The 72,089-nt window shown below is 37.4% G+C and overlaps 5 protein-coding genes, 2 long non-coding RNA genes and 1 other non-coding gene across 9 annotated transcripts in view; 6 read left to right on the top strand and 2 right to left on the bottom strand.

Annotated features, from left to right (window-relative positions):
* The window catches only part of LOC104118064 (protein ROOT HAIR DEFECTIVE 3-like), an 11,021-nt gene extending 10,469 nt beyond the window's left edge, over positions 1-552 (top strand). For both annotated transcript variants that reach the window (XM_070191739.1, XM_070191740.1), the window contains one exon: positions 1-552. This exon is cut by the window's left edge and continues 227 nt beyond it. The gene's annotated coding sequence lies outside the window, so the exon portion shown is untranslated.
* A 2,444-nt stretch (positions 553-2,996) lies between these two features.
* Positions 2,997-3,070, bottom strand: TRNAN-GUU (transfer RNA asparagine (anticodon GUU)). Its single transcript has one exon. It is a non-coding gene; the product is annotated as a tRNA-Asn (tRNA).
* Positions 3,071-26,064: 22,994 nt separating this feature from the next.
* Positions 26,065-26,805, top strand: LOC138903278 (uncharacterized). The gene has a single exon (XM_070191220.1). The coding sequence runs from the start codon at positions 26,065-26,067 to the stop codon at positions 26,803-26,805; it is 741 nt and encodes a 246-aa protein (XP_070047321.1).
* Positions 26,806-29,303: 2,498 nt separating this feature from the next.
* On the top strand, positions 29,304-33,982 carry LOC138903277 (uncharacterized). The gene is made up of 3 exons (XM_070191219.1): positions 29,304-29,436; positions 29,486-30,004; positions 33,735-33,982. The coding sequence occupies exons 1-3, from the start codon at positions 29,304-29,306 to the stop codon at positions 33,980-33,982; spliced, it is 900 nt and encodes a 299-aa protein (XP_070047320.1).
* Positions 33,983-36,780: 2,798 nt separating this feature from the next.
* LOC104118063 (uncharacterized) lies at positions 36,781-37,544 on the top strand. Its single transcript, XR_691195.4, has 2 exons — positions 36,781-37,002; positions 37,300-37,544. It is a non-coding gene; the product is annotated as an uncharacterized lncRNA (long non-coding RNA).
* A 735-nt stretch (positions 37,545-38,279) lies between these two features.
* LOC104118062 (coatomer subunit zeta-1-like) lies at positions 38,280-45,781 on the bottom strand. The gene is made up of 6 exons (XM_009629237.4): positions 45,447-45,781; positions 44,380-44,539; positions 43,928-44,075; positions 43,753-43,830; positions 39,475-39,559; positions 38,280-38,600 (listed from the first exon to the last, which is right to left on the bottom strand). Exons 1-6 carry the CDS (start codon positions 45,465-45,467, stop codon positions 38,541-38,543), a joined length of 552 nt encoding a protein of 183 aa, XP_009627532.1. The 5' UTR covers positions 45,468-45,781; the 3' UTR covers positions 38,280-38,540.
* A 150-nt stretch (positions 45,782-45,931) lies between these two features.
* On the top strand, positions 45,932-47,042 carry LOC138903473 (uncharacterized). Its single transcript, XR_011412581.1, has 2 exons — positions 45,932-46,428; positions 46,515-47,042. It is a non-coding gene; the product is annotated as an uncharacterized lncRNA (long non-coding RNA).
* An 11,695-nt stretch (positions 47,043-58,737) lies between these two features.
* LOC104095188 (probable phospholipid-transporting ATPase 4) lies at positions 58,738-65,678 on the top strand. The gene is made up of 11 exons (XM_009601242.4): positions 58,738-59,013; positions 59,676-61,606; positions 61,711-61,821; positions 62,178-62,454; positions 62,778-62,866; positions 62,964-63,051; positions 63,138-63,347; positions 63,444-63,569; positions 64,220-64,318; positions 64,479-64,670; positions 64,753-65,678. The coding sequence occupies exons 2-11, from the start codon at positions 59,823-59,825 to the stop codon at positions 65,389-65,391; spliced, it is 3,615 nt and encodes a 1,204-aa protein (XP_009599537.1). The 5' UTR covers positions 58,738-59,013; positions 59,676-59,822; the 3' UTR covers positions 65,392-65,678.
* Positions 65,679-72,089: the final 6,411 nt, after the last annotated feature.

Here is a 72,089-nt window from a genome sequence, read left to right as displayed (position 1 = left end):
CAATGATTTGGGGGGTCGAACTCTATATATATGTGCGGAAAAAAATATAGATAGAATATGATATACATTTTAGAACCCATTGTCTCAACTCAGAACTCACAACATCTAAATTCCGGATCCACCACTGGAAGTAAGTCATGTTTATTGAGCACTCTTCCATTCTTTGGCAGCAAGTTTATGTTTATAGGATGTTTTGTGGTGCACAATCAAACGGCTTTCACCTTCCAAGGGAAGCATGTGAACAATCAGAGAGAGTTGATTTTTGTGCAGGACATGTATACTGGGATGTGGTTTCTAAGTGGAAGAAGTTCCCAAGTAACTTAGTTGTGGGATAAACTACAGAGGGTCCTCCCTGCTTTTTTTTCCTTGTTACATGTCACCAATTTTGTCTTTCAAGAAACTAAGTTACTGACGCAAGATATATAATGTATTCAATGTGATGTGACTATCTTTTTGCTGGTTTGTAATTTATAGACTATTGTAACTTATATTTCATTATTGACTCTCTCTCTCTCAAAATAAATATAAAAATGGGTGACATTTTTGTAGAAATCTTGCTTACCTAATAACCTTTTGTGAATTCACTGTTCTCTTTTTGCCCCTCGTATTCTAGGTTGAAATTCAAAAATAGTCAGATTTATAAGTGGTAATTGAAAAATAGCCACAGTTTCAAAAGTAATCGAAATTTAGCCATTTTTCATGTAAAAATAAATCTCAACAAAAGCATTGTTCAAAATCCGGAAAATATTGCAGCATAATATACTGGAGTTCGAATTTTTTACATGTGAACTTCCAGCTGGAAGTTCATACACAGATGCTCCAATCTCCAGTATATTATACTGGAACTTTCCGTGTGCTGGAGTTCCCAGTATAATATGCTGGAATCATACACAGGTGCATCAATCTCCAGTATATTATGCTGGAACTTTCCGTGTTGCAGCAAAATAGTGGCTACTTTTCAATGACTTTACAAACACTGGCTATTTTTCAATTTCCAGTCCGAAAACTGGCTAGCCCGTTCTATTTTTACCGTATTCTAAGATCCAACCTCACTTGCATGATTTACATGTGATTATAATTGAGAAAATGACCCTCTAGCCCCTCAAAATTTTAATAGCCCATGTTTTTCCCCATTGACACGAAATGGCCCTCCGGCCCAAACATATTACATCTAATAGCCCGAAATATCTATTTTGTATATTTTTTGTATAGTGAGAGTCTATTTTGTATATTTTTTGTATAGTGATAGTGTATTTTATATAATTTTTTGTATAGTGACAGTCTATTTAGTATACTTTTTATATAGTGACAGTCTATTATATATAAATTGTACAGTAACGGTCTATTTTGTATAGTGATATCTATTTTGTATATTTTTTATATATTGACAGTCTATTCAGTATATAAATTGTATAGTGACAGTTTATTTTGTATATTTTTTGTATATCTTCTAAGATGACCGCGGCAAAAGGCTCGCTCCCATAGGTTAAATCATCTTGACAATTGACACATATAGGTTAAATACACTACAATTCTCTTTCTTTTACAAAAAAAAAAAAAAGAAAAAAATGAAATACTGTAATGCAACGCTTTAAAATGTTCAAGATCTCGCAAATTTGATAAAAAGCTTTCAACTTCTTCCTCGTTATCATCTAATCCAGTAAGATCAAGAAATAATAAATCAAATAAAAGCAATTCTTGAATGGAGGAATTTGTATCCCAATCAGAGTTGTAAAACAAGCTTTTAACTTGCTTTTTGATGGGCAAAATAAATATAATCGTCCATAGAATCAGGAAAAGGCTTAGGACAAAAGGACTAGAAAATTCACGCAAGAATACTTACTTTACGAGTCGGGGTACTTGCTATAAAGTGCATATTGTAATTTATGGCCAGCGGATGATATTAGTTTCTAGCGAATGGCTAGTAATGAAATTTAACTAAAGCTCAAAGAAAATTTAGGGTCATTTGTTATTAATTATCCAAAGAAAGATAGTACGTAACAATTTTGGGAGAGTTTAAATTGAGGTATATTAAAATGTGAGATAAATGATAATTAAATTTTTCGTCTCTTTTCTAAAACATAAAAAATTTATTTAAACATTTTCTTTTAACTTTGAAATTAATAGTTCAAACATTATTGAAAATATAAAGTGATAACAAGAGATGATTAACTAACAAGTGATAGTGCAATGAATATTCTTATCATTTATGTGCTTTTGTAATGATATTGCTCGTGAGTATTTTGTTATTTTATGTTAATTTTAGTATAAAAGAAATTATCGCACAATATAATATAGATGTGGGCATTGTTAATACGGAACTAAAAGTGTATTACAGGTTGAAAGAATCAAAGAAAAGACAAGGTTTTGTAAACATTATTTTGGACTTGATGAAAGAGCTATATATTCATATAAGTCCGAAAACGATTAGGCAATAATACTGCAGTACGAGCAAAAAGTCTAAAACTTATTTAGGATAGTTTGGCCATAGATTTTGTCAAAATATATTTGGGTTTTTCAAATACATATTTGTTCATAAATTTTATCCATATTTTGGTAAATTCCCAAAACTCAAATCCCAAAACCAGCTCAAGAGTTAGTTTTGGCCCAAAATATTACTATTATATTTTTTATTGCCCCAAATTTTTGTATTTTATAAAAAAGCATGCCATTTATTATTTTGTAACAATGTTGCTTCGTCTTCTCGGTCATCTGATAGTGTATTATGTAGTTCATTATAAAAATGATAATTTTGTACCAAATTTATTTATGTTCAGGACTATGGTTTGCGATCATATAATGAATGTTATTGATGAAGGTACTGGTGGATATTTGTGATAGTTTTTAGAACTTGTGGGTATAAGACATGTTTCAAGTTTTTTCAAAATCAAAAAAGTGAAATATGTTTTGAAGAATTTTCAATCTTCAAACCAAACTTCACGGACACACATAATTTGAGTTAAGACTTGAATAGGAGCAAAAACAAATATTTTAATCGCTAGAAGGAGGGTTTGAACCTCCGACCTTGTGGTTAACAGCCACACGCTCTAACCAACTGAGCTATTCCAGCTTTTGATTTCATTAACCACATAAAAAATTATTTATCACATGACTGTCTCTAATTAACCCTTTTATTGGGGGTAACTAGATATATTATATGATATTAAACAGAGTTTAGTACATGCTTAGATTTACTGGGATTACATAGTTCCCCTACAATCGTTGACGCAGAAGAAATTACAATAACTAGGAGGATTATGTTATGTCTCTAGTTCACTTGAATTGCTGTATTAGTGATTTCCCGGCCTCCCTTTCTTATATTCCCTCTTTATTCATGTACTCACCTTTCTTGAGCCCAAAAAAGAAAGAAGCGTCTCAATGCATTTCTTTTCTTGCTTGTTTGCGTGTTAGCTTGAAATGAGAGTGGAGCTTGAAGAAGCGAAGCTAGCCTAGAATAGCAGCCTATTATGTTTTTTGCGCTCCTTTAAGCCACACTATTAAAGTTTGGGAGAGGGGTAGAAATGGGAGTGAGGACGAATGTGTCTATTTCCGAGAACCAATTCGAATTCATGCCGGGACAATCTACCACGGAAGTCATTCATATTATGAGGAGATTTACGGAATAGTATAGGGAGAGGAAGAGAGACTTACATATGATATTTATTGAATTAGAAAAAACATATAACAAGGTCCCATGAGAGGTTTTATGAAAATATTTTTAGGCTAAAGGTATATCTATAGCATACACTGGGGCGATCAAGGACATGTATGATGAAATTAAGATCCGGGTAAAGATATTGGGAGGAGACTCGGAAAACTTTTCAGTCATGATGAGGTTACACCAGGGATCAACTCTTAGACCATTTTTATTTGCCTTGACGATGAATGTATTAACATGCCGTATTCAAAAGAAGTTGTCATAGTGCATGTTATTTGCAGATGACATAGTACTGATTGACGAGACGCAAGACGGAGTTAACGCTAGGCTGGAGGTTTAGAGACAAACTCTGGAGTCTAAGGTTTTAAGTTTGAGTAGGACTAAAATAGAGTACTTGCAATGCAAGTTCAGTGATGTAATTCAGGAGGTTGACGTGGAAGTGTGACTGGATTCATAAGGCATCCCAAAAAAGTAAATTTCAGGTACCTTGGATCAGTAATCTAAGTCAAGGATCTATCGGAAACAGTCTATCTACCTGCATAAGGTAGGGGTAAGGTTGCGTACTCTCTGAGTTCCCCAAACCTCACGTGTGGGATTACACTAAGTATATTATTGTTGTTGTAGATAAGATTGACTCTGTCACATCTTTTGACTTATTTCCTCTATTTCTTTCTAATCTTGTACCCTAGGTAGGATCAAACAATGTCATTTCTTGATGTGGTTAAATTTCCTAACAAAAAATGATAAATCAGACTTCTCAATTCCCTAATTTTTGGTTCAGAATAGAGCTTCATTAAAACGAAACTGCATTAGCATGCCCTAATAAGACCACCAAAAACCTTAGAAGTCATGGGTAATCATTGGTCTAATGATTCGGGAGGAACAATTACGCAAGGTATGATGGATGGTGTGTACAAAGCCAGGATACATATCCACGGAAGCGAATATCACTCATTATTATTTGTGTTAGTAGTCCTACGGTGGGATGGAAATTTATCTCCTTACCATCTTATATTATCCATGCTTTAGATGTCTAGTAGTGAGCGTTCACGGGGAGGGAAGGGAGGGGGTGCGTTGAGTCTAATATCGGCTGAGAAGGAAAATTGTACTCCTTATATGGTCTTAACAGTCATAGCCTCTGGAGCTAGCTTTTGCAGTTGAGTTAAGTTAAGGTCCATTTTCTTATCAGTTCGCCATTTTCCATCTACGCTTGTGTTATGCAAGACGAATCTATATAGGGTAAAATCGGTTCATATTAATTGCTCGAATGACAGAGTGACACGTGGACCGGGGGAGGGGGGAGGCAGACGGAAGATGAAGCAAGTGAAAACCAAGACCGAGGACAACGGCTTCGGTTGACACCAGGTACATCCCGAAGGGAACATTATCAACGGGAGAAAACGAATATTTATCGCCATATGACATTCAATGAAGGCTCTTTGTGATGTTGAAGTCGGAGAACTTACATTCCGGGTTGGTGATGAAAAAGTTGTTTTTCATGTGTGTAAGTCCATGAGGCAACCAAATAGCAATGAGGTGTGCTCTTTTGTGGACTTGGTGGCTGATGTTATTGTTGATGACACAAGTGCTACAATCAATGTTGGTGATATGTTGGAGTCCGTCTTGCTCAACTTTGATGATGACAAGATGGATGGCTTCATGGAATGTGTGAACTCTTTGCAAGGAATAGGGTCGTACAACTATTCACCCCGGAAATTATCTTTGGATCTTGAAAATAGGACAACTCCTCCTACAAAGCCTTCTATTGAAGAGCCTCCTACCTTGGAGTTGAAGCCATTGCCTCTACATCTTCGGTATGAATTTCTTGGCCCTTGTTCTACTTTACCGATTATTCTTTCCTCTTGTTTGGCTAACGTGGAGGTAGATTCCACATTGGCGGTGCTACAAAAGAGAAAGAAGGCTATTGGGTGGATATTGACGGATATTCCGGGGATAAGCCCCACCTTTTACATGCATAAGATCAAGTTTGAGGATGGTGCCAAACCATCTATTGAACATCAAAGAAGAGTTAATGAGGCTATGCAAGAAGTTTTCGAGAAGGAGATTATTAAGTGGTTGGATGACGGGGTTGTCTACCCCATCTCCAATAGTTCGTGGACTTCTCCGGTTCAATATGTCCCAAAGAAGGGGGCATGACGGTGTTCACCATTGACAAGAATGAGTTAATTCCTACAAGAACGGTGACCGTATGGAGGGTGTGTATGGACTTTCATAAGCTCAACAAAGCCACAAGGAAGGATCACTTTCTATTTCTTTTCTTAGATCAAATGCTTTATAGATTGGCCGACCGTGCTTTCTATTACTTTCTTGATAGGTATTCAGGCTACAACCAAATTCTTATTGCTCCGGAAGATCAAGAGAAAACAACCTTTATATGTCCCTATGGTACTTTCACCTTCAAGTGGATGTCATTCAGTTTGTGCAATGCACCGATGACTTTTCAAAGGTGTATGATGGCTATCTTCACGGACATGGTGGAGGACTACCTTAAAGTTTTCATGGATGACTTCTCGATGGTTGGAGATTCTTTTGATGAATGTCTTACAAATTTGGATAAAGTATTGGCTAGATGTGAAGAAACAAATTTGGTTCTTAATTGGGAGAAATGCCATTTCATGGTCGTGGAAGGCATTGTCCTTGGCCACAAAATCTCAAAGAATGTAATTGAAGTTGATTAGACAAAGATTGAGGTAATTTCTAAACTTCCACCTCCAACTTCGTTGAAGGGTGTGCGGAGTTTCTTAGGCCACGCGGGGTTTTATTGGCGTTTCATCAAAGATTTCTCTGAGGTGGTGAACCCGTTGTGAAAGCTTCTTGAGAAGGATGCTAAGTTCAACTTCAATGATGATTGAATGAGAGCTTTTGAATTGTTGAAATCAAGTTGACAACTACTCCCATCATCACCGCTCTAAATTGGAGTGTCCCTTTTTGAACTTATGCGTGATGCAAGTGACATAGTGGTTGAGGCTGTTTTGGGGCAACACATCAACAAAAATTTTCATCCGGTCTACTATGCTAGTAATAACATGAATAGTGCCCAAGTAAACTATACCGTTGCGAAGAAAGAGCTCCTTGCCATTGTGTTTGTAATTGAGAAGTTCCACCCGTACTTGATGGGTGCAAAAGTCATTGTCCACACGAATCATGCGACGCTTCATTATCTTATGAGCAAAAAGGACTCCAAATCTCGGTTTATGAGATGGGTGCTTTTATTTCAAGAGTTTGATATTGACATCCAAGATAGAAAAGGGAGTGAAAACCAAGTGGCATACCACTTGTCTCGTTTGGAGGATGGGAGGCTGCATGATGGCCTCGAAATCAATGACTCATTCCCCGATGAGAAACTCTTGTCTATTTCAATGAAAAATGTGCCATGGTTCGCGGATCTAGCAAATTGTCTTGGTTGTAGAATTATTCCTAATGAGTTCTCTTCAAACCAATGGAAGCGGCTCAAATGGGATTGTCAAGATTATTATTGGGATGAACCATACCTTTTCCGGATTTGTACGGATGGGGTGATTAGAAGATGTGTACCAGAAGAAGAGCAAGGTGAAATTCTTGGGGCTTGTCATTCTTCTCCATATGGTGGTCATCATGGTGGAGCAAGAACGAATGGCAAAGTGCTTAGTTGTTGGTTCTATTGGCCCACTCTTTACAAGGATGCAAGTGAGCTGGTAAAAAGATGTGGTGAATGTTAACGGGCCGGTGGAATCTCAAAGAATAATGAAATGCCTCTCACAACCATCTTGGAGATTGATATTTTTTATGTGTGGGGTATTGACTTCATGGGCCCTTTTGCGAGTTCTTATGAAAACACCTACATCTTGGGCGCAGTTGATTATGTATCCAAATGGATTGAGGCCGTTGCTTTACCCAACAACGAGGCGAGAAGTGTGGTGGCTTTCTTGAAGAAGAATATTTTCACATGGTTTGGTACTCCACGTGCTATTATAAGCGATGAGAGGTCACATTTTTGCAACAAGGCTTTTGACACATTGCTTAGCAAGTATGATTTTACTCACAAAGTCATGACTCTTTATCACCCATAAGCTAGTGGGCAAGTGGAAGTTTTTAATCGGGAGATAAAGAGTATCTTGTCCAAAACGGTGAATGCTAATCGGACGGATTGGTCCAAGAATCTTGATGATGCATTATGGGCTTATGGGACGGCTTACAAAACACCTTTCGGAATGTCTCCATGCCGGTTGGTGTTTGGAAAAGCTTGTCATCTTCCGGTGAAACTAGACCACAAAGCCATGTGGGCTCTAAAGAAGTTGAATCTTGATTGGGATGTAGTCGCTAACTTGAGAGTTGCACATTTGAATGAATTGGATGAGTTACGGTACCATGATTATGCAAGTTCTTCCTTGTACAAAGAAAAGATGAAATATCTTCATGACAAATACATTTGGAATAAAGAGTTCAAGGTGGGCGATCTTGTATTGTTGTTTAACTTAAGGTTGAGAATGTTTTCCGGGAAGCTAAAGTCTAAATGGAGTGATCCTTTTGAAATTATGGGTGTGACACCTTTTGGTGCATTAGACTTGAAGAACAAAAACAGAGAAGTATTCTGAGTCAATGGTCACCGGGTGAAGCACTATTTGGGAAAGGTTGGAGATAGCTACGTCGTGGCGGTCTTTTATTTCAATTGATGGTATTTTGCGTGGTGCTGCGACGTTAAATCATGCGCTTCTTGGGAGGCAACCCATGTTTCTTTTCCTTTTTCTTTTGTAGTTAGGTGTTATTTTTGTGCTAACTTAATTTGAAGTGTGTTACAGGGCTGAGTGTGACTTACAACAATTGTGTACATAAATCTGCTAAGTGTTGTAAGAATTGTGGGCCATAGTGGATTTGTGCGGACCGCACATTTATGGTTGTTGTAGCAAAAGTGCAATGTGGCCGCATAATCATCTTGCGGAGCACACAAATGAAAGGTTGAAAATGTCAACTCTCTGAAGTTTAGTCTGTCAAAGAAAAGGTCGAAGTGCGACCGCAAAAAGAAATCTACGGTCGCAACATGAAATCTGCAGCCGCATACAAAATTGTGCGAACCGCAGATGAGATGCTGAGTTAAGGTGACCAGGTAACAGAGTGCGGACCACACATGCAATTGTGTGGCCGCAGTCGCTCCTCTTTTCCTTAGCCAACCAACTAGTATAAATAGAGGAACATGTCCGTTTGCTACGTTTTTCACTCTCTGAGCATAGAAATACCGCCCTCTTGAAATTTCTTGATGATTTCATATGTCCACACACACAACATCCTTGATCAGTCACTCATTACACTCATTCATCTGGTATGCTTAGATTTCTTGTTAATCGTTTTCTTTTAATTTGTAGATTTATAGCTATTTTTAGGCCATTTGTCATTAGAATTCAATTGTGTATCCATGTGGGAGTAAATCTGTAATGGGTTAAATAATACATGCTCTGTGGGGACTAGGTTAACATATTTTCATGCTTTTATGATGTTTCCATGTCAAATTATGCATGAAACTGAAAAACCTAGAATGAAACAACTGAATTGTTCGTAATTTTTGAATTCTGTGGCCGCACCCGAATCACGAGGCATCACCAGATATGAAGCAAAATAAGATGACACATAGGAATAAGTAGATCCTGGATCAAATAGAACTGAAACATCTCTATGGCAAACTGGAACAATACCTGTGATCACGGCATCAGATGATTCGGCTATGGCATCAGATGATTCTGCCTCAAGTCTAGCTGGAAAAGCGTAAAATCGGGACTGGGCCCCATCACTCTGAATCGCGTCCCTAGGACGACCTCTAACTGGATGGACTCCACCTCTAACGACATGACCTCCATCACTAGTTGTCTGACCCCTGCCCCTAGCGAGCTCGCACCTGCGGTCAGAAATCTGCAGGTGCGATTGCACCAGAAGGCCAAAATTTTAGATTTTCCTTAAGTCCAAATTTTGATCCGTTAACCATCCGGAATCCAATCGAAACCCCTGGACCTCAACCAAATACACCACCAAGTCCTAAAACATCATATGAACTTAGTCGAAACCTCAAATTACATTAAACAATGCTAGAACCACGAATCATACTTCAATTCAAGCTTAAGGAAACTTAAGAATTTTTAACTTCTACATTCGATGCCGAAACCTATCAAATCAAGTCCGATTGATCTCAAATTTTGCACACAAGTCATAATTCACATAACAGACCTATTCAAATTTTCAGAATCGGATTCCGACCCCGATATCTAAAAAGTCAACTCCTCGATCAAACTTCCACACTTAAATTTTTATTTTTGCCATTTCAAGCCTAATTTAACTACAGACCTCCAAATAATTCTTCGGACACGCTCCTAAGTCCAAAATTATCATACGTACCCACCAGAACCATTAAAATACTGATCCGAGTCCGTTTACTCAAAATATTGACCGAAGTCAGCTCAAGTGAGTTTTAAAGCTTCATTTTACATTTTAATAAATTTTTCACATAGAAACTTTCCGGAAAAATTTATGGACTACGCACGCAAGTCGAGGAATGTTGAAAGGTGTTATTCGAGGTCTCAAAACACATAAATGAATGTTTAAAATTCAATATGACATATTGGATCATCACATTATTATTAATTATAACTAGTCTATCGGTACGCGCGTTGCACGTGTATTTCGTGTCAATGAGAAATGTTTTTTTAAAATATGTGAGTAATATTCAAAATATGAGATATTTAGACTTACATGTTGAGTCTTTTACTCCATGTTTCTCTATGTCTTTTATTTACTGATTTTTATTCCTTACATACTCGGTACATTATTTGTACTGACATCCCTTTTGCCCGGGGACGCTACGTTTCATGCCTGCAGGTCCCGATAGACAGGTTGAGAGTCCTCAAAGTAGGCTATCAGCTCAGCGGAAGGTATTGGTGTGCTCCATTTGCTCCGGAGTTTCTTATTTGATCATGTATTAATTGGTATGGCGGGGCTCTATCCCGACCTTTATGGTGTTTATCTACTCTTAGAGGCTTGTAGACATATGTCATGTACGTGAAAGATTGTATGGCCTTGTCGGCCTATGTTTAGTATACGAGTGATCATTTTGGTCTTATACCATATGTCATATGTATAAGTTTGTATTACATGTTGGGTCGTCCTATGAAGAGTATTCCCTCATGTTTTATTCTAGTTATCTCACGGCAGCCTTTCTATCTCATTTACCTATAATAGTATGATACAAAAAGATATGTTACATTGGTACTCGGTTGAGTAAGGTACCGGATGCCCGTCGCAGCCCATCGATTTGGGTCGTGACAGAAGTGGTATCAGAGCAGTTCTGTCCTAGGGAGTCTACAATCCGTGTCTAGTAGAGTCTTGTTTATGGGTATGTTATGCACCACACTTATAAGCAGGAGGCTATAAGGCATTTAGGATTGTTACTCTTTCTTCTTACTCTAGATCTTGTGGTAGAGCTCAGTTGTAAGAATTTAAACTACTAAATTCAATTTTATTCGTAATACAATGATACTTACATCCAGAAAGACAGTTGGTAAAAGATTGAATGTGGCTGTGGAAGAGTTGAGTCAGAGGAACTCGATTTTGCATCATGCTTCTGATGAATAGATGTGAGGTCTTTAGCAGAACATGTGTGTACCAAGACGTGTAAGCTTCTTGATAGGGAGCCCTAAGCCAAGAATATCTATCCACCCATATGGTGAAAAGAAATGAGATATTTAGAAGGTAAATAAGAGTTTCAAAAAGTAAAAGAAACAAGGTGAAGAAGGGTATGAGGCACCCAGTTAATGAAGATTATCAGTATTTACAATTCAGGCAGAGAAATATAAGCCTTTTGAGTTACCCTCAACAGTAACAGAGGTATGTACAATCGGCCATACCCATATCAGTTATGCCCTGTGGGAGCTAACAGATATGGTTTAAGAGAAGGACGGGATATCAGGATCCGGCTGGGGTTAGAGTAACCCAAAATGCTGGATGGATTATTAGTATTAGTTGACATTTTCGAAGGATAGTTAGTGCAAACGTGGTAATAGATCTCTTTGTGAGACACCCAGATGGTGCACTCTAGAATAGTACAGCTAGATATGAATACTAGAGTGTTCAAACTTTTATTTATTTTATAAAGATAGGCACTGGAAGCCTAGAAGGGATAAATATTACCTTAGTGTGGCTTTCGTCCCTAGTAGAGCGAGAATGTTAGGCAACCCGAAGAGCCAGGGGATGGAGCAAGGAGAGATAAAAGCAAAATAATGTCTTGTTGAAGTTTTAGAATAAAGTGATAAACAGAAATATTAGCAGGGAAATAAGAAAAGAGTTAATGAAGCATTATGAGTAAGATGTGATACATAGATGACAACGGTAGATCAAAATAATGACAGAATTACGGAGTCTATAGTCAAGTGAAGGAAACAAAATGAGAGGTGACAGGCCTTGAGACAATAAAAGAATATAGGCCATAAAGTCATATCCTCATTTTGAGAAATAAGTTTGTGACTCTAGCATGATTACCAGAAGGAAAGGTTACACCCTAGAGTAATACAAATCAGTATGGGCTGGTGAACAAGACAAACTAAACATAAATTAGGGATTGAGTGATTTGATAACAGTCGACATCATGAGAATTTTAGAGATTGCATTCCGGTGATAATAGAATGTACGACAGAAGAATAACCTTCAAAGGTCATTCAGGAAGACGCTTCTCTAAAGCAAGCAATGTGAGCAAAGTTAAGCTTAAGGGACTATGTGTGCCAGTTATACTAGATGACACCCTCGTGAGTAAGGAATTTTGTTATCCTTGGTACAGAAGGATTACCGCAAGGCGAGTAAGGGTCATCGATGATATAAAAAGGCGCCAAAGATGAAGGGGTAAAACATCTATAGGTAGATTGTCGTAGAATTAAATCTTAGTACTCCCCTAAAGGAGGGAAATATGGAGTGATATGGCATTAAGTCAGAATTAAGTGGTTCTAGTAACTATGAAACAGTAAAGGAAGAATGCAATAAAAATGAGAAAGGGATGAAATTGTACTTATTCAAATCCTACAGATATGCTATGATTCCAGAACATTATGTAAACACGACGTCAAGGAGAGGAAGTAAGGGTTCCTGTCCGAGATGTTATTGATAGATAAGGAGCCGGTGTGAGACATAAGTTAAGACGAAGGAAATAACCCAAGAAAGATTACGCGGAGTATTGATATGAGAATGGGCCAACAAATAGTTAGTAGTTGATTCAGGAAGAGCCTAGTTATGGCGAGACAAGAGGATACAGAAAAATCAGCAGATCGTGCAAGATAAACATAGTGAACCCCAACATAGTGAATCCAGTCTTGCAGCTAATGATATCGTGATCCTTGATAAATATTCAGATAGGAGTTGGGTAGTTAAAGGTACCGTATGAGTGTTACGGAAATAAAAGAGAGTACCACTAGGAAGACAGTCAAAATATCATTTCAGAAGCAACCCTACAAGCTCAAGGGCATGAAGGTAAGTAACTACGGATAATTATAGGCAAGGAAGGACATCAAAACAAATTCCGCCGAGTATACGATGTAATAAGCTCGCAGCTTTACAAGAGTCATAGGGTCCTCCCTAAGTACTACAATGAAAGACTAGCTGAGGAAATAAGGAAGAAGGCTTCAACTTAAACATAGTAACTTGAAGAGGAAATGGTCTTGTAACAACAGTCTCACAACAACAATGTATGCACTTCATAAGAAAGTGGCAGCTATCGTGGCTAATGAATGGGAAGAAGAAAAAAATCAAAAGGTGATATTCAAGATCGTATGGGTTGTATGAAATTCCAATATGTGTGAGCACTAAGATAAGCCAAATATTTGTGCAACAAGTGGCAAAATGACCAGGAAAAGTAATTGCTTACATTTAAAGAAAGTTGACAAGGAACGAAAGGAATTATTAGATCAATGATCCAGAGTTAGTTACATTATGAATGCACTTAAGATTTCGGAGTATTATCCATGCAGCATATATGTTGACAATCATACAAGCCGGAGAAGACTCAGGTATAAGTTAAAAGAAAGAATTGAGTCCAGGTCATAGACAAAAGATTGAATTGTTAGAAGATTGTATCATGTATATTCCATAGCGCCCATGAAAGGCTAAAGTAATAACTAATACCAGGAGTTGTAGATCGGAAGATAGCTTAAGCCTACATAAAGGCTGATCAGAAGGAAGAGGAAACTAAAGAGTTACATCAACCAAGTGAATCAGGAGTCTGATTATTAGACCTAGAAAATTATAGAAATCGTGATTGAAAATATTGCAGAATCACTCTTAGTATCAGAAGTACAAGAGTACAATAACCATATTCTATGAAGAGTACCAGCCTTATAAGAAGTCAATATGTGGATGTGAATTATACCTATGTGGAAAGAAGGTCATGAAAGAAATAGAAGATGTGATGCGAGATTTTAAGGCGAGTAAGGTAAAAGTGAAAAACGTACGAGATACTCAGGTGCAGAAGTTGTGAATAATCTATACTTCAGATGGAGGGATAGCAACGTTGGGATTCAGTATCCAGGAATGATAGTGGTGTCATTAGTGGCATATTTTCTAGCCTATGGTTTCTAGGTATCGAGAAGTCGAATTAAGAGAGTAAAGAAGAGTTAGAGACGATGTGATGTCTCGCTTGATATTCCAGAATGACATAAGGATATCTATGATGCAAGCAAGTTGAAGGAATCTTGCGAGTAGTATAAATAGATATGTGTAGGTAGCAAGCTAAAGTATGGTAGAGTGACAAGGTTTTTGGAAGATAGGAGTAAGGATAAAAAAAGGGTGAGTGAGAAGGTGACGACAATGGATAAATCCTCGGGATTAAGCCCATGAAAAAAAGAGAGCTAATGGTTTCTCTAAGTTATAGAAAAATCAGTATAGCCTGTATGAACTCAAAGGAGTCTAAGACTAATAGCATTTAAAAGAGATGGAATGCTACCCTGGTAGTAGAATAAGGGTGTAATTGTGATAGATAAAGGATGATGTTTGGGCCTTCGATTGAGTAATGATTTGAAGAAAAAAAAAAGGATTTCATGGATGGCACGGGATTAGAGTACCCCCCATAAGATGAATCACGCTGGAATGCTATGAAAAAAATGGTTATTGAAGTATAGTATAGCCCCTAGGTGGATTAGGCAAGTCACTTCAGGTATTCCCCGATGAGACGTAAGCCATAATGGCAATGTATTACGTAAGAAGTTTCAAGTTATCAGTGGTAAATTGTAGATCAACATTGAGGTGAATCAACAATGGATGGATAAAAGTTACAAAGTATGAGATGAGATTACGCCATCATTCCTAAGATGAACAGTAATGAGAAAGCATTGAAGGATTTAGATTTATATATATAGGATAAACAAAGAGAGTAACCTGGAGTTTGGTAGCAAACCTCAGCAACGATAAATCGAAGTAAGAGTTATGGTATAGTATGACCTACCTAGATGCAGTAAAGTCATATGGATAGATAACTGGGTCTATGAAATAAGATATAGCAATATTCATAAATTCGACAAAGTACCGAGCGAAGAACTTCAGTACACCTATAGATGACCAGAGCGACATCTAGTCAAGTTCTGTATATGTTCCCAAAGTGACGCCTAGAGATTGACTAAAAGCTGGAGGGAAGAGTCGCATAGGCACATATACAAGGAAAAAGTCGTACATGCTGCGTGACAGAAGGTAGCAAAAGTTACGAGATTGGAAGTATTGCGATCACATGCCGTGGTGTGAGAAAAAGGCCTAAATATGGGAATGCCCTGGCCTTTGGATTTATTCACAGAACAGTTGCCTAAATGGCAAGGAGAGTATTAAAGTATTCGCAAGAGCTATGGGTTATGATAATGATAAAGTGCATCAGTCAACATTCGAGGATGAATGTTCCAAAGGGGGAAATAATGTTACACCCCATGTTTTCGTGCATGAAAGCATGCCATAAGTAAATTGATGTAAGCTCGGAAATGAGATGTTACATCCCGCATTTTCTTACGTTAAAGTTTTGCCGTAAGTTAATCGACGTAGACTCGGGAATGAGATTATTTTTGAGGTTATAAGCATTTATGCTATTTATAATAGGCAATAAGTAAGTGTCGTGAAGGTTAAAGGTTAAACGAATCAAAGAAAATGAGTTTGGTTGAAGATTGCCAATTTGGGATAAAATACGGTCCGAGCTATAATACCCGGTATTTATGAACTAGTGCCATACAAGGTACCACATGACCATGATAGTAGGGTACATAAAGTGTGTTAAAAGTGAGTTGTATTTTAAGTAATTTAGGATAATTCTTAATTATGTAGGTAATTGGTTAATGGGAGATTAACTAGTTAATTAAGGAATTGGTGGGTGATTAATTAAGGCTTTTTGATAAGCCTTAACGTGGCAGCCAAATTGTGACTCCTAAGTCCACATTATAAGGTGGCACATTAAGAGAGATTGGTGGCTTAGTCATCTTATCAAAGTGGGTCCCACCTAAAGGTTAAAGATAACCTTTCTAATTCACAATTGAATTGCTCACATCCTAAGAAGAAAGCTTCAGCAAAGATAATTTTTCAATAGAAACGTGATTGCTTCAAGCATTTCATACGAAGACTACCTAATACTATAGCAACATGGGATTTGCGATTCTAAGGGAGTACAGTACAATCTTTCTCAAGAATATCATACAGATTTTTCCCTACCTCGATCCGCCGTTACATGTTTTTCGCAAAAGATGTATATTAGAGAGATTGTCAAGAGAATCGGTTCAGGTATGTTAAGGCTATCCCTTCTTTCTTTTTGGCATGATTCATACAATATAAATGAAACAAGCAAACACACAGCTTTAATAAATGACTCAATTCATAGAAGTATAGGGGTGCCTATGTTCTTGATTCCCCATGTGAATTATTATTATATCTTCTCTTCATGGGTCTCAGAAAAATATGTATATGATAAAGTTTATCCGAAAGGCATATTGATCTTATGACATTCCGAGAAATCTTATTAACGCACTTCTTATGCATTTCATGCATTTATACATATACATTGACCTATGACCAAATGGCGTTATATACGCATATATTATATGTATATGGGATATGGAAAAAGGATAAATTGTTATATATGCACCACCACCCGATCAGCTGGTATACATTGATGATTTTTCCCACAGTAGCCGAGATGATATGATGGGATGCCCTCAGAGGCTTGATGATGTTATGAACGCATATACCTATGCATGGTATGAAATTTATACGCATATGCATGATATTATAAATATGAAATGATTCACAGAACTATTCACACTTACATGTTGAGTCTTTTACTCCATGTTTCTCTATGTTTTTTATTTACTGATTTTTATTCCTTACATACTCGGTACATTATTTGTATTGACGTCCCTTTTGCCTGGGGACGCTGCGTTTCATGCCTGCAGGTCCCGATAGATAGGTTGAGAATCCTCCAAGTAGGCTATTAGCTCAGCGGAAGGTATTGGTGAACTCCATTTGCTCCGGAGTTTCTTATTTGATCAGTATGATTTGGTCATGTATTTATTGGTATGGCGGGGCTCTGTCCCTACCTTTATGGTGTTTATCTACTCTTAAAGGCTTGTAGACATATGTCATGTACATGAAAGATTGTATGACCTTGTCGGCCTATGTTCAGTATATGAGTGATCATTTTGGCCTTATACCGTGTGTCATATGTATAAGTTTATAGTACATGATGGGTTGTCCTATGATGAGTATTCCCTCATATTTTATTCTAGTTATCTCACGGCAGCCTTTTCATCTCATTTACCTATAATTGTATGATACGAAAAGATATGTTACGTTGGTACTCGATTGAGTAAGGTACTGGGTGCCCGTCGCGGCCCATCGGTTTGGGTCGTGACATATGAGTCGGGGTCGAATCTACTAGGAGTTATGAGGAGTGTTAGGAGTATATATTGGAAACAAGCAAATGGGTTATCTAAGATTGCACTTCCATAACAAGGTTTTTTTTTCTATTTCTACTGTTACTCTAATAAATGCAAGCTAAAGAAAATAGATTATAGATAAATATTTTTGAGGTTTTTCCAATTAGATTAAAGGCCTAGGGTTGTGACCATAACCTAGGTGTTTGCCTAATGGTATAAAGATGTTTATACTTGTTTTGTTTATTGGGGTGTATTATAACTCTCAACTCCACGTTACCCACTTAATACCTCTCGGTCAGAGAGTGATTTTGCCCAATTTGGATTTCTCAAGTCCAAATGGGTATCAACCAAAATAGTTGATAAGAGCTCAAGCTGGGTTCTTACTATCTCTAGTTTGAACCCTTTAATTAAGTTAATCAATCTCTCATTTAACCCAATTCTTTATTAGCTAAGTTATCCTAGACTAGGTCCCTCTTTCTCAAGTAGAGACTGAGTCAATAGGCATAAATCAATCTTTGCAACCATTAATTCTAAAATTGATGCATGAACTAAGCTAAATAATCAACACTCAGTCATAAACAAGCATAAAATTAATCACCCATAAGGTTTACACACTAGGGTTGGGTCATAACCCTAGTAAAAATCTAGCTACTGATAATGGGATTTGAAGAAAATAAAGATGAAAAGCTAATTAAACTCATAATGGAAGATTAAAATGACGAAATCTAATGTTAAAATACTCAAATAAACTAAAACTTCCTAAATAGCAAAGAGAAATGGCTACAACAACTTTTGTATGTTCAAACTTGACCTAATTTTGAGAAACTCGTCTATTTATACAGGATCAAAAATCGCATACAAAAATGCCCCTCGGGAGGTTCTGCGGTCGCACAATTCCATGTGTGGTCTGCGGATTTCTTCAGTTGGCAGGAAGGTGAGTTCTGCGGCTGCACATTTCTAGATTGCGATCGCGAGGCAATTTTCTACGGCCGTACAATTCTTGTGTGGTCCGCATTTCACAAAGGCTCCTGGACTTGATCTTTTTGCATACTCTCTGATATTTGACTCTTAAGCCCAGTTCTGCGGCCGCACATTGCTGAAAGTTATGTTAGATTTTTCTTTTTGGTTTGCGGCCGCAAATGGATTTTGCGGTCCGTAATTTCTTCTACTGCCGCAGAATTTCTTCTGCGGATCGCACATTTCTGCTTCTGCACCCTTTATTGCCTTGTGCTTTGGAACACTCCTTTTTGATTCGGATTTCATCTCGGGAGACCAAACTTCCAGGATTTCTGCAATTTGTACAATTTCATTAGTTTCGGGAACACAATTCAATATTTTCGGACTAAAACAAAAGTTAAAAGATACTAATAAGCAGTCTAAATCCCCACTTATCAACTCCCCCAAACTTAAGTCTTTGCTTGTCCTCAAGCAAATAAATTAGTTCCCATCTCTAAAAGTTACGAGTCATTTCAGCGAGTCAAATGTGAGCCATCCACACATCAGTTGGGACCAACAATTACCCACACTACTTATGTATTATCAACAAGGCGACAAGTTAAACATTCATGCGCATATAGTTCTAATGTGACATTTGAGCTTCAAGAATTGACTTTACTCATTAAGGACTCTTTCTTTATAATGTAGGTCATGGTGGACTCCAAACTCTTCCTCCTCTACTTTCCATTTGCCTAGCTCACTTAAGAAATTTAGCACTCATCCAAAGATTTATGAAAGGTTCACTCATCACTCTCAAGAGAATGTCACAATTACGGCTTCAAGTACCATAGGCTTGCCCCTCATGTAGATTGCCACTAATGTAAGCTCACTCGATTTGAAATTAAGTAGGACTTCTTTCAGGATGTAATGAAGTCTTTTGGGTTAGGGTAGGATACCGTATGGGTAAGTGGTTACACCTTTCCTTAAGCACTCCATCTTTCATTTCTCGGCTCATACTTTGCCAATTCTTAGAGCCACTTTCTTTTCATTGCGTACTAGAGAGACTTAGCATCACTCTTTCTCGATCATTTCATTCTTTTTCTCCCTTTTTTATTTCTCCATGTTTAGGATCATTACCCATTTTTGAATCCCTTCAACCCGTTCACTTATTCACTTTTTGCATCTTTCTTTTTGTTCTTTTCTTTTCTTGCCTTTTCTTCCCATAGAGATCATTTTTTCTCTCTTTTTTTGCCTTGATACCTTTTCAAATTCCTCATCTCTCCCTCAAACTTATATTTTAAGCCATTTGTTTCACAAGAGTATTAAGGAAAGCTCGGGTGCCAAGAGAGGGTCACGACCAAACGGGTAAAGGCTTATAATATGGTTATCAAATAAGAAAGGCTAGAGGCTCAAAGGGATTGACTAGGGATAATGACATTGGTTGGCAATAGAAAACTCAAACAGGCCAAAGAGATCCTACAATCACTTCTCAAACTAAGCAAAACTTAGGATTTCGTCTTGAAACACATTCAGGGCAAGTTCTAGACCCTCCGCATGAATATTTGTATTAGCAACAATTCATCGCACCCCTCACGCAATCGGATTGTAAAAGAGGACATATTCGAGGGCCCACAACAACCACATTCAATTTTAAAGATCACAATGGTCCAATTAAACCACTCGATGATTGTCAAAGTCAACACAAGAGTCACAAAGTCACTAACTAGAGTTATTTCTTTCAAAAACCTTGTTTCTAATCATAAGCACGTAGTCAAGTGTGTTGGTACCAATTGAAGCATAGTTGACTCTTCGAGCATGACTTAATTAGGTCTTTTTATTCATTACTACTACTATTATTACCTAAACACAAAAAAAACTGACTCATTCCCTTAAACATAAAAGGAAGCTACTAAATCAAACAAAGAAGCTACTAAATCAAATAAAGAACTAATAAAGAAACAAAAATAAAGAAGCTAATAAGCAAAAACTACTGAAGATAGAATGAATATACATAATGAGAGAAAGAGAGAGAATATATATACATAATAAGAAAAGAGAGAATAATATCAAGTTATTACATGCCAAATATCTTAGAATGTATCAAATATAATAAATAAACTTCACCCTCGAATAAAGAGAAGCATTGTCCCTAATGCTTAACAAAATAAGAGTAAAAGAGGGGACAGAGTGAAGAAAAACTCCATATGGCTCCTTGGACATCTCTGTGTCCCCAACAATGTCATCACCCTCAGGCTCAGCCAACTGAATCTTATCATCCTCAACTTTGGGTGTGGCTGGGTTGGCAAATATCTGACGCACTGCCTCAGCAGTGTCGGCAGCAAGGTCTGCCTCTTCAGACTGGCCATCTGGTGTCACTGGTGCGGATGATGTTGTAGGATCCGGGACAGAATGGTCTGGGTCAAGCAACATGTCAAAGGGGAGATCTCTGGCTATAGCAAGCCTGGTCACTTATCTCCGAAGCTTATCCACTGACTTCTTGCTGGCCTGGGACTTTCTCATCTTCTTTACTTCTTTTCCCAGCTCTTCGATCACTGACCTGTGATGTACTAAGGTAGCCATAATAGTGTTCTAGTTCTCTAGGAGCTTTTTCAATGTCTCTTCAACTATCGGGGGAAACTGAGGTGCCTGAATAGAAGACTGCATTGCAACAGTAGTGGATAAGTAAGACAGCATTGCAGTGGCTGTCTGCATCCAGTTGTTGAGGCTCGCCAATGTCTGGGAGACTCGCAGTGCAGAAAGTGGGACAATAGGCATAAGAACTAGCTTCAACACCGAGGTTGTAGCTGTGGAAGGAGCTGCAGTAGGGCATGTGGATGATGACGGAGGCATAGCTGCGGCACTGCAGGAAGGTTCCATAGCTGGCTCATCAGACTGGCCCACGGTGGTAGGAGGCTGAACTTTCTTCTTCGGATTGTTCGCATCTATTAGTGAATACCAAGTAAAAGGCTTCTTCAGCTTCACCTTTGTGTCATAATCCCTCGGCTCTACCCTTTCATCTGTGAGATTTTCTGTAATAGTGTTGGGATATGGGTAGGACGAGTCATGTTGCCAAGCAATCACTGAGATGTTGGCCGATATCACGGAACATTCATTGATAGGGTACCCGACCATAATAGAAGCAACCAGAACTGCCCGAGGAATCGGAAGGTAAGTCTTATTCTAGCTCAGGTCCAGTCTACTGCAGACAAAGGTTTGCCACCCCTTCACCTCGAAACTGAGAGTGCTCTAGTAGATAGGAACCCCATTGGCAATACATGGTGGTGGTGGCCCTGGTGCTGCTGGAATCTCCGCTAACCAAGGTCAGGCTGCGTCTCCCAATGCATACTTCTCCAAATATTCCTTTGGCTCAACATCTTCGAAGCCCAAGTACGTGTTGAGTGTATGCTGGTCAAATCTCACTTTTAGGTTACGTACTTTAGTCACTTTTGTCCCCTTTTTCATGTGAGCCATATTAGTATAGAATTCACAGACCAGGTACTCTTTGGCGTCTACTATACTTTGAGTGAACCACATCCACCCCTTGCGTTCCCTGAACTATCTCAACACTGTTGGGTTGTACCTCTCCAAATCTTTCAACTGAAACTGTCGCTCAAGAGTTAGCGACCTCACTGGCCACCATGTACGAAAGCTAGTGAAAGAGGCCAGGTTGACAAAGCGGTCCTCCCAAAACTGTTTCTTCTTTGATCATTCAGGACCAGCTGCTGTAGCATCTCCCCCTTTGTGATCATCGGGGATATCCTGAAATGGTGTATCCTGTGCCTCAGGGACAGGTGTAGTCGATAGCTTAGAAGCCTGACTAGAATTCTATGATTCCTATGAAGTGTTATGCGATGAGGATGGCTCGTCCCTGAGTTGGTATCTCCCTAGCGGCATTGACTGTACGGCTGGCTGCTCCTGAACAGAGGTTGATTTACCCTCTAATGCTTCCGTAGACAAGACATATGAGCTTATGTCTGAGAGATCTGCACCTCTCCCCCTACCGGTTGTAGCTTTCTTTGTAATTGTCTTTTGTTGGCCAAGGGGCAAGGCACTCTTGCCTCGACCCCGAGAAGGTTCACCTCTCCCTTTAGATGTGTCGCCTCGTCCCCTAGATCATATCATTGTCTGTATCAAGCAAATGTTATTGTTAGTTTCAATTCAATGTTCAAACATACCCAGGAGATATGTAAGTAGGATACAAACTAGAAGACACAGTGAAGGTACATAGTCAAACCAATTTCATATTTATAATGTCATGCATATGCATATAAATGTCATATCATGCATAGGTATATGCATTCATAACATCATCAAGACTCTGAGGGCATCCCATCATATCATCTTGGCCATTGTGGGAAAAATCATCAACGTATACCAGTTGATCAGGTGGTGGTACGTATATAACGCCGTAACCTTTTCTCATATCCCATATACATATAATATATGCTTATATAACGCCATCTAGTCATGGATCAATGTACATGTATAAATGCATGAAATGCATAAAAAGTGCGTTAATAAGATTTCTTGGAATGTCATAAGATCAATATGCCTTTCGGATAAACTTTATCATATACGTATTTTTCTGAGACCCATGAACAGAAAATGTAATAATAATTCATATGGGGAATCAAGAATATAGACACCCCTAGTACTTCTTTGAATAGAGTCATTTATAAAAGTTGTGCGTTTGCCGTTTCGTTTGTATCGTATGAATCATGCCAAAAAGAATGAAGGGATAGCCTTAACATACCTGAACCGATTCTCTTGGCAATCCCTCTAATACAAATCTTTTGCGAAAAATACCTAACGGCGGATCGAGGTAGGAAAAAATCCGTATGATATTCTTGAGAAAGATTGCACTGTTGCTATAGTATTAGGTAGTCTTTATATGAAATGCTTGAAGCAATCACATTGCTATTGCAAAATTATCTATGCTGAAGCTTTCTTCTTAGGATGTGAGCAATTCAATTGTGAATTAGAAAGGTTATCTTTAACCTTTAGGTGGGCCCCACTTTGATAAGATGACTAAGCCACCAATCTATCTTAATGTGCCACCTTATAATGTGGACTTAGGAGTCACAATTTGGCTTCCACGTTAAGGCTTATCAATAAGCCTTAATTAATCACCCACCAATTCCTTAATTAACTAGTTAATCTCCCATTAACTAATAATTAATTAGTTATACGCATAATTAAGAATTATCTTAAATTACTTAAAATACTACTCATTTTTAACACACTTTATGTACTCTACTATCATGGTCATGTAATACCTTGTATGGCACTACTCCATAAATACCGGGTATTATAGCTCGGATCGTATTTTATCCCGAATTGACAATCTTCAACCAAAATCATTTTCTTTGATTCGTTTAACCTTCACGGCACTTACATATCGCCTGTTATAAATAGCATAAATGCTTATAACCTCAAAAATAATCTTATTCCCGAGTCTACGTCGATTAACTTACGATGAAACTTTAACATACGAAAATGCGGGATGTAACATCTCATTTCTGAGCTTACATCAATTTATTTATGGCGTACTTTCACGCACGAAAACATGGGGTGTAAAATCATAGTTGGGTAATTATTATTGCATACGACCGTATCATATCTCCTATAGAGGTGTGTTGTGGACGTCATCACATATTCATCAATGGCTCCCATTATTGTCATTTAAGAGGGTCTTCATCCTAGGACCATGTTCCCTAAGTATAGCTATAAATAGTGGCTTCAACAACCATTGTAACACACGAAAACTTTGACAAACTTATGCTACATGTTGTTCCCAAGATAAATAATACTTTGTTTTCTGTCTAATGTTATTCTTATTGCTGCCTTCGGAAGCCTTGCTCCCGGAAACAAGCTATTTTCTATTTATCTCGATTTTAAGGCAAAGTCTTACATTTTATTTAATTTATTTATCATTTTGGGATCAAATCGATTTGCTAGTCTATAAACCACGCTATAAATTTAACTGTACCATTTTATGGGTAAACAGTTTGGTGCCCACCGTAGGGCTTAGACAACTGCGTAATTGAGTTGATTCTTGCATTTATTACTAACCTGTTAGATTCTTTGTTTCTTAGCCAAAAATCATAAAAACATAGCAGCTAACAATGCCAACATCGCACACAATGTTGAGCCACAAGAAAATTTGCCTCAACACGAGAATTCGATCAGTGACACCCGCAATGAGGACGACGTAGCAACACCGGTCAATGGCGGGAGATATCCCCGACATGTACGGGAGGCGACTCTTGATGATTCTGAGGACGAGCACGTTGCGAAAACGGTAAGGATCTTGAGAGGACAGAAAAAGGCCATCATGGGCCATCTCTCACGGCAAGACCAGGTCATGACAGAACTGAGACAAGCGTTGCCAGGTGCTTCCAATAATGCGAACGTAAGAGGCCATATTCCCCCTGGTGCTCCCGCAAATTAAACAGCGTAAAGGGTTGATAACAACACCCCGAGGGGTGAGGTCGGCTTCAACGAATTCGGGGGGATCGGCAACCAGTACGGTAACGACAACTGCAATGATCCCTTCAAAACTGAACTTATGCGGTTCATGAGGGAAATGAACGAGCGGATGGACCATGACACAGAAGAATTCCATGCTCGAATGGACCAAATTCTGGGTGCACCACCAGTGCTAAATGGCCCGTACTCAAAGAAGTACACCCAGTTGCCATTCAAACTGAGCGCGGCACCAGAGTTGATTCTAAAGCGATTCAAAATGCTAGACGTACCGAAATATGATGGGACTTCGGACCCTCAAGAGCACATCACCACCTATACAATAACGGTAAAAGGGAACGACTTGGCTCAATATGAGATCGAGTCGGTCTTGCTGAAGAAGTTCGGAGAAACCCTCACGAAGGGTCCTTGACATGGTACTCACCCTTACATGAATACTCAATAGATTCCTTTGAGATGATCATAGATTCTTTCATCAAAGCACATGCCGAGGCCAGGAAGATCCAGGCCCGGAAGGCGAACAAATTCATAATTTCGCAAAGAGAGTCCTAGTTGCAGCATGAGTTCGTGATTAGATTTCAGAAATAAAGAATGATGTTACTGGACGTGCTAGATGAATGGGCAGCTTAGACATTTACTAAAGGGTTGAAGCCGATGAGCTCCGACGCCTCCCAGAAACTACAAGAAAGCCTGCTTGAATTCCAAGCAACTACATGGACGGATGTCCATAACCGTTATAAATCAAAGATAAGGATAGAAGATAATCACTCGGATTCCCGGCATCAACTAAGGGTCGGGATCGAGAAAAGAACATGGATAAATCAAAATATGATTTTGATGCAGATCGGCGATCTTCTAAGGGCCGATTTTTGCCCTACGAAAGGGCCAAAGGCCGAGGCAACATAGGGTTCCTGTCAGTGGATAGGTTTGCTCACGATAGAAGAACTTACCGTGGTTTGAATAACAGGTCATTGCAAGACAAAGAGGTATCGGTCTCCCAGGATTCCACCTACCAGGTAGTCAGAGTATAATTTCAACATCAGCGTAGTGGATCTGGTATCGGCAATGAGAAACATCAAGGAAGCTTGGTTCTCGAAGCCAATAAGGTTCGTTTCTAGCCAGATGGATCCTAATTTATTGTGCGAATACCATGGGACTAATGGCCACCGAACTGGGGACTGCCGATATTTGCGCGAGGAGGTAGCAACGCTGTTAAAGAACGACCATCTCAGGGAATTCTTAAGTGACCGGGCTAATAAAAATTACGGCCGCAGTCGAGACAACACAGAGCCTTTAAATATAGGGGAAGACCCTCCTCGACTAACCATCAACATGATATTTGGGGGGTACAATATCAATGGTGTAACCTTCTCAGCAGCAAAAAAGACAAAGGTATTGGTGACTCATAGCAAGAGACTCCGAAAAGTCATCGAGAATGACATCACTTTCACAGAAGAAGACGTCATTGGACTTCTACTACCACACAATGATGCCCTGGTAATTTCTCTTAACGTTATAGATTTCAAGATTAAATGTGTTTTGGTTGACCCAAGAAGTTCAGCCAACATAATTCAATGGAGAGTGCTGGAACAAGCCAAGCTAACCGGAATTATCATTCTGACAACAAAACTCCTCGTCGGGTTCAACTTAGCTAGTGTGACAACCCGAGGGAAGATATTACTGCCCACAAATGCCGAAAGGGTCATGAAGACTACCTTATTTAAAGTAGTAGACGCCGACATGGGCTACAACAAAATTCTTGGCAGACCATGGCTACATGAGATGAAGGTCGTATTCCAGCAGTAAGAGGAGATCAACCGGCGGCAAGGGAGAAGAACGCGGTCTCGATTTCTAGCAGTAAAGGGAAGGAACACGAGGCATAGTAATTATGGGAACCGATGCATGCTCCCGAACCAAACGAAGATGACAAAGGGGAGGAGCCATCAGAATCCCATCAGGTACCAAAATATTTTTAGGTACCAGAAGAAATGGGCGCGACCAAGTCCACGACGGAAGATCTCGAACAAGTGGTGTTATTCAAAAAAATTCTAGAGAGAAAATTTCACTTTGGGACAGGACTGAACCCTGAGCTCATGTCAGGATTTATTTTTCTTAAAATTAACATTGATTATTTTTCATAGTCGCACGCGGATATGACAGGTATCCCGCTGGAGGTGGTCGTGCACAAGCTAAGACTAGACCCAAGCATCACGCCGTTAAGGCAGAAGAAGCGCTTGATTGCCGAGGTCAGAAATAATTTTGTTAAAGAAGAGGTAACTCGATTGATCGACATCGGTTCAATTTGTGAGGTAAAGTATCCCGACTGGATAGCTAGCGTAGTAGTAGTTCCGAAAAAGAATAATAAATTTTGTATGTGTGTAGATTATAAAGATTTGAATAAAACGTGCCCAAAATACTCGTTCCCACTGCCAAACATCGATCAAATGATTAATGCACTAGCCAGACATGAGTTGATGAGTTTTCTTGATGCCTATTCTGGGTACAACCAAACTAAGATGAAACCCAGAGGATCAGGAAAAAACTTTGTTCATAATGAACTTTGGCACATATTGCTATACTGTGATACATTTCGAGCTTAAAAACACCGGAGCCACTTATCAGAGGCTCGTGAACAAAATGTTCAAAAAGCAAAAGTGTATAAAGATGGTATGTTGGTCAAGTCTTTGAGTGTAGGTGACCATCTAAAACTCCTTCAGGAAACCTTCAATATCCTAAGGAAGTATAACATGAAGCTCAACCCCGAAAAGTGTGCGTTCGGAGTTAGCTTCGATAAATTTTTGGATTTCTTGGTGTCACAAAGGGAGATTGAAGTCAATCCCAATAATATTAAAGCTATCGACGACATTCTAGACCAGCTGACAAGCGTGAAACAAGTCCAAAGGCAAACCGGAAAACTGGCCGCTCTAAGCAGGTTCATTTCTCAGTCTTCGGAAAAATGTCATCACTTCTTCTCACTTCTGAAGAATAACAACAACAACTTCGAATGGACTCCAGAATGACAACATGCCTTAAAAGACCTGAAATGGTATCTATCGAGCCCTCTGTTACTATCGAAATCAGAGGGAGGCGAACAATTACTAATATACTTAGTTGTCTCAGAGGTAGCAGTAAGTTTCGTTCTAGTTCGGGAGGACAAAGGTATGCAATCTCCTATCTATTATGTTAGAAATTTTTTATGGGGAACGGAAACTCGTTATCCGCACCTCAAAAAATTGGCCTTAGCTCTCGTAGTCGCCGCTCGAAAGCTTAGGCCTTATTTTCGGTGCCAGCCGATAGAAGCGGTGACAACTTTTCTACTGCAGAATATCCTTCACAAAACTGAGTTGTCAGATTAATTGGCCAAATGGGCGGTTGAAATAAGCAAATTTGATTTTGAATATAAGCCCAGGACTGCGATCAAATCACAAGTTTTGGCCGACTTCGTGGCCGATTTTAGTCTCGAGCAACTACCTTTGGCCACAAAAAGAAGCGGTGATGGTGTCGGAAATGACATCAGGAGTTTGGACATTGTTCATATACGGATCTTCCAACGTGAAAGGGTCCGGGCTCAAGGTGGTCTTAATCACACCCTTGGGAGAAATCTTGAGGCAAGCCATAAAAACTGTTCCCTTGACTAACAATAAAGCCGACTATGAGGCTTTGATTGCAGGAGTTGAACTGGTCCGAGGGCTAGACTCCGAGGTCATTGACATCAAATGTGATTCCCAACTAGTGGTAAATAAAGTATATGTAATCTTCGACACCGAAGAGGTATGTATGCAACAATATGTGGTTAAAGTTTAATCTTTGCTCGTGCGGTTCAGGGAATGGTTGATCACCCATATCCCGAGAGAATAAAATGCAGAAGCGGATGCATTGGCCAATTTAGGATCGTCCACAAAAATGAAGGGATCATATTCTGGTACCTTCGTTCAGCTCATGCATTCGATACTGGATGTGGATGGTTATTATGAAGTAGAGACAACCAACCTAGTTTGGGACTGGAGGAATGAGATCATCGACTACCTTGAGCATTGAAATCTGACTGAAGACCCGAAGGCATCCCAGGCACTCCGCACCAAAGCAACTCGTCACAACTTCTAGGGAGGACAGTTATACAGAAGGTCGTTCCAAGGCCCGTTGGCCCGATGTTTAGGAGCCTCGAAGGATAATTATGTCATGAGAGAGGTTCGTGAAGGAATTTGCAAGAATCATTCAGGTGCAGATTCGTTGGTCCTAAAATTAGTTTGGGTCGGATACTACTTGCCTTGGATGGAACAAGACGCGAAGGCATTTGTTCAGAAATGCGACAAGTGTCAACGTTATGCACCGTTGGTATACCAACCGGCAGAACTGTTACATTTGGTACTATCCCCATGGCCATTCATGAAATAAGGGATGGATATAGTTGGACCGTTGCCGCCGACTCTCGAGAAGGTAAGATTTTCTTTAATTTTAACTAATTACTTTACTAAATGTGTTGAAGCAAGTCCTTACCAGAAGATCGGTGAGCGCGAAGTGGTCGATTTCTTATGGGAAAACTTAATTTTCCGGTTCGGAATACTGAAGAAGAATGCCTGCGACAACGGGCCACAATTCATAGGCTCTAAGGTCACAAAATTTCTTGAAGACCTGAAAATTAAAAAAATCACATCTTCGACATACCATCTAAGCGCAAATTGGCAGGCAGAATCCACCAATAAGGTAATTATTCAAAACCTCAAAAAGAGGTTGGAAGCAGCCAAGGGCAAGTGGCCCGAAGAGTTATCGGGGGTGCTTTGGGCATACAGAACGACGACCAAGTCGAGCACAGGGGAGACACCTTTCTCTCTCGTATACGGCGCAAAATCTCTGATCCCGGTGAAAGTAGGAGAACCGACCTTGCGATACTTCCGGACGGATAAAGAAGCAAATAATGAAGCATTACTGGTCAAACTGGAGCTACTTGACGAACACAGGGACTTGGCACACATAAGCATGTGGCCCAAAAACAAAGGATGGAAAGGTACTATAACCGGAGGTCCAATCTCCACTAGTTTAAAGTGGGGGACTTGGTTTTAAGAAAAGTGACTCAAAACACCCGAGAGCTCAATGCAGGAAAGATGGGTCCAACATGGGAAGGCCCCTACCGAGTTTCAGCCGTCACCGAAAAGGGATTATACGAGCTAGAAAATCAAGATGGAGTCAAATTGTCAAGCACCTAGAACGTGACTCATCTCAAAAGATATTACTGCTGATGGGCACCGCTTGTACTAAAAGTATGTGCTGCACTCTTTTTCCCTTCGCCTAGTTTTTCTCCCGATTAGGTTTTTCTGGCAAGATTTTATAACAAGGCAACAACGAAAAACATACTACAAAGAAAACATCATCAGCAAAGATAAGACCTTTAAATGACAAGTCATTGAAGCAACAAACCATTACGGGGTGGTTAAATAGTCTTTGACTCGGTGGCGAATTTCTAATGGGAAGCAAAACTTGTCATCGGACCAAAAGTTATTCAACCGTTCATAAATATTTTCCCTACAAGCTACTGGGGGTGGTTATATAATCTTTGGCTCGATAGAAAAGTTCCTAAAGGGAAAATAAGCTTGCTATCGAACCAAAGATTATCCAACCATTCACTATTGTTTTTCCTTAAAGGAGCAAGACTTCCAGTATTCCAATTCACATTCTTCGCATTCGAACACTAGGGGGAATAGGATGAGAATACGACAACCTGATTGCCACGAAAATCGGTACTACAAGACCCCGGAACAAAAATGTCTCACAGGGACCGGGGATTACACAGCCAGCCCCGTAGAAACAAGTTGTACAAATTAGCCATATATAATGACAATTTCATTTCTTTCAGCAAACGAATGCTTATGTACTTTTGAAGATAGAAGGAATAAAATAAAGTCCTTTTATTTTTATCTTGTTTCTTGTCCAAACGATGAATTGATTTTATCATTTAAAAGTTAACTAAGTACTTCAAATGCTAGTGCCGGAATGAACAGGAGACGTCCTCTTCAAGAGCACTATAAACATAAGAGGGCCCTCTCTTATGAAACTCTCATAGTAAATAGTTGATTCCAAAAGAGTTTATGCCCGGAACCCAAATACTATTGGGAAAAATTACACCTGAAGCCTTGTCTAATTTGACACAAAAAGAATAAATTTTGTGCAATGCTCAAACAAAAAGTACTTTTATTTATTAAACGTTCCAAGCAGCACAAGTACAAAAACACAGAAGGAAAACAACAAAGGAAAAGAAAGCAAAAAGCTAAACTACACAGCCACCAGAATTCAGGGGAAGAGAAACATTTGCGCCCTCGGGAGAAGTAGGCAGATTTGCCGCCGGCTTAGGATCTTGGCCTTCATCGTTATTAGGGATGGGCATAAAATCCGAAAAACTAAATTTTGAACTGGACCGAATTAATTCAGTATTTTGGTTTCAGTTTTTTCGGTATTTTGGTATAATTCAGTATTAAATTTTTGGTATTTTGGTATAACGGTATGGTCCTCGGTATTAAGATATTAAAATTTCGGTATACCGGAATACCGAATTTATAAAGAATTTAATGTGCTTCCTAATTTCTATCCTAGTCCTATACTACCCTAGCCCAACCCAACATTTTAAGTTTGTGTCTCTAGCTCAATAAGACTAGGCCCAACTCCCTTACTCTCTTAGTTTCTTTCCCTAGTTTCACTATAGGAATTAGAATTAGGTTTCTCTCCACTCTCAACTCTCAAGTGTCAAGGAAAGAAGTGAACATATCGGCTGTGACTTGTGAGCCTGTGACTGCATCTGCGACTGCGGTCTGGGAGTGCGATAGAGATGGCGTCACGGCGTCACAATGTGACTGAGCAAAATAGTGAAGTCACCATGTGATTCAGGGTATTTACTCTGCTCATTCATCACGAACCTTGTTATGGTCATCAAATCAGTCCTATGAGCATCCGCTGCTTGATCCATGGCTAGCTAACTCTTCCTTTATTGATTAAAGTATTATCTGTTGATTGGTATTGGGGTTTTAAGATTATGGGAAGCATTAAAAATGTGTTACTGCACTCAGTTTTCTTTAAGGCGTATGTTTATTTTTATGTTTATTCAAAAAGTATAATTTTTTAGTGGAAAACATCCTCAGCTAAGTTGCAATGCTTTTATTTTTCAAAAAACTAGATCCTTGATGCTTAAATGTATACTTAATTCCTATTGAGAGTTTCATCTTTTGCAGCTTTCTAGATGATAAATTGGAGAGTAAATCTCACAAGTTGAGATAAAAGAAGCTTAAACGATTAAAGACATCGGTGCAGATTTCTTGTGCTATCCTTTAATTTTTTTATATCCTTATTTGCTACTTCAAATATATTCCTAGGACTTGCGATCTGCTGAATTGTCTTTGAAGAAGAACTATAAGTCTTCATTGTGTCATGAATCGTGGAGTCTTCATATGTACAGTTCATACTTGTTTATTTGAAGAAGAACTGTAAAGTCTTCATATGTCTTTGAATAAGAAATGTAAAATCTTCATACTTGTTTATTTGTATGACATATTTGGTCGAATTATCTTTAGATATGGAAAATAATGGAAGCACTACTAGCATTGTTTGATGTATAGTTGTAACTTGTTGTATGCCATCTCGCTTGTTTTTGTTTGCTTAATACTTAGGCTCTTAGCACTTAGCAGTACGTGACACATGAATATGTATTAAACCGAAACCGTACTGAAACCGTACCGAACCAAACAAAGAAATACCGAACCGTACTGAACTACTTTGGTACGGTATTTGGTATACACAATTGATAAACCGAATACCGAACCAAAATTTTTAAATACCGAACCGAAAACCGAATGCCCACACCTAATCGTTATTCTTTTCAAGTTCCTCCTCGGTTTCTGAGTAATCAGAACCGAAACTAGAAGAGTTTGTTGCATCAGGCTGAGCTGGAGGCGTTCTCGAGTAGTCAACTCCAGCGCTTGGGCCTTGGCGATCTCATCATCAATATCAATGACTCCCACTTTCGCCTATTTCAAGGTTTAACTCCTCATATGATATATAGAATGTGTTTTTTTGATGATGAGGGAATCCCCTCGGCACTGAAGTTCTGATTAAGCTGATCAACCTCCGTCAAAAGGCCATCTCGCTAGACTCATGGTGCTAAGGCTAAGATCGAGATCACGGATAGTGGTTATATGAACCTTATTATGTTCCATGATCTTCCTATACCTATCCTTCATCTGGGAACGCTTCTCATCGGAGCAGCAGCCTCTTCAACCTTGGAATTCAAGGTTGCCTCTAAGTTATTTACTCTCTCAATGGAGGCAGTCTCGCGCTCGGTAGCGGCAAGCACGGCATCTTGAACTTCAGACCACTTAGCCTTAGCTTCTTGGAATTGAACATTTAATTGAGAAGCTTCTTGACTAAGGGCCACTACCTCCTATTTGCTAAGTTGTAGTTGGGCCTCAAGATCACTCACTTCAGCGGCCTTTGTTGGTCCTTCTCGGCCAACAATTGATCCTGCTCGGAATTAAGTCCCTTTTTTATCGAGGATCAATTTCTGAAGACCCTCAGAAGCAAGGAAGCTGGAATGCAAAGCAAATACCCAAGTTAGAAACCCTGTCATAGCAAGTCAGGCAGTAAAGAGAGCAAGTACAATACCGTTGTTGCGTTGTGCATTGTATTATTTATCATATACTCCCCCAAAAGAGAGTGTATTTTCTTCTTATCTTTCTCTTAAGCTAGCTCTTCAGATAATTGGCGAGTTCCACCGACCTGGACAGTAGATGGCACTCTGTGGACACTGAGAGAGAGACACTCCTCCCCTGGGGATCTGCAAAAGGGGGCGAGTAGTTGTGCCCCAAATTCTCGTGGTCAGGGGACTAGGGAGGAGAGATCTTCCTCTCGGGCGTCTGTGGCCGATGGGGGAGATGTAGCAGTTGCTGGTGATGAAGGTACAATCGGCATGGAAGGAGATGAAGATAATGTTGTTGCAGGTTGAGAAGCAGTTGTGGCAGAGGCAATGCTATTTGTTAATTTCTCACCAACCGAAGGTGGAAGAGGCCTGGTACTCGGCCTCATAGTACCGGGAGTAGCAATTGGGGCCGAAAAGGGAGAATTAACATTCTCCACTAAGTCAAATTCCCCTAGAGCGCTCGGGCAACGTCCTCGGTTGGGGTTCTAAGCTCTTCAGATTGAGCATTCGGTTGAGCTGATGAAGATAGTTGTCTCCTTTGAAGGGAAGCCTATTCATCACTAGCTTCCCCATCATCATCAATAACCATAGTGGTTGTGGCTGGCTCGGGTGCGACTTTCTTCATTTTCTTATTTTTCCCTCGATCGAGGAAGAACGCCGTCTTTTTGGTTTCTTGTTCTCTGGTCGTGGACTCTAAGAAGAAGCACCTACTACCGGAAGCAGACCCGAGGGCACCCGTTCAGGTGAGAGCCTCATTCAACAGCCTCGCAGCCTCTGCGGGATCGACCAAAACATCCTCCTCAAGGATGGAGACAGAACCCTGAGGGAGACCTGAATCAAACAAAAAGGTATGGTTAGATAGTTTTCTTATGTACAAAGATGGAATGAAGGTTGAATCAGTTTACAGTGGTTCTTGGACCTCCACCCGTATTTGGGGTCCAATTCCTTCCACCGGTGGGTCTCTGGCATGGTGATATCCAGAATCTTTTGAACCCACCGGTCAAGGCCTTCAACCCTCGGAGGTGTCCACCGAGTTGTTAAAATTATTAATGAATAAGGGTTAACAATGACATAGTGTGCGTTTGGACTTAAGAATTGTAAAATTCCAAAAACAAAGTGAAAATGGTATTTGAAAATTAGAGTTGTGTTTGGACATAAATATAATTTTGGGTTGTTTTTGAAATTTTGTGAGTAATCTAAGTGAAAATTTTGAAAAACAGCTTTTGGAGTTTTTCAAATTTTCAAAAAATTCCAAAATTCATTTTCAAGTGAAAATTGGAAATTTTATGTCCAAACACTGATTTCGGAAAAAAGTAAAAAAATTCTTATGTCCAAACGGGCTCATAAATCAGCCTATTTTCAGAGAATAAGATAAAATGTGAACTTAAGTGAATGAGTCCAGGACTCGGGGAAGGATGGAGTTGTAACCGTGATGATATCCCTGGTAGCAACGACGACAAACCGCTACATCCATCCATGGTGATTGTCATCATCCATGTTGGTAAGCAATGCATGTCGGCAACGCTTACTGAAGTTTATTACTCCTCCGCAAAAGATTTTGGGGGAGTAGAGATTCATCGTATGAGCCAAGGTGAGGGGATCCTATATCTCCTAGAACAACCGCCACAGACAGGCCACCGTTTGCCACACCGAGGGGCCCACCTGAGCCAAACAGACTTGGTACCAGTGGCATAATTCCAAAATCAGAGGGTCAAGTCCCCTGCGCAAAGAAAACACACCCAAAGTGAAGGGGTACGTGTAAACGTAAGTGAGGCCCTTCTTAGTAAAGGTTACTCGCTCCACCAGATCGGGAGCAATGATGTTTAGGTCGTGGCAATCAGAGTCCTCCTTCACAGTAGGAATACTGGAAGGGCGAATAGAAGAAGGATATTTACCAACAGCCCAAGTTCGAGAGTTTGAAGTGGGAAACTTCTCTTCGAAGTCCTTGGCTGTGTTGAGATACTTGGGGATGATGGTGCTCACCGTGGGAGGGTCAGCATCAACATCAACCTCTCTCTTTGCTCCTCTTTGGGCCCCCACCGAAAAGAAGACCAGAGTTCTTAGAAGAGTTAGCATAAGAAACCATAATGATAAGAAGGTGATAAGAGTTTTTTAGAAGAAGATCAAAGAAAGATAAGGAAGTTAAAAGCAAAGAAGTTGAGAGAGTTTATGAAGATTGTTAGGAGTGAAAGAGGTAGAATGAGACGTAAAAGTAAAGTTATACGCGGCGGAAATCGTGGCCATGATTACCTCAAGAACCAGCGAAAATATTGCTAAATCGTGGAATAACATATGTCCGGAGTATTAAATGCGAGGAGACGTGCGCCTCATCAAGCGTCCGAAACTTTTCAGAAAGGTTCAAAAACTTTCCCGCCAAGAAAGGAATCTTTACTAACTTCCAGGTGACACAAAGATGGGCCACCAGAAAGCAAGGGACTATCCGTATAGGGTAAAATCAGTTCATATTAAATGCTCGAATGACAGAGTGACATGTGGAACTGGAGGGTAGACGGAAGATGAAGAACGTGGAAACCAAGACCGAGGACAGCGACTTCGGTTGGCACCAGGTAGATCCCGAAGGGAACATTATCAGCGGGAGCAAACAAATATTTGCCACCAGATGACATTCAATAAAGAATATTCCTCAGTATTAAATATGCAACTGTTACAGAGAATTTTGGCATTTAAGATTTGTCGTTATATATTCATCAATAGCCCCATTATTGTCATTTAAGAGGGGCTTGATCCTATAACTTTGTTCCCTAGGTATAACTATAAATAGTGGCTTCAACAACCATTGTAACTAGGGGTGAGCATAAAATCCGAAAAATTGAATTCTGAACCGAATTTAATTCGGTATTTCGATTTCAGTTAATTCGGTATTTTGGTACTACTTCGGTATAAATATTTCAGCAATTCAGTATTTCGGTACGGTTCTCGATATTGAGGTTTCGATATTCCGGTATACCAAAATATCGAAATATTAGGTTTAATAGTTTATCCCAGTTTCAAATAGTCCAGGGCAGCCCAACACAAAGATGATACCGTTGAGCCCAAATCTAATTTGTTACCCTTAGGCCCAAGTCCAACCTCATTTAGACTAACGATAGAAAATTAGGAATTAGCATACCTAGGGTTGGATAGGAATTTTCAATTTCTCACCTTTCTCTCAATTCTCAAAAGCTCTGTTGCTGACCCGCTGTGACCTGTGAGTTCGAGTTCGAGCCTTCGACTGCCGATTGTGTGACAGAGACCTCGGCGATGACGACTTCTCAGTTCTCTCATCGGCGACTGACAGTCATTGTTCAATCTTCATTCTTCAACAAGTTTACAACTTCTCGCCTTCTTCATTCTTCAACTTCTTTATTTTTTCTTGAAATTTTGATAGTGATTTTATTGCCCTTGTAAGCAGCAGTTGAGGTGTTGAAATTTTGATAGTGATTTTCTCAGTAAGCAGTAATATAAGGCTACTTTATATCTTTCTCTTTAATGGACCAGACATCTTGAATATTTTCAATTAAGTTGTTCTTCTTCATTTATTCAGGTGGGTAGAATTAAATACCAACTGGATTTGTTATCCTTAAAAGAGATGTGTAGTTACTTATAGTTATTTGGTCTTGTAGTTGCAGAGGATGGAGGAGTCATTTGGGAGTTCGACAAATGAATCCTTGAATATTTTGCACTTGCTTCGTTTGCTCCATAGTTTTCCATTTTCTCTTTTCACGGCGAGTAGTTCACATTGGCCTCTATAGTTCAAAATTTTGTATATAGGATAATACACAATTTATTTTCTAGCTATACATTTGAGGAGCAGTGACTACATTGATGTAGTTAATTAATTTTAGTTACATATTCCTCTTTTATTATAGCATCATATCCTAACACATTGTTGTTACTACATTTTAGAAGCTTGAACAACTTGATCGAAGTAAGATTTAGCTCAAGAAGAGACGTTTCACGTTAGGCATAATCTTAATTCTTGGGAGATTTGAAAGACTTTGGTATGATACAGAATCGTACCGAACCAAATAAGAAAATACCGAACTACTTTGGTACGGTATTTAGTACGCACAATTGATATATCGAATACCGAAGTACCGAACTGCAGTTATTAAATACTGAACCGAAGTACCGAACACCCATCCCTAATTGTAACATTCGAAAATTCTGACAAACTTATGCTACACATTGTTCCCAAGCTAAATAATACTTTATTTTCTGTCTAACGTTATTCTTATTGTTGTCTTCGGAAGCCTTGCTCCCGGAACCAAGCTATCTGTTATTTATCTCGATTTCAACTCTAAGTCTTGCATTTTATTTAATTTATTTATCATTTTGAGATCAAATCGATTCGCTTGTCTATAAATCACGTTATAAATTAAACTGTACCGTTCTGCTATTTATCTCGATTTCAATACTATGTCTTGCATTTTATTTAATTTATTTATCATTTTGGGATCAAATCGATTCGCTTGTCTATAAATCACGCTATAAATTCAACTGTACCGTTTTACGGACAAACAGAATCAGCCGTTGGCATAGGTAGCAATGTAGCATGGTTCTATCACAAGAACTAAGAAACGGAAAAGAAAATCCTGGACCGCACAGTAACGAGCACAAAAATTTAAAAATTGTCAAAACCTCTATCACAATTGGCTGGCCTACTGCAAGTGCCTAAATGACATTTGGAGTAAAAGGCTTAAAACTAACAGAAATAAGATATTCTATATGAACTTAAAACATGAATCGACTTAAAAGGATGGACAATATTTCCATCCCGAGGAAAAACCAACTAAAAATTTTGGGGACAAACACTTCTAAAGAATGAAGTCAATTAATCTCTTTTCACAAGCATTGAGATGCTTCATCTGAGAAGCGATCTTGTAAAATGCTCACGAGCCGTTGCCAAAGCTTGACTGATTGTCTGAAAATTATAGAACACACCAAACATGCAGGTTAATAGCTACGCAACATGAGAATAAATGCCTCCGAAGTATAATGAACGCTGTAGCTCTTTTAATATGTAATAAGTAGGTTCCCTTTTAGGTACTTACAACAGTAGAAACCAAAAGAATAAAGAGGTAATGAGGTTTTCAACTAGAATATGTGAGAAGCTTCAGAAACTGAGAGTTCACTTGCCAAAGAAACAACTCAACAGAACAATGTTTTGCATGAGATTTTCAAATAAAGTTACCCATTCAACAATTTTAGAACAAAGAACACTTTGCATGAGATTTGGGTTTGTCAAGATTTTATCCAAGCAAAGAAGATGAAATGCTTTTATTTTTAATTTCTCTAAGGGTTTTGCTACAGAAAAATTAGATTAGCCTCCCAAGAAAAAGAATCAGATATAACGGATATAACCTATGTTCCAGACAAAGGGATAGTTGATTGATTAAACGAATACAACCTAAAGAATTGTCTCACTTTTATTTGTTCTTCTGGCAATTAGAATTATACATATGGCTCATGCAATTGACATGATTCGGACGTTCTAAAATAACCCTTTAGAAAGGGTTGCCTCCTAAAAGGTTCTAACTGAGTTCAGTGAATCAGATGTCTTAAACCATCGCCCAACCAGCAAAACAATGTTTCAATCTTGAAAACCAGGGTCCATAGAGGAACCTGGTTTCTAGACCCTCAAAGGAAGGGGGTGTCATTCTATTGGTCCAAGAGGCCTAATATCATACTTTTACGATCATCCATCATATTCCTGAGGTCCTCTCATAACCTAAATCTCCAAAAGATTGAATATTGTCTAAAATATGATTCAGCAAATATAAAGAATTGTTGCTTACCTGCTCGGAAATGGGTGACCCATCATCCATATTATGACTAGCAACTTTGCCAGCAATGACACTACCATCTGTTTCAAGAATCATCCTGCCAGATTATTTAATAACACCAAAAGTTTTAGGTAAAAGTTCTCCCATGTAAAGAGTTTCTGGCCTTCTGGGTAAAAAAGAGGAATTAGCTTACGTGATTCACAGAATATGAACTTTAAGCAAACTAATTGTTAATTGTTTACTTATATTAGCTTTATCTAATAAGAGGACTATGCCTCTATCAAAAAACTTGAGGTATGCTTTCTGAATTTCCTATCAGGATGAAGAGTATTTGAACCAAAATGCTTCTACTACAGTTCTGATATGTGCTTTTAGTTTATGCAAACCACTAACATCACATTAGTCCGTTGGCTTAAAGAGGAAACAGAAACAAAAAGGGGGGGGGCGGTTGGGAGGCTAAAACTTCAGTTTTGGCACAAGGGATGCAGTTGTATTGGGCACATGCATTATATGAGAATAGCTTAACCTTTAGTAGCCAAAACCTATATACATCCTCCAACTGATTCAGTTTTCGCTTAAAGAAAACTTTCTGCTTGATCCAATTTCTATGAAGTTGTGATGACACGATATGTCATCTTTAAATTTAACATTCAATTATGTGCTCCAAGACCTCGAATAGCAACATCCAGCATTCCTCGACTTGTGTGCGCAGTCCGTATACTCATTTAAGTTGACTTCGGTCAACGTTTTGAGCAAACGGAACCGGATCAGTATTATGACGGGCCCGGTGAGTTTGTATCATGATTTGGGACTTGGGCGTATGCCCAGAATCAAATTTGGAAGTCCCTAACTCGAATTATCGCCATTTGACGGAAACTAGAAACCTAAAGGTTAAAGATTTCCAAAGTTTGACCGTAAATTTGACTTTGTCGATATCGGACTCGGATTGAGATTCCGGTAGTTGGAATAGCTCCGTTATATCATTTGGAACTTACCTGCAAAATTTGAGGTTATTCCAGATTGATTTGACATGCTTCGACGCGAGTTATAAAATTGAAAATTTCATAAACTTATAAGTTTGAATCGAGGTGTGATTTGTAGTTTCGACGTTATTTGATGTGATTTGAGACCTCGATTACGTCCTCGTTATGTTACAGGACTGGTTGGTATATTTGGACGGGGTTCCGAGTGGCTCGGGTGAGCTTCGGACGTGATTCGGATCGTTTAGAGCATGTTGAATGAAGCTGGTTCTGGGCAGTACCTGGTGTCGCACCTGTGAAATTGTGACCGCAGATGCGCGTCCGCTTCTGCGAGAAGTTGGTCGCTTCTGCGACGTTTGAACATGTCCAGTGGACTCGCTTTTGCGGAAGGAGGACCGCAGTCACGCGATCGCATCTGCAGAAGGCCTATCGCACATGCGATATTGAGGCTCCAGGTCGTCCACTTCTACGATATTGTGGTCGCTTCTGCGGAATCGTTGAAGCGATAGAAGGCTCGCAGGTGCGAAGCCTGGACTGGGCAGTGAAGGCCGCAGATGCGGTAAACAGCCGCAGATGCGAGATTCGCAGAAGCGAAAATTGAGTCCGCAGATACGAAAATGCTGGACAGAATGCATAAATTCGGGAGTTCAACATTTTTGCTCATTTTTGAATTTTAAGTCTCGGATTTGGGCGATTTCAGAGAGGTTTTTCACAAGATTGAACTGGGTAAGTATTCTTTATCCTAAATCATTTTTATTTCATGATTCCATACTTATTTACATCATGAATACGTGAATTTAATTGAAGAAAATGAGATATTTATAAAATCTTCCAAAAATATAAAATGAAGATTTGAAAGGCAATCCGATGTCGGAATTCGATAATTTTTGTATGGTTGAACTCGTACCGGAATGGGTGTTCGGATTCCGTAATTTTTCGTCGGATTCTGAAAAGTGGGATTTTTCCGAAAATGACTTAAATTAAGTCTCTTTCGAATTGTGAATAATTTCTAAAGCTCAAATTGAATTGTTGGTAAATAAATTGCTAGGTTTGGTTGGTTTAGAGACTAATTCGAAAGGAAAGGTCGTGGTCGAGTGATCACTTGAATTGCGAAACAAGGTAAGTGTCGTGACTAACCTTGACTTGAGGGAATAGAACCCTTGAACTATGTGTTCGTGAATTTCATGTGTAGCGGCGTATAGACAAGGTGACGAGTGTCTATATGTCGTCAAATTACTTGTTTCCATGTTTTTACGCATTTCACCAATTGTCTTATTTCATGAATTAATTGTTATATTAATTGATTTCCTTATTTCCATTGCCTACTATTATGCCATGATTTCATGCCTTAATTGCTACCTGCTTATTTGACTTTGGCGTCATAATTGCTACTTGACATTTAGCATTTTATATATTAAATTGTCTATCTCCTCCTTGATTCTACACTTATTTATTACTTGTCCCTACTTGTTTCCTGCATAAAACATAATTGTTGTATACCTTGTTGTCTTATAGTTTCATATTAATTATGGCATTTATTGAAGTAGTTTTACGTATAAGTATTGTTAATTGATACTATTGAGGAGCGGGTTGCACGCCGCAACAGAATTTATTTAAAGCTTATATTGTGGGATCGGGTTGCATGCCGCAACAGAATTAATTGAAAGTTTATATTGTGGGATCGGGTTGCATGCCGCAACAGAATTAATTGAAGGTTTATATTGAGGGATCGGGTTGCACGCCGCAACATAATTTAATTGAAAGATTATATTGTGGGAACGGGTTGCACGCCACAACAGAATAATAAAAGAAATAATTGATTGTGACTGTCGAATTGGCTTCGAATGTTGATATGAGTAACATGTTTTACCTCTATTTCTGTTATTATTATTATTATTATTATTATTATTATTATTATTATTATTGTGTACAGGTTAATGTAAGCGACCTGCCTTAGCCTCGCCACTACTTCGTCGAGGTTAGGCTCAGCAATTACAGAGTACATGGGGTCGGTTGTACTCATACTACACTCTGTACTTCTTGTGCAGATACCGGAGTTGGTCCCGGCAGCGTACCATAGACTTGCTCGGATTCAGCTGCTAGTGGAGACTTGAGGTATAACTGCACGACGTTCGCAGCTCTGAAGTCCCCATCCATTTTATCTTAGCTGTGTATTTTCTTTCAGACAGCTTTATTTTTATTCAGACCCTTATTTGTATAATTACACGACGTTCGCAGCTCTGAAGTCCCCATCTATTTTATCTTAGCTGTGTATTTTCTTTCGGACAGCTTTATTTTTATTCAGACCCTTATCTGTATTATTCTAGAAGCTCGTGCACTTGTGACACCAGTTCTGGGATGGTATTTAGACATCGCTATTAATTTGGCTTATTCACTTATTTTCAGATTTTATTCCAGTTATTGGTTTCTTTATTATTATTTAAATTAAATTGTTAAAAATGGCTAAAATTATTCTTACGTTGGCTTACCTAGCAAGTGAAATGTTAGGCACCATCACGGTCCCGAAGGTGGGAATTTCGGGTCGTGACAGAAGTAGCCCCCCCCCCCCCAACCCCCAAAAAAAGCAATGGAGAAAGAGTATGACAGTCAAGTCTGATAAAGTAAAAGCCCTCGCGAACTATATTCAGTTGTACTACCCCTTCCCCTTGTTTCCCTCTCTTCTCTTTTTTGTGGGGGTGAGGGGTGGGGGTGGGGGTGGGGGTTAAATAAAAGAAGAAAAGGAAATGCAAACTATTGAAAGCAGTAAGACTCTTTGGCAATACACCACAGGATATTGGAAGAACACTATCTTCCACTGGCCTAGATAAGCATTTTGATCTGTGTCATTAACCATCATCTAGTATTCAAGAGACGACTTTCTCCTGGCTCAGCATACCATCTGAGCCATGGATGAAGCGGTGTTGAACAGAGTACGGTAGCCTCAAAAGTCAAAAAGTGCCTCCATAGAACAAATTACTGCTAAAGGTAGAAAAGCATAACCACCCAAATGCTTAAGTATGAAAGCTAGTTACCTCGAGCATATTGTACTGTTGTTCAACCTAAACTTATATGCATCCCTCTATACAGCAAGAACAACTTTTGAAGCAAAGACTTACTTGCAGAGGATGTAGTACTTAAGTAGCACGAGATGACAGAAATAAATTGCTAAAGGATGACTGTAAGAGCTTCTAGCAGTACAAAATGGAAAGAGAGAAACGGAAAAGAAAAAATGAAAAAGAGATGCTAAGTAGAAAGAAAACACTGTAATGTAAATTCTGTTAGGACATCATTAGAGAACCACATCACTTACCCTCCATCCACAATCTCATCTAGGCACAAAAGAACCAAATCTAAGTTCTCAAGAGCCTCTCTCTGCTCAACATTACTCCTGCAACAATTGAATGATCGTTTAGACAGCAAGTGTGCACATCTGAAAAGATTACAGTACAAGACTCAAGATAGTTTAAGGATTTGGCCCATTGTACCTGAGAAGAACGGTAACTGCATCAAAGAAGCCCTGGAGAACAGTGGCTAGAATTAGTTCATTTTCATCATCACCTCCCGTTACAAAGAAGTGAAGGTCTTGCACAAACTTATAGACAACAACGCTATTATCAAACATTGCTATCTCAGCTGCAGATCAATACTTCAAAAAGTAAGCAAAAAGAATGAAAATTAGAGAATCCTACTAAAATGAGATCCAGAATACAAGTATATAAAGAACTGGCTTTATTCCTTATTTACAAAGTAAACTAGAACACAGAAAAAGAAGGTCCAATAAACATAAAACCCCATTTCTCATGGTTAAAGAAAATCAATTAAGCAAATACAATTTCAGCACCAGATCATTTGGTAATGGAGCAAAAGAATGACTTTGCATAAGCATACAAATATGCAGCCATAAAGATTAAAGAGAAACCATAAGGTTGAGCGGTACCTTCAGTGCGAGCGTTTGTCTTTTGAGTCTTGGTAAAAGTAGCCTTCTCAAAAGCAAGCTTGGCACTATTTGCCGGCCAGTCATCGCAGTAGTACTTAACAGCTACACGCTTTCCTTCCGAATCCAAAAGAAGTATATTCTTGACCACAGGGCAAGAACCCTACAGCAATCATATGATCATTCTACCATGAGTAACCATTAAGCCATTGTACGCAAGGGGGGGCTAGTAAGGAGCAAGGAGGTTCAACTGAATTCACTTCAGCGAAAAAATATATTGTGAAAATAGGGTAAAAATAATATTATTTTTTTAGCATTATAAACTGTTGAATCCTCTTTGACTTAAAGAAAATTCTAGTACAGTGATAAGGGGTTTCCAAAATTGCGTTATGTCAGAAATTTGTCCCAACTATGACATTCTAGCATGTTTTGAATCCTCTTATATAAATTCCTAGCTTTGCAACTCATTGTACCCACATTCAAAGTTCAGTGATTTACATCTTTAGCACGCACTTCTCGAACACTAAATGACAGTGACAGATGCAAATATACAAGGGAGCTACTTTTCACTTGGACACAATATATATATATATATATACACACACACTAAGTTCACACACGTTTTCACAAATACATAGTGAGTGCAGTGTTACTTCGCATCAAGTTAAGAATGATGGGATCAAATCGTTCAAAACCCGTTTTGGACCAGATTTGATCAAATAAATGACACGTAACAAATACATGAGTGTATGTCGCGAGTGATACCTGAACTATGCAATGATTATAAAATGATGAGCTAGATCAGCTAATATTACCCCAAGATTTTATTATTATTTTCTCTTTTGATGATTAATCAACCAACGATTAGCTAAGTCCTAATTAATTATGCACAGATCAGATATGTAATACGAGTGAACAGAAACATGCAGAAATATTTCGAGAATCGCGCATCGTGATCGACTAATAAATAGATTATTAGATCTTTGAACTTAATTGAAGAAATTAAAGCGTTTTTAAGGGGAAATGAAACTGCAAAAGTAAGTTAAGAGGGGAAAAGGAAGAAGACGTACGTAATGGAGAGGAAACGCCATTGATGGAAGAAGTGATTCACAGAAGAAATTGTTCCGTCTTGATTTGGAAGCTTAACTGTTGGCTGGTAAACAGGTATTGTATTTTTATTTTTAGTAAACAGGAAATTACATCTAATTTTTAGCCTTAATTCTTTTTACCTTCACTTGTTCTAAGGATAAACTTTTAAGATCAAAATTAAAAGTATTACTCATAAATAGAAGTGTAAAATGAGCGGCATGAGTTTATTTTGAGAGGTCAAGATAGATCTATATATCTAGAGGTACTTTGGCACGGTGACGTGGCACTCTCATTTCAAATTATCTTTTTTCTCCATTTTTTTCACATTTCTAAAACTCATTCTTTTTATTGTAATAATAATTTAATAATTATATAGGAGTTCAAACGTCATGTCTTTTGAAAAAGAATTTCAAAAGTCATTACTATTAATAAACAACCGTTTTCTTACATAAGAGAACCCAAGGGCAAAATTTTGAAGGACTTATGGCAATTATATATAGAATCTAATGCCTGTCATAATGGTGAGGAATTTCTACATCATGTATGTTGAAAAGGCAACTGAAAATATTTTTCGGATTGGGCTTTAATAACCATTTGTCATCTTCAAAGCTTTTGTCCATCTCTATGGAGTGGATGCATCATCTCTTTTTAAAAGTTATGTTTTCCTTCCTTCGTTCATACATATGTATTTTTGTTTTTCCTTTACTCACTTATCCCATACGAATGGATCACGGCGTTTGAATTTCATCATTCTGGAAAAATGACTTCTAAAGGAGATACAAGGGTCACGACCTTTCCACCAACATCACCGTTTGCATATTCTCATTTGACATCTTATTTTCTTCATATTTCATATCTCTCCATCTAATATCAAAAAAACAAATTCCCTAAAATGTAGCGAAAGCCATGGTAATACCTTAAACTCGGCCTATAGTTTTTTTTCAACTAGTACAAATTGAAGAAGTGAGTACTTTTTGGAATTTTTTAGGTAGCAATCGTTGTTGCACAGATTTTACAAACACATCTTGAAAATTCTTGGTTATTTTCAGGTTTAAAAGACAAGCATGAAATTTGGGCGCTATGACAAAGAGATCCTTGACATTGTAGCTTTGATGTAGAAAGGCCTTATCTCATATGAGTGGATGTTGGCCGGATGTAAATTTTGCATTTCTCAATTGGCCAGGTTTATTGAAATCTTCACTTCTCTTAAAATTAATGACATTTTTATTTGTTAAGATCTTTTTCGATGAAACTCTGTAGAATCTATTGGGGAATCCCCATCCGCACCCGAATTGGCTAAATCTAGTATAGTGGGTCTTGTTCCGATGCGGGAAAAAATCTTTTTAAAGGGCATCTCGGCGAAAGAGGACTGAGAACCATAAGGCGAGCGCCAAAACGCTAGCACAAACTGCTCCCACAGACACGCATGATAAGGGGGTGTGGGGACAACCAGGCCACCACTTTTACCAGATATGGGTCCGGACGACCCAAGAGCCCGCCATGCTAACTCGTATCTTAATGCTGAGTGTTAGATTATCATTTGAATCATGCAAGATATATTATTATGAATTTATGACTATCCATTGAAGTTATTATTAAATTTAAATATAAAATAAATCCAAGTAAACCACCTATTATAAAAATAAGAAAAATGAACTTTTTCAAAAAGTATTTTCTCTTCTTTCCATTTCCAGAAAATCAAAGAAATGACAAAAATTTAGAAACCTATATAGATTGTAAGACCTAAAAAAGCTAATAAAATTATTTAGTTAAGTTTATAATTTCTAATCGAGGAAAAAATAAAACATATCTACAATTGATACGAAAAAAAATTATAATACTTAAAAGTATAAAAATGATTAAAATGAGCGAGAAGGTAAAACATTTACGTGTCTAAAAAAAAGTTGTTTGTATGAAACCATAAAAATAAAAACAAAAACAATATTTTACCTAACCATTACTTGGAATGTAGACATTTTGAGTGAAGTGTGATTATCATTGGGATTGTGTTCATATATCCTTTATTATGGGATTACCTTCATATCCTTAATTATATATGAATCGCATCACACTCATGTAAAGAGTGATTATAGTGAGTAAATTTTTCCTTTCTTCTTTTAGTAATGGAGAAGAAAGAGATAAATTATTGATGGTGCTTCGATGGAGAAGTATAGTGATATATGGTGGATATAAAAATTTCTATGATCGTTAATTTAGATATTAATTAATGTACAGAAGAAAATAAAGCTTCATAATTGTCGGAATATAATTAATGACAACATGATTTTAATAAGGATGAAGAACGATAAAGTTTTATCATTTTTGTTACTTCTAAAAAGAATTATTTGTTACTATGTGGTTGTATATGTAAAGTTATTACCCCTCCGATAAAATAAGAACAACCCCATGTTCAACCCCTTTTTACCAGTAATATCGTCGTGGTAGTAATATCACTTTTCTTTTGCCTTCAATTTATTTTTTTATGAAACTGATTATACGAAGTGTGTTGGAGCAACCGAAAAACATAAATATGTCCTATAATTTATTCAACTAATAGAACTAAAACCATAAATAATTTTTTAAAATTGCAGTAATTTAGTTTTATTTCACGCTGCTAAGTCATTAGTTTTTAAATAAAAAGCAGGGACATAAAAAGCTGATGTGGCACTCCCAATGACCAGCAATTAGATTGATCTTTTTTCTCCTTTTTTTTGCAATATTTTCCTTTACCTTACTTAAAGAAAATACAAAACAAAACAAAAACACTAACAAACTTGCATCGTTTCCCTTGATTGTAGCTACATGATAAATAAGGAAAAATAAATTTTACCGCCGTTTCTAAATTCTAATGGATGTGTTCATAACATATGCGACTTTTCCCTTTAGTTTCTAAGACAAATGCTTAATAATGTTTTTGTTAATTTGTATGGAATAAATGCCTACCGTTACAATAAGGTTTAAATGGTTACCGATGCTTACCGCTATAAGAAGGCTTCGGCTTCCATGAGGTTTAAATGTATTTGCCTTTTTTTTTTTTGCAACTACAAAAAGGTGAATAACTTTGGCTCTCATGTGAATTCTCAAGAAACTAAACTAAAAATGTAGTCCCACTATTTTATTTGCTCATGGAGTAGTCAACAGTGAGTACTTCATGCATTTCTTCACTTCTTTTATTTTTTGCTCAAATATATCTAAATCAAATATCAGATGATTTATTCAACGAAGGATTATATATGAATATCTTTTGTTTAAGTACCTTGAGTTCATTATTGACATATTATATTTCTCGTAGCCTTGTGAATGTGATTCCCATATAATATTCACTACTAAAAAACTGGCTAATTTCGTCCAGGAAAATCGATCGAAATCGGTCGGAAATTGAGAAAAAGTGACTGATTTCCGACCGCTTTTAACTAGTCGCAAAAATGATGGTCGCTAAGGTATTTCGACCGAAATCGGTCGGAAATTTCAGTGCGTTGACTGACAGTCAAACTATATTTACTGACTGAAATCGGTCGGTATTAATTAAATTTTATTTATTTATTTTTCAAATTACCGACCGAAATCGGTCGGTATTAATTAAATTTTTTTTAAAAACTTTTTAAAATACCGACCCAAATCGGTCGGAATTTTAAATATATAATAATTTTAGAAATCTTCCAGATATATACTTTTTATATTGCATGTATACTCTCCAACCCAAGATATCATAGCACCACAATATTATATCTTATTACTATATTACTAATTAGTACTAGTATATATTATCATTATTATTTTATTGAATTCTAATTCTAAATATAGAATATTAAATCTTATTACTAACCATTAACTACAACCCTTCCTATATTTGCTTATTTTTTGTTAGTCCATAAATGTTGGACTCTATGCATCAAAGCTCAACTTATAATATGGAAAAGCTCACATCTATCCGCCGATGTGGGACAAGAGTATTTTCTAATTTTTGACGAAAATCGGTCGGAAGTTTTGAAAAATTTTAATAAAAAATTATTTTCCCATTTCAGCTGATGTGAGACAAGAAAATAATTTCAAATTCCAACCGAAATCGGTCGGAATTTTTGAAACATGTTAATAAAAAATTATTTTCCCATGGAAAAACCCACTACTTCTCTTCCCATGGAATATTTATTTACTAATCTATCCATTTTATTATTTGTTTGTTTCTTTCTTTTTTATGAAAAAAAGAGTGCATTAAATAAGGATTTCATAAATCAATAAAAAATTATTTCAAGTGAATAAAATTATGATTACATTTTAATGTAAAAATATGCTTAGTTATTTTTTCTAAAATTTCATTTATAATCATGAAATAACACATTAATTGTTTTATATAAAAAAAATATATTAACTAACCAGAATTAAATATATCGTACATTGATTAAGTAATTGGTATATAAGCTATAAGCTATATTGGATACAACTCATATATATATATATATGAGTTGTATCCAATTATATTAAGTTGTATTAATATAATTTAATTCAATTATAGTAAGTTTTAATTGAACATAATTGAATTTTCAATTGATCCACCGATCAAGCATTCGTGTATATATAGTATATATATAAGCTATATTCGATATATATATATACTGTATATACTAAGTGTATAGTATATAAGCTATATAAGATGTACATATAGTATAGTATAGTATAGTATATATATATATATATATATATATATATATATATAAGCTACATTCAATATTAAATATTGAATATTAAAATTTAGGATCTTAAATCAATTAAATATTATGTACATATATTTACACACACACACACACACACACACACACACACACACACACACACATATATATATATATATATATATATATATATATATATATATATATATCAAATAAGTATTAAATATTATTTATTTAAAAGTTGTTTATATAAAAGGTGACAAAAACCGACCGATTTCGGTCGGTAATATTATTAAATTTATATTTTAATTATTTTAAAATCATTTTTTCCGACCGAAGTCGGTCGAAAATATTTAATTATAACTTATTCCAGTTGGTTAATTTTATATATATATATATATATATAATTTTTGTTATATTAAAAATCAATTGCCTTGGGCGGAAAATAATAATTTCAAAATTTCCGACCGAAATTTCAAAATTTCCGACCGAATTAATAAAAAGTTATTTTTGTACATTATATACAAGTATGACCCCAGGTGTTGGTCAAATATCGACCAATTTTCGACCGAAATCGGTCGAAAGTTTTATTTTTTTTTTACTGTGGGACCATTATTTCCGTTGTCAGAAATTTTCTTGTTGACTTTTGCGATCAATTTAGCAATTTCCGATCGATTTCGGTCGGGTTTTTTTCCCGACCGATTTCGATCGGTATGCCTTGGACGAAATATGCCAGTTTTTTAATAGTGATTGTATGCTGTCAATGCCTCAATGGGCAAAAATTGAGACCGTAAAAGGTGTGGAGTCCATAGTTTTTGTTGGAGAAGGTAAAAAACTAGAAAGTTTTGTGCTTGATCTTTTCTTTTATCTTTTGCAAAGTTAGAGAATGTGGCAGTGTGGCAGATCCCATTTTCTTCTTTAAAGAGCCTTACACGGCTTGGCGGCAAAAATACAAATTAGTCCAATCAATGGTTATTAGATAATGAATAATTATACAAGTAAAATACTAATAATATGTTCAGATGTTATTTTTATTTTATTGTTATATCAATTTCGGGACTTTCATGTTTTTCTTATTGTGTATGAGATTCTTATGAATGCATTATCAATTTGTGTTTCATTTTAAGATTTTCTTTCTTCATTTGGACTAAAGTTACCTATTTCTTTTGAGATCAAATGTCTCTTATTATGAATAATAGTTACCTCTAAATTATACATTTATTAATAATAAATGATATTGTTTACAATAATTAAAATTATTTGTGGACAAATATAAATCAAGGACATGCTAGAAGAGTTATCATGTTACGTCTTCTTTTTCTCTGTAGAATGAAGGTTAACTTCTCCCTATGTGACACTTTTATTCCTTTTTTGTTTTTTTATCTGTATTTTTTTTTTTACATTTGATTTACATTTTGCGTATGTCTTTTATTATATTTTAATCATAAGACTTTATATAAACTTTTATCTTTTCTGTATCAACTAAATTTATAAAGATACATGTCTTACCGCGCGAAACCCGGACAACTTAACTAGTTTAATCAATAAATGGGTAAATCAATGGCTGAAACAAAAATTACTGTGAAAATTCAAAAATAGGCCGAGTTATAAGTGGTAATTGAAAAATAGTCACAGTTTCAAAAGTAATCGAAATTTAGTCACTTTTCATGTAAAGATAAATCTGAACAAAAACACTTTTTAAAATCCGAAAAATATTCCAGCATAATATTTTTTACATGTAAACTTCGAGCATAACATGTTGGATTTTCATAATGTGCTAGAGTTTCAACATAATATATTAGAAGTTCATACACAGGTGCTCTAATCTCCAGTATATTATGCTGGAACTTTTTGTGTGTTGGAGTTCCAGCATAATATGCTGGAAGTTCATACACAGGTGCTCCAATCTCCAGTATATTATGCTGGAACTTTCCGTGTGCTGGAGTTCCAACATAATATCTGGAAGTTCATACACAAGTGCTCCAATCTCCAGTATATTATGCTGGAACTTTCCGTGTGCTGGAGTTCCAACATAATATCTGGAAGTTCATACACAAGTGCTCCAATCTCCAGTATATTATGCTGGAACTTTCCGTGTTGCAGCAAAATAGTGGCTATTTTTCAATGACTTTGCAATCTATTTTTTAATTATCAGTCCGAAAACTGGCTAGCCCGTGCTATTTTAACAAAAAATACTTGGGTTGAGATGAGATGGGTCAAGATGAACTTAAATTTGGGTCATAATCCAACTCTCCCAACTTTTATCAAGTTTTAATTAAGGGATTTTTACACAAATAACCGGTCATATTCATTATTTACTTTTTTTAGCCATATACATAGATTATACACAATTATACATTATATAATATATAAATTATACATTTATTATACCTTCACTGGCTATTTTTAGTTTAAGCAATTTAGTGGACGGTTATTTGGGTTAATTCTTTTTTAATTAATGTGTATTATTTTCTTATAAATTTTTTATTATCAAATAAAACTTTTTTCTTTTTTATAATCATATATTACATATCAAATAATTTTAATAATATTTTGGTAAAGCTACTCATGAATTAATTTGGGTTAAAAATCAACCCAACTTTAGATGGACTGGGTCAACATGGGCTGAGTTCAACAAATGGACAGGTTAAGCGGGTCATATTTTTCTAGGTCAATGTTGACACCTCTACCCATAGAGAAAGCGAGTGATAACACTTATTAAACTTGAAGTTTTGCGAACGAGATAAAAAAATGAATAGTAACACCGAAATATCCTATTTGTACAAATCAGGGGGGAAGTGCACAGTTAGCCACTAATTAGAGATGTCTTTACTATTTGGCCATTGTTTAAAATATATTTACTTTTTAGCCAGTGCTTAATAAATTTTTACCCGCCCGGATGAAAATACTCATGTGCTAGACATGGGTGTTGTGTAAATATTAAGGACATGGTGTCCTTAACTTCATGAATGATGTGTAAATATTAAGGACAAAGTGCCCTATATTTGCACCTTCTGTTGTTAAACTTTAGGACATCATGTCCTTAACTTCATATGTGCAGGGTAAATATTAAGAACATGGCGTCCTTAATTTCATGTGTGCAGTATAAATGTTAAGGATATAATGTCCTTAACCTGTATTTGCACCTTTTGTTGTTAAACTTTAGGATCTCATGTCCTTAACTTCATATGTGCAGTGTAAATGTTAAGGACATGGTGTTCTTAACTTCATGTGTGTAGTGTAAATGTTAAGGACATAATATCTTTAACTTTATGAGTGTTGTGTAAATATTAAGGACATGATGCCCTTAACTTCATGACTGTTGTGTAAATATTAAGGACAAAGTGTCCTGTATTTGCACCTTCTGTTGTTAAATTTTAGGACATCATGTCCTTAACTTCATATGTGCAGTGTAAATGATAAGGACATGTCGTCCTTAACTTCATGTGTGCAGTGTAAATGTTAAGGACACCATGTCCTTAATATTTACACAGCACTCATGAAGAAAGGGTAAAAATATCTTTTCGTAATAATTTTAATAGAGTAGTGGCTATTTTTGGTCAGCATTAAAAATACTGGATAAAAATTAAATACCAATGTTAAAAAGTGGCTATCCCACGCCATTTCTACTACAAATCACTCTTTAGTAAAAGGCATAAATGGGCTATCCACGACTTACGAGTTACATGGACCAAGCCCACTCCATTTTCACGGATAGTATTAGAGCCCATCTTGATTAGTTGATCAAATTTGACAAATGATCGGTTTTTAGACCGCTAATTAAGTGTTAGCCAGCGGTTTCAAACTATACAATGTTTAGTCATTTATAATGCGAAAATAAAATTTTAACAAAAATATATCTAGTTAAAATACGAAAAAACTCCAAAAACTTTTACTAGAGTTTGGATATTTATCAGCTCAAACTCCAGGAATAATTTCTACGATTTGAAATGTGCAATTTGAACTCAATAAAAAATTCATGAAGTTTGAAGTTTTACTAGTTCGAACTTCACGAACTATTCTTAGAATTTAAGTTCACTATGTTTCCAAATGGGCAATCACTTATTTCACTAATTGTGTATTGCCAATTTTCTATGTGAATCATAAATAACGAGAAAATTATCAGAATGGTCCTTTATGTGCGGAGGTTGGACTACATTTGTCCTTAATGTATATCATTAACAAAAATAATCCTTAATATATTGAAATAGTGGATATTTTTAGCCGAAAACACTAAACCTAACACAAATTCTAGTTTCCAAAGACCAGCCAAAATTTTTTATTACCATATGTATAACCCAAAGGTAGATTTCCACAAACATTAACACAAATTCTCTCCAAAAATATTTTTCTCAAAGATTAATCTAAATACACAAATTTATTTCTAAAAGTTGTTTTTCAAATGTACACAAAAACCAAAATCCAAACACCAATTTATAGTAGATAAGCAAAATAAATAAATCTTCAAAACACACAGGAGTATATGATTTTTCGGATCAAAGGTAAAAGATACTGTATACAGTATACATAATCAACCAATACATACAAAAAAAATAAACCAACATTCAATTTCTAATGGGATATGAATCATAAAGACAGACTTAACTTAGATTTGGGCAATTAAACCATCTTCGTCGTGTCCTAGGAAGTGAGGCTTTTATATAACACCATTAATGGACAGGGACTTAACGTAGAATTGGGCAATAAATACCTAAAACCTATTTTTAAAAATAATTTGAAATTAAGACTAAAAATTAATTTGTGTATGTTTATTTTTAGGAAATAACTCTACATATGATACTATAGTGGCCGTTTGGACATAAGAATTATGAAATTTAGAAGAAAAAAGTGAAAAAAAATTTCAAGTGAAAATAATATTTGAAAATTAGAGTTGTGTTTGGACATGAATACAATTTGAAAATATTTTTTAACTTTTATGAGTGATTTGAAGTGAAAATTTTGAAAACAATTTTTTGGAGTTTTTAAAAAATTTTAAAAATTAATTTTAAGTGAAATTTGAAAATTTTATGATCAAACACTAATTAAACAAAAATGAAAATTTTTAGACGATTTGTTTTTTTTTTAAAATAACCAAACGGGCCTATATGTCAATTTTCCAAAAGTGGACACATCGATCCGAAAGTAGAAGAATCAAATACATACAAACACACGCACGCGTAAAGTGAACAACGTCCAAAAGTGAAATGAGAAGTGGAAAAGCCAAAAACAGAAAAAATAGAGAGAAAAGAAAGACTTTTTCTGATAGCCAATGGCCAATAGACAGGAGTTCAATTTTAATGAATAAGATTTCGCATTTTTTCACACTGTGTGTCAGAGGCCTCATCTTTAGGTCCCACACTCTTCCACTCTCAAATTACCCAACAAACTCCATTAATATTGTTATATATAGTGGGCTTTTGGATATAAGAATGGTAAATTTTCGGAAAAAAATTCGAAAATGATATTTGAAAATTAGAATTGCGTTTGGACATGAATATAAGTTTGGGTTGTTTTTGAATTTTTATGAGTGATCTGAGTGAAAATTTTTGAAAAATAGCTTTTTGGAATTTTTTAAATTTTAAAAAAATTCAAAAATTCATCTTCAAGTGAAAATTAAAATTTTTATGGCCAAACACTAATTTCGAAAAAAAAAATTAAAAATTCATGGCCAAATGGGCTCATAGTATTAGTACTTGAAAATTTATACATTACTTTTATACGGCGTATTTGATTGAGTACAATTAGTGGTGGCAAAATAGTTAAAAAAAATCAGTTATCCATCCATATTACCATTAAAAAGGGGGTTAAACAATGGACTTTTTAAAAATGGGTCAAATATGGATAAGAACCATATTATCCACTTTAAAAAATGAATAACCAATGGATAACTAATGGGTTTAACTTTTACATTTGTAAAGCCTTAGATTGGGGGTTTCTCAAGTTTAGGAGACTGGGAATTCTCCCAAAAGTGATCATATTCAAGAAGCCATGGATAATATGGATATCCATATTATCTGCCAGTTAATCTATTTTTTATTCATATTAAATATGGGTTGGTTCAAATAATTTATCTGTTTTTGCATTACCCATTTTCGACCCGCCTATATCTGACCTGACCCACCCGTTTGTCACCCCTAAATACAATGTTAAAAATTGAAAGAAATCGTTTGATTTTAAATATATACTCCTTTCGTTTCAATTTATGGATCTTATTATTTTTTTTAGTCTGTTTCAAAAAGAATATTTTTTTTATATTTAGTAACTCTTTAACTCTAACTTCCAACCTGACATATTTAAAACTACAAGATTTAAGGATATTTTGGTAATTTATACAAATTTTTAATTTAAAATCACAAGATTTAATAATTTTTCTTATTTTCTTAAACTTTGTGCTAAGTCAAACTAATATACATAAATTCAATACCAAGTACTTCCTCCGTTCAATTTTACTTGTCCACGATAGATTTTGCACACCCTTTCAAGAAATAATAGACGAAATGCATATTTTACCATAGTGCCCATAATAATAATGATAGTATTGGGAAAAAAAATTGTGAATGAGTAATCTATATTATATTAAAAATACGAAAGCCTTTAGCGAAATGTCGTTCGTCTTTTTTACCCTTTAAAAATAGAACTAACACTGGATAAAATAGTCATTTGATTATTTTTCTAATATTTAAAAATAGTCATTTAATTAATTCCCTAACATTTAGGAGTTTGTATAATAAATGTTTTCCTTATTTGAACAGTATTAAATATTATGACATTTAAAACTTTAAAATCACTAATATTTTACCTTATATAAATTTTACACTTAAATTATATATAAATAATAAATAAAATAAATAAAGGAGAGAATAAGAACATTAAAGAAGAGGAAGTACGTTTGGCTTTGGATAATATGGAAGTTTCTTTAAATTTCTTTAAATCTCTTCTATATTAGAATACTTACAATATATAGAAGACTAATCCACTAATAATAGTATTCTATATTATATTAGTTTTCAAAGCTTTTAAATTAGTAATTGCAATTGTTTGGAATATTTAGCATAAATTAATAACAAACTCCAAAATTATCAATTATTCCAACAAGATAGTTTATGAGATCTTTTAATTTCTCTAGATAGTATTAAATTTAGCTGAATATAATCAAGTTTCTTGATTATAATTATGTCTTTTAAAGGGCATTTTAATTGTAGACTTTATTTATGGTATAAAGTGATTCTTAAATTTTTGAGATTTACAAAGAATTATCATTTCTTTTTTCGTGGATGATTTTTTACCTAATCGACTTTTTACTATTTGAAAAAAATTATTATCGAATAAAAATATAATTGCAATTAAATACTTAAAATTTGGTATGAGCTAGCTAATTAGTATTATTTAAATACTAATCTCACTTGAAAAATGATACTTCCAAACTAAATACACACTTCCCGTTCTAACTTCAATCATTCTTTGAAATGCATTTTAAGTTGAATTATTTGACTGGTGATTGAGTATTTTCGTGGAACAGTTTTATTTTTTATTAGTTATATATGACCAACATTCATTATTTTCAAGAGCTTGTATTTTTATTTTATATCTCAAAGATAAATTTTAAATAATTTTTTTATTGGGTTAGGCACACGCGCAAAGCGCGTACGCTAATACTAGTTAATGATAAAGACAAAGGAGGAAAAAAAATATGATCTTCTCTTGATTTGCTAAAATGGACAAATAAAAGTAAAAATATATTTTTAGCACAATGAACAAGTATAAAATATAACATTAGGAATAACTACTTATAGAAATGCTGTTTAAAATATAACATTCGTTTAATAGTTGGAAATTATCACGAACTTATAAAAAATATAAGAAACCTCCTAAAAGTTTGAAATGCACGCTATTTGATGATGTAATAGTTCTTGCAATCATCAGTGTATAAACCTTAAGGCTTAAGTTTATAGGAGTACTGTAGTATTTGGGGTTGAATAATTCTTTTTTGTAAAGCAATTGTCCAAAAAGCAACTGCTATAAACTTAAATTACACGAAGTGTAGCGTGTACAAAATATTCCATCCGCTCACTTTTAATTCTCAGTATAAAGACAATTTTTTTCTCATATTTTTTCCTTAATTTATTAAACAATATTTCTTGAATAAATAATGGTTAATTATAGCTTTTTAATACTCAATATTAAAATTCACATAGAACTCAATATTAAAATTCACATAGAACTCTTTGTAATCAACCCTTCGTTAAACACAAAAGTCCACTAAAGTATCTTTTATTCTCTTGTTTTATGAATTATTTTTTTCTTCAGAGGTTATTTAAGAATTTGAGTTCAATTATTGAGTATCAATTAATAAGATTATTATAGTAAAATTATCATGTCATTCATTATTTTTTAACGGTAAAGTCAAAATGTGTACGAGTGATCGGAGCGAGTAATTCATTTTATGCGTCAGTTTTTCTCAAGAAACAAGAAAAAGGACGGTGAATATTTGGAGAAGTGAATGCAACTGAAGTTCCGAGAAAGAAGCAGTGAATCCCATGTCTGTAAAGAGGATAGGAGGGAGAAAACACACAAACAAACAACATGTTTATGTTATGTTATGTTACACATTGCACTCCATAAAGAGAGAGAGAGAGGGGTTGTGTTGTGTCCTAAAATACTGGCATTGCTTCGGACTTTGGGACAGAGAGAGAGAGAAAGGACTCTTTCTTCTTTCTCTCCTGAACCCATCATCGTCCTTGTCTCTCTCTCTTCTTTCTCTCTCTTACGTTGTACATTTTGATTTTCAAGAAAACTGCTGCATTCTTCTATTTCAGGGTCTTTTTTTGCAGTTATATCAATTGCCACTTCCTTATTTCTTTATCCTTTCCCTTTTCAGGTACCCTTTTTTTCCCCTTAATATTTTGCTTTTTGTGGCCTGTGTCTTGTTTTTTCTTTTAATCACAAGAAAATGTGCTGCCCCTTTTTTTTCTTCTGTGAAACTTTGCCTGTTGTAATTTGGTAAATGAATTTTCTTTCTGAAGGATTATGTATTTTGTGTTGTGGTTGTTGTGTTTGTTATGTTTAAAATGCTGGCAAAATAGCTGCAGCTTAGCTGAAATGTTTTGTGATTTCCTCTCAAAGAAAGTTAAATCTGTTGTAAAAATTGAATCTTTATTGGATATATGCAGGGGCCTTTTCCCAAATTTAAGGCTCAGATAAACTCAAATTTGTTTAAATAAAATATAGTAATTTTCAAGAAAAGTTAGATTGAACCCGTGGAAACAGGCACTTGCAGAAATGCAGGTTAATGCTGCTTGCAATAGACCCTTACAAAAGTTAGATCACGGGTTCAACCCGTGGAAACGTGCTCTTGCAGAAATGCAGCGTAAGGCTGCATACAATAGACCCTTATGGTTCGGCCCTTCTCCTGACCTTGCGCATAGCAGGAGCTTAGTTTACCGGGCTGTCTTTTTTTTTTTTGGATCTTGATGTTATTTGGATGAGCTGTGATTAATTTATATATTTGAGGTTAATGTATCACCCCCCTTTGCGTTACAGGCCTGGCCTAATTCCTCTGGGTATCCCAATTCACATAAAAAGGAATGCTTGCATGAGGATGCCCTTTAATTCATGTCTTTTTCCTCTTAGGAAAGTTATCATGTTGTGGTGCAACTGATTTAGGCTTTCCTTGAGAGGAAAAAAGAAATGGCGCGAGGCAGGATAAGGGCAAAGATCCGAAGGAGCAGTTTGTACTCATTTGCTTGCTATCGGTCGCATGCCAAGGAAGATGGTCCCCATCAGTTAGGCCCCGGGTTCTCGCGAGTTGTACATTGTAACCAGCCCCATCTCCATGAAAAGAAACCTCTTAAGTATTGCAGCAATCACATATCCACCACAAAGTATAACATCATCACATTCCTACCCAAGGCCTTATTCGAGCAATTCAGGCGTGTTGCTAACTTGTATTTTCTCATGGCTGCAATTGTGTCGGCCACAACAAATCTGTCCCCGTTCTCAGCTTTCAGTATGGTAGCTCCGTTGGTCTTTGTGGTCGGGTTGAGTATGGCGAAGGAAGCCTTAGAAGACTCGCGGAGGTTCATACAAGATACAAAGGTCAATCATCGGAAAGCTAGTGTCCACAAGGAAGATGGTGTGTTTAGTCATAAGCCGTGGATGAAGATTTCGGTTGGAGACATCGTGAAAGTGGAAAAGGATCAATTTTTCCCGGCAGATTTACTTCTTTTATCGTCTAGTTATGAAGATGGAATCTGTTATGTGGAAACTATGAACTTGGATGGAGAGACAAACTTGAAGGTAAAACGAGCGTTGGAGGTTACTCTATCTTTGGAGGATGATGAGGCTTTCAAGCAATTCAGTGCAACCATAAAATGTGAAGATCCTAATCCTAGTCTTTACACTTTTGTGGGCAACCTCGAGTATGATCGTCAGGTTTATCCTCTTGATCCGAGTCAGATTCTTCTCAGGGATTCAAAGCTTAGGAATACAGCTTATGTTTATGGAGTTGCTATATTTACTGGTCATGATAGCAAAGTTATGCAGAATTCTACAAAGTCTCCTTCTAAAAGGAGTAGGATCGAACTACAGATGGACAAGATTATTTACCTCCTTTTTACTGTCCTTCTCTCGATCTCATTTGTCAGTTCAATCGGCTTTGCCATATATGCAAAATTTCAATTGCCAAGCTGGTGGTATATGCAACCTATGAACGAAGTAAATAATGTGGTCGATCCAAGACAGCCTGAGTTGTCAGGCCTTTTGCATCTGGTCACTGCACTTATACTATATGGTTATTTAATTCCTATATCCCTCTATGTTTCCATTGAAGTTGTGAAGGTCCTACAGGCATTGTTCATAAACCAGGATATTAGTATGTATGATGACGAGTCTGGAACTCCTGCTCAAGCGCGAACATCAAACTTAAATGAGGAGTTGGGGCAGGTCGATACTATCCTCTCAGACAAAACCGGCACTTTGACATGCAACCAAATGGACTTCTTAAAATGCTCCATTGCTGGTACGGCATATGGAATGCGTGCAAGTGATGTAGAACTTGCAGCCGCAAAGCAGATGGCTGAGGACCTTGGTGGGCAAGATCCTGATTCACCGAGACGCGAGTATGAGAATGGTTCATCAGAAATTGAATTAGAGAGTGTCATCACTTCAAAAGACGATTTTAAAGCTGCAATAAAGGGGTTCAGTTTTGAGGATAGCCGCCTTATGAAAGGAAATTGGATGAAAGAGCCAAATGCAGAAGTCATCTTGTTATTCTTTAGGATACTTTCAGTTTGTCATTCTGCTATTCCCGAGCTAAATGAGGAGACTGGCAACTTTAACTATGAAGCGGAGTCGCCAGATGAAGGAGCATTTCTTGTTGCAGCTAGGGAATTTGGCTTTGAGTTTTGTAAAAGAACTCAATCAAGCATTTTTGTACGGGAGAGATATCCTTCTTTTCAAGAGCCAATTGAAAGGTGAGATAAACTCACATACTCGTAAGTTGCTTTCAACAACAATTGCACACCACTTGTAGTATGTCACTATTTTCTAAGGTTACATGTTGTTGCTATTCGTTTAGGGAATTCAAAGTTCTCAATCTATTGGAGTTCACTAGCAAGCGGAAGAGAATGTCTGTTATAATTCGCGATGAGAGTGGCCAGATTCTTCTCTTGTGTAAAGGAGCAGACAGGTGTTTCTTTGAATGTCCTTTTTATTACGATGAACTATGCATCCTTAAAGTAGGTGATCTAAGTGACTATTTTGCTATCAAACACGCTGTTAAATTGTCTGTCAATTACAATATGCTTATTCGTTGATTACTCTATTACCCCTTTCCTCCTATATCTTTCCTTTGTTTGGTTTGGGGTGGGGGTGGGGGGTGGGGGGGTGGGGGGGTGGGGGTGGGGTGTGAAGACGGGATGTGGTTTTGCTAAAATTATTAGTATAAGTTATGATACCTCTCTCGGCTATTTCTTAAGTTGTACAGAAATGATTTATGGCTATGTTCTTAATATATAATTTCAAACCTTTTCTTTAATTATGCAGCATCATCTACGATAGATTATCAAAGAATGGAGGAAGGTTTCAAGAAGCTATGACAAAGCATTTAAATGATTATGGGGAAGCAGGGTTGCGTACACTTGTGCTTGCCTACAAAAAGCTCGATGAGGCGGAGTACTTAGCCTGGAATGAAGAGTTTGCTAAAGCAAAATCTTACATTGGCGGTGACAGAGATGCCATGCTTGAAAGAGTATCTGATATGATGGAAAGGGACTTGATCCTTGTTGGTGCAACTGCTGTGGAGGATAAACTACAGAAGGGAGTATGTAACTTATACAACAACTACGCCTCAGTCCCAAACAAGTTAGGGTCGGCTATATGAATCCTCGTCGACCATGTTACTCCATTTAAACTCATCTCAGGACAATATTTTAAAAATAAAAATAAAAAAGTACTAGAAGTTCTATATATTCTCTACTTACATCCTAAGAAAGCAAAGGACGTAAAGTAAAAGTGCTAACATGACTTAAACATATTCTCAACTAATAGGTATCGCAGGAGTATGAGCTTACTTAAAAATTCAAAGTATATTTTCTTGCACATAATCGCACTTTCTGACTAATTCATTATTTATCTTTTCACCAGGTTCCTCAGTGCATAGATAAACTGGCGCAAGCTGGTCTCAAAATCTGGGTACTGACAGGTGATAAGATGGAAACAGCCATCAACATAGGGTCCGTCTCCTAAAGAGAGAAATGCCTTCCAACATTATAATACTTATTCAGTCAATGGTTTATAACTGCTAAAGGACAAATTCCTGTTTCCTTGCAGCTATGCTTGTAGTTTGCTTCGACAAGGAATGAAACAGATAAGCATAACGACAATGAATGCAGACTCAGTGGCTCAAGATTCTAAACAGGTAGGCCATTCTAAACCAAGTATACAAAGTTTGTAGGAGATTTGTTACAAGTGATGGAGCCTCCATTTCTGTTTTTTACTGGTCAGGCTATGAAGGAGGACATTTTGAAACAAATCACAAATGCTTCTCAAATGATCAAACTTGAAAAGGATCCACATGCTGCGTTTGCGTTGATTATTGATGGGAAAACTCTAGCTTATGCTTTGGAGAATGATATGAAGCAACACTTTTTGAACTTAGCAGTTAATTGTTCATCTGTCATCTGCTGTCGTGTATCTCCTAAGCAGAAGGCCTTGGTAAGATAAACCAGATTGGCTTCTGTAATTCTACCCCAATTATTCAGCCATGAAATTGGTCATATTTATATTTCCTTCGTAATTGATTTGGATCAGGTTACTAGGTTAGTAAAAGATGGAACTGGAAAAATCACCTTAGCAATTGGCGATGGTGCAAATGATGTTGGGATGATTCAAGAAGCGGACATCGGAGTTGGTATCAGTGGTGCAGAAGGAATGCAGGTTAGTGGTGCATCTATGTGGCATTTGGCCCTTATTAATCTAAAAGGTTTTTCAGCATTTTGCTTAAAAACGCATTATTGTTTTTCATAAGTATCAAGCCCGCCTTTTTCACCCAAGCCGATTCCCCGTGCTACCAAGTTTTGAGCAGACTACGGATCCATTCGACGATCTTTTTGATAATATATGTGAACAAATAATAGCTATAGTCCAACCATTTCCCGAATTTCAAGGGTGGGATTTGTATTTGTTGGACGAAGTTATTTCATTGTCCCTTTTTTCCCTGATGGATGAATATTATTTTTCCATTGAATGCCTCCAAGGCATATACTTAGATTTAATCACCAATGGTGCTTCTTCAGCCTTTTAAACCTTTTTTCTTAATTATTGAATTGAAGTTATATAAAAAATGAACTGACAAAGCATCTGTTCACGGAGGTTGTTGTAGTTTTCGTAGTTGCAAGAATTTTTTTCTCACGATTGGGTTAGTGTTCAGTGTACCGCTTGTCTAGCCTATGCTTCGCATGATCATCTCAATGTTCAAGCTCTAGATTTTTATGCACATAATTCCAGTCCCACTTTCTCAAACTTTGAATTGCGAATTGTCATGTTTGTTACAATATCACGTAACATCAGCCTTTATTATGTTGCAGGCTGTGATGGCGAGTGACTTTGCTATTGCGCAGTTCCGGTACCTGGAGAGACTTCTTGTTGTACATGGGCATTGGTGCTATAAACGAATTGCTCAGATGGTAATGACTGTACATAATGTTTCATTTTGTGGATAGAAGATCAAATACATATGGCAAGTGACATAAAATGCCTAAGCAGATAAATATGTGATTATATTCGTGATCTAACTGGATCTTTCTCCTATACTTTTCTGACTTGCATTTTATCTTCTGCGTTCAGATATGTTATTTCTTCTACAAAAACATCTGTTTTGGCCTCACACTCTTTTACTTCGAGGCTTTTGCTGGCTTTTCGGGACAGTCTGTCTATGATGATTCGTATATGATGCTATTCAACGTCATTCTTACTTCATTGCCTGTAATTGCACTTGGAGTATTCGAGCAGGATGTGCCTTCTGATGTTTGTTTAAAGGTATTCCTCCGGTTACTATCTTACTTCTCATAGTTTCAATAAAATCGACTTACACAGACATCTCTGCTAAATTGCTCCGCAGTTTCCAGCACTGTACCAACAAGGGCCGAAAAACTTGTTCTTTGACTGGTATAGAATTCTCGGGTGGCTTGGCAATGGTATCTACACGTCCCTCATTATTTTCTTCCTCAACATTATCATCTTTTACGATCAAGCCTTCCGTTCTGGAGGCCAGACGGCTGACTTGACAGCTTTGGGTACTACGATGTTTACCTGTGTCATATGGGCTGTGAACTGCCAAATTGCACTTACTATGAGTCATTTCACATGGATACAACATATTCTTATTTGGGGAAGCATTGCTACTTGGTACATAGTTCTCTTGATATATGGTAGGTTAGCACCAGTTTATTCTAAATACGCGTTCAGGATACTCGAGGAAGCTCTAGCTCCTGCTCCAATCTACTGGTGTACCACTCTTTTAGTAACTATGGTATGCACTCTGCCTTACTTAGCTCACATAGCTTTTCAACGATCGTTTAGTCCGATGGATCATCACATTATTCAAGAAATCAAATATTATAAGAAAGACATAGAAGATCGTCATATGTGGAAGAGAGAAGGATCTAAAGCAAGGCAGAAGACCAAGATTGGGTTCACAGCAAGAGTAGATGCTAAAATTCGGCTGTTGAGAGGGAGACTGCAGAAAAAGAAATTATAACTGTGAATGGTTGATTTTCTTTTAATTTTTTTGGGGGAGTAATTTTTCCCTTTCAATTACTACACAGAACTTAGGGGGTTAGGCCATTTACAATTTTTCTTCTTTGGCCTATTTGTAACTCATTTGTAAATTTCTTTTTGTCCAGTATAGTGAGAAATCAAATGAGGTCATTCATTTGTTCCCAACTACTGTGGCAGTCTGTATTGTACAATACTTGCACGATTTACTTGTAGTTTGAGAAGGTAGCTATATGTGTTTATATAAATCGTGGTCATGTTCATTGTTTACTTTTTCTAGCCATGTACATAAATTATATATTGATTATACATAATTATATACATATAATACATAAATTATGCATATATTATATCCCCGCCGGCTATTTTTAGTTTAAATGGTTGGATAGGCGGCTAATTAACCATAACTTGACCTGTGACTCTTGGACTAATACCAAATCCTAAATTGACTCGTGTACTGTGTATAAGCTTCATTCTCAGCTGCCAGACAGTTTTTTTTCGTGAAAAATGTTAATAGGTCCTTTCCTATAAATTATAATGGGATTTAGTATTATACAACTATGCCTCAATCTCAAAGTAATCATGTAATTTTCATTAATCATGTCACTCCACTTATACCATAGTAATTTAATTTTTGAATAATTAGGTTTTCTAGCATTATAATATCTTTATACTTTTTACTAGCATACAAATCTCTAACAAAACTAACAGACTTTAAACGCTAAACCTTAATTTAAACTAATTGGTATAAGTCTATATGGATCTTATGCTTCTATTCTATCCTTCTTTGTGCTAAGTCTGTATGGATTCTAAGATTGTACGTCTTCGACACAATTCCTCCTTGTGATTTTAGGTAACCTTCAATCATCACGGTTACACACTTACAAACTAGTGCGTCGAGAAGTCGACGTAAGACACCAAATAATCTCTAGCTGTTCTCTTATTTTATCCTTTAAGTGTGTTACTTGCACCTTTTGACGAACATAATCATTTTTAGTTTTATCTAATTTTGTATGATTATACTTTGTTTACCCTTATAATCGGATAACAATTAAATCTGTAAATAGTTTTAAGGATATGTGATTTCACTTGGCACAAACTGAGAAATATAGGAATTGAAGTCAGAAATTAACTGTAAAATGAAGCAAGCCAATGTAACGTGCAACTTTGGCCCTCGAGCTAGATCGCCCTCGAACCAACTGAGTATAATATTGAAAAGCAAGAACTGAACAACTGAATAAGAGAGCTTAAGAGAGAAAACGTAATATATTGTTTTGTTATGCGTGTCCCCCCTTACAAAATGATTGGAACCCCATTTATATAGTAGAGGAGTTCTACATATGGTACAATTCTAAATACAGAAGAAAATCTTCTGATTGGCTAATCAACCGGTCTTGACTTGATATATGCCGAGATCTCCGCCACAATCCTCGTCCGGTCACGGATTCCTCGGCTTTCTGTTATTCGACCTAGCAGGCTTCCTTCGATCTTGCTAGATCCCTATCCTTCTCGGTCTCGACCTTAGCTGGTCTCGATCTCGATCTCGATCGATCCCTGAATCACGAGCTAGGCAATATTTACTGATGTAACGATCCAATATAACTTGGGATTGAACCTCGGTCTGCCACCCCGGTCTCGATTAACCATACAAAATCGGGCACGATTTTAACTGTATACAGATAGTCCCCTCGTTTTTTGGAGAGTAATAACAAGAAACGATTTGAGCCTTCGATCATGATGTAATCGTCGTGACATAAGTAGCAGAAATGACAGAAACGTCTCGTCGGTACAGTTTCCTAGGTATTTATTGTGCGTCAGTCGACGGTCGGCCACTACCAGTTTTGAACCGTCGTTGTGAAAACGATAAATAGCCCCCTCTTCATTATTTCAAACTTTACTTTCAAATCTTTTTCATTCCAATCTCCATAGTTCTTTGCCTTCTTCAAAGCTTCCTATCTTCAAATCTTTGAGTTTCTTTGCTTGTTCTTCCTGAAACACCAAGTACTTCAGTCTCCATTCTTCTTTTCCCACAAAAACTAAATGGCTAAAACATCTAAAACTGTTCCGCAGAAAGAGGTTGCTTCCTCATCTCGGCCGGCCGGTGAGAAACCAGTGGTGGAGCCACGCCCTGAAGAACTTATTCTCGGGGTATGTGTCATAGATTCCGACTTGAAGGTTGAGAAAACCTAATCGGTTCCTGGTCGATGCAAGTCGATATCGAGATACATATGCTCGATACCCAAAAGTCTTCTTGATCCGGTGAAGAAAGATTACAACTGGGAAAACAAAGAGGTTATGATACCGACACCGGAGGAAGCGATCACTACCCACGTGGAAGGGTACCTGAGTGTTTACACTTATCCTTTCACGCCGGGTCCCCTCGATCCGATCATCGTCGATTTTTGCAAGAAATACCAGCTGATTCTCAACCAAATTCACCCTTCTTTCTAGAGGATCGTGATACTGCTCTGTTTCTTTGTGAACAAAATTGACGGGCTTCCCTTCACCCTCGACCACCTCGTAAGATTATATAGCCCTCGACTCTACCGAGGTGGGCTGATAAATCTTCAACGCCGGGCCACCAAGGCGTTAACCTCGAGTATAGATGAAGACAAAGATCGAGGCTGGATGGGCCGGTTTGTTCGGGTGAAGACCTCGGACCTAATCCCGGCTGAGAGTATGCCATTTCCTAAGAAATAAAAGATGAAATGTAAGTATGATCCCGTTTTTAGTTTTTGTTATTTTTACTTCTTCATCTTTTCTTATCACTATTTTTCTCGATGCAGCCGTTGCTTGGATGCCGGGTGCGGTTCCCCACCTCGAGAACTGGGTCAGGAGCCTGGTTTTGACGTCAACATATGCCAAGCGTGCGTGGCACAATTTGTCAAAGAGCCGGTAGGAGGCTCGTAATCATGGTAAGACTTCTTCTTGGCTTGCCGATTTGCCTATCGTTCAAGCATATTTTCCTCAAGTATGAGTTTATTTACTTTCTCCTTTTGTAGGTCTCGGAAAGGATGCGTCTATGAGACCCCTGTCCGGTGATGAAGAAGCTTTACTGCCTATCTCAAAACCAGCGATGGTGATTAAGAGAAAAAGGGCCTCGGACTCCGAGGGTCAAAAACCCAAGAAGAGAGTGGCCCGTAAACCCAAGGGGAACACAATCCCACTGACTATGGAGTCAGTCCAAAGACTAAGAAGAAGAAGAAGAAGAAGAAGAAGAAGAAGAAGGTGGTTCTGGGCTGGTGGCCCCTGTACGAGCTGGCACCGATATTCAGAAAACTTCGGGACCAGTGGGAGCTGATACTGCTCCATCTAGGCTCGATGAGGTCGAGTAGGAGACTCTGGCCCAAATTCTCGGGCCGAGGAAAATCGAAGATGCTTTACCTCGGGGCGAAGGGACCGTTGAGGAGGCGGTGGATGCCGATGTAGAAACCAGGCTTGAGGCTCGTCAAGACGGAGGCGGCGCCCCAAAAAACCTACTCGGGGCAATAGAGATCAGGGATTCTCCCTCATTTCCTTCATTTTACCAATCGATGATACATGATGCTCAGGCGGTGGAGACTTGTCACGGGGAGGGATCCCATGGAGAGGAAGATCCTTTCCGTGGTTATTTTGTTGGGGTAGAATATGTCACCGGTATGAGTGACTTGGAGGCTCCGAAGAAAAGCTCGGGCGAGGTGGGATTTTCTTGTCTTTTCAACGAAGCTCAACATGCCCTGAATCGGGTAAGTTCATTTTCTCTTTGTTAATTTTCATACTTGTATTTTTCTTTCCTTATAATTCCTTCTTTCTATTTTTGTAGGCCTCTGTGCTTCATCACGAGGTATTTCTCCGATCCCGAGGGGAGCTGAGCAGGTACAAAGCCGAAATTCGAGGGCTTATTGAGGAGAGAGATGCCTTCAAGCTTCTGAGTTAGCAGAGAGAAGGAGAAGCAAAATGACTTCGGGCTGAGCTAGAAGCAGCTCGGAGAGAACAAGCCGATTTTTCCGAGCAGGTAAAAATAATCTTTGAAGTTAATGACACTAACTCGGGTGTGATGGCTAACAGTTCGGTCCCACAGGTCCAGCAAAAGCTCAATGTGATCAGGCGGCTTCGTGTTGAAGTGGACACCGTGAAAGTGGAGGCCGAGGAGTGGAAAAAGAACATGGACCACCTTGCCTCAGAAAAGGAGGCTGCCCGAACTCAACTGGCCTAGGCTGAGACCCAACTCTAAAGCTTGAAAGAGAAGGCCTTGGTGCAAGCCAAGAAAATCGAGGAGTTCCAGTCTCGCTTGGGCTCAACAACTTCTGATCGAGAGAGACTGGCTACAGAACTTGTAGCGGCTCCGAAGCTTGAAAGAGAAGTCCTTGGTGCAAGCCAAGAAAATCGAGGAGTTCCAGTCTTGGTTGGGCTCAGCTACTTCTGATCGAGAGAGACTGGCTATAGAACTTGCAGCGGCCAAATCGGAGGTCGAAATAGCCACGGCTAATGCTGATGCAATGGTAGCCATCTACTGGTCCGATGCTGAAGCTGCTCAGTTTCAAGCAAAGGAGGTTGTTGAGGCTACTTAAGCTCGAGCAAACTGGGTTGCCGAGCATGCTAAATGCCAGTCTCGGAGGGAGACTCTCGAGGAGATCCATGCTCGTGGCTTCGATCTAACAGCCGAGATCGAGAATGCTAAGGAGCTTGAAGCCAAAGCCAGAATGTTGGCCTTTCCTGATGATGATGATACCGGGAGTATGAGCGTATCTGAAAGTGAAGGAGGTCTCAAGGGCGGGGATGCTGCTCCCAGATAGGACTAAGTCCTTTAGTATTTTTTATGTTTCTTTTAAGACCATTTCGGTCTTTTGTAGAGAAATTTGATCGGGCCCTGTTGCCTTTGTAAATGATTTTTGACGTGTATATATATATAAAAACTTTCTTCCTTTCTACCTTATAAAATTATGAAGTTGTATTCTAAGGTCTGAGGTTTAGACAATTTGATTGAAACCGAACTAGTATAGCCCTTAGGCTTTACGATCGAGTGAGTGCTTGCTCAAACTCAAAGTAAGGTAACCCTTAGATTTTTTATTTGAGCGAGGGTGGTCTCTCGAACTCAAAGCAAAAATAACCCTTAGGCTTTTGTATTAGGCCGATATAGCCTTTGTAAAAAGATTTCTCCCCTTTTCGGCTTGAAAAAGTTTTTTATTATTTGTATTTGCAAAACTTATAATGCCTTAGCATGCAATAAGGAACTGTTCGGGAGTTCGAACAATTTTAAACTCATTAGAGTTTTCGAGGCTTGATATTATCGAAGTCTTTTATGATTTTGCTGGGGTAGCCCTTTTAATCGGCTTATGGGGAAATTCGAAGGCCTATTTTGTTACGGAATTCGGACGTCTCCGAACCGTGTTAATTTGGCCGTAGCCTTTTTAGTTCGGAATTTTCCCCTTGGGCTTATTTTCCCGTTTTACTTCAAGCTTGCCCGAAGTGTCACGAGTGGGGTGGCCTTGGCCTATAAAAATCGAGGGTTGCCTAAAAGGTCTTATTATCTCGGAGTTTTAATGATTCAATCTCGTTTATTTTTCGGATGGCAGTTCCCGAGCGTAGGGGTAATTATCCGAACTCTGGTTATGGTCGGCCCTTAAGCCTGTTTACATAATAGATCGAGAGTATGAAACTATAAAGTAGAAAAAATTTTCTAAGGCATGAGATATCGACAAAGAAAAATACTTCTCTTTATAAATGATTATACATGCGTACATGTTCTGTGCCAAGGCTCGAACAAACTACGCGGGCACGGTTCGTTTGACCGTTTGGCCTTTACAAATTTTTTCTATAGAGACCCTGCTGCCATGAAGTAATTTCTTCGCATCAAAGTTGACATTCGATGGCAATGCCCCCCAGTATTCGAGGTTGATTATAAAGAAACCTCGGATACTGTTGAATTGTTCTAAGTTAGCACGATCAATGGTTGCCTCATTAAAAACCTCGCCGAAAAATCCATTTGGGACAAAACCGATCTAAGGAAAAAAGAGTGCAATGCGTGCTTTCAGACCTAAAGGCTTCATGTCGAAGAATCCATCGTTGTTTCTAGTCGAACACTTGCAAGGGTCATTTTAAAATATAAATGAAAATGGAAGGGGGCGTACCTTAGCAGTAGTATCGTTTTAGGTGTGATACGTTCCAATTGCTCGGCCGTTGTTCGCCATTCATCGTGCCGAGCTTGTAGGATCCTTTTCCGATGATTTTGAGAACCTGGTACGGTCCTTCCCAGTTCAGACCCAATTTCCCTTTATTCGAATTTCGGGTGTTGAGGGTAACATTTCTTAGCATCAAGTCCCCGATGTTAAAATGTCGAAGGTTAGCTCTTCTATTGTAGTACTTTTCGACCGCTGTTTTTGAGCGGCCAATCGGACGAGAGAGGCTTCGCGTCTTTCATCTAACAATTCTAGGCTTGTATTCATGGTCTCGTTATTCGAATCCTCTGTTGCATATCGAAACCTGATGCTAGGTTCTCCGACCTCGACCGGGATTAGAGCTTTGACGCCATAAACTAACGAGAACGGTGTTGCTTCAGTGCTAGATTTCAATGTTGTGCGGTATGCCCATAGAACCTCGGGTAGTATTTCTCTCCATTTTCCTTTGGCATCAGTCAATATCTTCTTAAGATTTTGGATGATAGTTTTGTTCGTCGATTCGGCTTGTCCGTTCCCGCTGGGA

This window comes from Nicotiana tomentosiformis, chromosome 12 (assembly GCF_000390325.3).
Source record: "Nicotiana tomentosiformis chromosome 12, ASM39032v3, whole genome shotgun sequence".
Classification (NCBI taxonomy): Eukaryota; Viridiplantae; Streptophyta; class Magnoliopsida; order Solanales; family Solanaceae; genus Nicotiana; species Nicotiana tomentosiformis.
The sequence above is the reverse complement of the archived record's forward strand: the minus strand, read 5'-3'. Positions and strand labels throughout refer to the sequence as shown.

Excerpts from the sequence above, each read along its gene's own strand:
- LOC138903278 (XM_070191220.1), top strand. The coding sequence starts at position 26,065 with ATGAGAAACATCAAGGAAGCTTGGTTCTCGAAGCCAATAAGGTTCGTT.
- LOC138903277 (XM_070191219.1), top strand. The coding sequence starts at position 29,304 with ATGCGACAAGTGTCAACGTTATGCACCGTTGGTATACCAACCGGCAGA. Across the intron at positions 29,437-29,485 it reads TGCCGCCGACTCTCGAGAAG|CAAGTCCTTACCAGAAGATC; the intron begins GTAAGATTTTCT and ends AATGTGTTGAAG. Across the intron at positions 30,005-33,734 it reads CAAAAACAAAGGATGGAAAG|ATAATTGGCGAGTTCCACCG; the intron begins GTACTATAACCG and ends CTAGCTCTTCAG.
- LOC104118062 (XM_009629237.4), bottom strand. The coding sequence starts at position 45,467 with ATGGCGTTTCCTCTCCATTAC. Across the intron at positions 44,540-45,446 it reads TGGCGTTTCCTCTCCATTAC|GGTTCTTGCCCTGTGGTCAA; the intron begins GTACGTCTTCTT and ends TGATTGCTGTAG. Across the intron at positions 44,076-44,379 it reads GACAAACGCTCGCACTGAAG|CTGAGATAGCAATGTTTGAT; the intron begins GTACCGCTCAAC and ends ATTGATCTGCAG.
- LOC104095188 (XM_009601242.4), top strand. The coding sequence starts at position 59,823 with ATGGCGCGAGGCAGGATAAGGGCAAAGATCCGAAGGAGCAGTTTGTAC. Across the intron at positions 61,607-61,710 it reads TTTCAAGAGCCAATTGAAAG|GGAATTCAAAGTTCTCAATC; the intron begins GTGAGATAAACT and ends CTATTCGTTTAG. Across the intron at positions 62,867-62,963 it reads GAAACAGCCATCAACATAGG|CTATGCTTGTAGTTTGCTTC; the intron begins GTCCGTCTCCTA and ends GTTTCCTTGCAG.